This window comes from Lolium perenne, chromosome 2 (assembly GCF_019359855.2).
Source record: "Lolium perenne isolate Kyuss_39 chromosome 2, Kyuss_2.0, whole genome shotgun sequence".
Taxonomy (NCBI): domain Eukaryota; kingdom Viridiplantae; phylum Streptophyta; class Magnoliopsida; order Poales; family Poaceae; genus Lolium; species Lolium perenne.
This window is the reverse complement of record NC_067245.2, coordinates 315,419,901-315,491,989: the sequence shown is the minus strand read 5'-3', so window position 1 is coordinate 315,491,989 and position 72,089 is coordinate 315,419,901. Positions and strand designations below refer to the sequence as shown.

Below are 72,089 nucleotides of genomic sequence, written 5' to 3'. Positions count from 1 at the left end.
AATCGACCGTACCCATGCAAAACCCATCATGTAGTAGGAAATCCCTAAGGAACTCATACCAAGCATGTGGAGCTTGCTTGAGACCGTAGAGTGCCTTATGGAGTAAATACACATGGTTGGGTCGGCTTGGGTCTTCGAAACCCGGGGGTTGAGCTACATATGCGGTTTCTTTTAGGGGACCATTCAAAAATGCACTTTTCACATCCATTTGATATAGTTTGAAATTGTGGAAGGATGCAAATGCAAGCAAAAGACGAATAGCCTCAAGATGGGCTACCGGTGCAAAGGTATCCTCAAAGTCCATACTTTCAATTTGGGCAAACCCTTGCGCCACTAACCTTGCTTTATTTCTTATAACAATACCATTCTCATCTTGCTTGTTCTTGAATACCCATTTGGTCCCAATGACATTGATGCGATGATCCTTGGGTCTCTCAACTAGAGACCATACTTCATTACGAGTGAAACACTCCAATTCTTCTTGCATGGCAATTACCCAATCCGGATCAACCAAGGCTTCATGTACCTTGAGTGGTTCAAAACTAGACACAAAAGCATGGTGTTGACAATAAGTGATAAGTAATGCATGGTGTCTACGAGTTACCACTCCTTTCGAGATGCTACCAAGGACTTGATCTACTTTCATGTCACTTGCCCTTGTAGCGGCCTTGATTTTCCGAATGGTTCCTTCATGATCAATAAATTCATCTCTTGCTAGTACATGATCATGAGGGACAACTTGAGCTTGATCATGAGTTGAGGATGTTTCTTGATCATCATCATGGTCTTGCTCAGTGGGTTGAGGGCTTTCTTCTTGTTCTTCGGAATGTGGCTCATCTTGAGTAGAGGATAAATCTTGAGTTGCACTTGATGGCTCAGCATGAGTTGAGCTAGGCTCTACTTGAACTGAGCTTGATACTTCTATTCCATCGTCTTGATCATCATTATGAACTTCTGTGGGCCGGATGTGTCCAATGCCCATAAGCTTGATGGCACTAGATGGATCATCATCATTACCTGCAACACATGGATCAACTTGCTCCACTTGGGAGCCATTATCCTCCAAGAACACCACGTCACAAGATACTTCAATAGCCCCAGTGGACTTGTTGTAGTATCTATAGGCGTGAGAGTTCTCCGCATAACCAACAAATGTACCCTCTATAGTTCTAGTTTCAAATTTACCGAGCTTCCCCTTATTGTTCTTAACAAGGCATTTGCATCCAAAGACACGAATGTACATGACATTAGGCTTGTTACCTGTAAGAAGCTCGTATGGAGTTTTATTATGCAGGGGGCGGAGGAAGAGCCAGTTGGAGTAGTGGACGGCCATAGAGATGGCTTCTCCCCAAAAGTTGTGGGGTGAGTTGAATTCACTCAACATAGTTCTTGTCATCTCAATAATGGTCCGGTTCTTCCTTTCAACAACACCATTTTGTTGAGGGGTGTAAGGAGCTGAAAACTCATGCTTGATGCCCTCATCATCAACAAACTCTTGCATAGTGTAGTTCTTGAACTCGGTGCCATTGTTGGTCCTTATCGCCTTGATCTCAGATTCATACATGCGTTGAGCCTTCTTGGCGAAGATGATGAGTTCTCTATAGGTCTCATCCTTAGACTTAAGGAGAAAGACCCAAGAGTATCTTGAATAATCATCAACAATGACTAGTCCATACTTGCTCCCACCAAGAGTATCATAATGTGATGGTCCAAAGAGATCCAAGTGAAGGAGCTCCAAAGGCCTAGAGGAGGTGACTATACTCTTGATAGGATGTCTCTTCTTGAGTTGTTTTCCCGCTACACATGCACTGCATACACGATCTTTCTCAAAGGAAACGTCGGTTAGTCCAACAATGTGCTCACCCTTTAGGAGTTGTTTAAGATTTCTCATATTGACATGACCAAGGCGGCGATGCCAAAGCCAACCTTCGTCATGTTTGGCCGCCATTAGACATGTGGAGGGAGAGGGGCTCTCTTTCGAGAGGTCAACCACGTAAAGGTTGTTCTCCACATATCCAACAAGAACCAATTTGAGATTGTCACTCCTAAAGACTTTCACACAATAATTAGTAAAATATGAATTATAACCGGCATCCGCAAGGTGATATATAGAAAGCAAATTATAGCCAAGGGATTCAACAAGCATGACTGTCTCAAGGCACAAGTCCTTAGAGATTGCCACCTTGCCATACCCAAGTACCTTTCCTTTGAATTGTCACCAAAGGTGATGCTTGACTTCTTGTTAATATCTTCTATGAATTGGTCAAGCACACCTCTTCCTCCGGTCATATGATTGGTGCATCCACTATCAAACACCCATTTTGGACCACCGGAGGAGTACCCCTACAAAATCAAGTAGAGGTTTTAGGAACCCATCGATTAATGGGTTCCCTAGTCATGGCAACAAGATCTTTTGGTACCCAAATTGAGTACCCTCTATAAGCATAGCCATTACGAGGTCCAACATAGTTAGCATAAACATCACCATAATAATCAACAAATAAAGCATAGTGATTGTTTGGTCCCGTGCGGTCACCACTAGTGGCTTTGCCAACATTAGTGACCTTCTTGTTCTTCTCTTGAGCGGGTTTCTCCTTCTTGTAGTTGTTCTTCTTGTGGGGCTTGGAAACATACCCAAGTCCAAACTTTTGAGTGTTTGACCTTTGCTTACTCAAAAGGTCATCCAATCCCATCTTATTCTTGGCGGTGGTGAACTTGGCAAGTTCTTTCTTCAACCTAACATTTTCCTAAAGAATAGTTGCTTGCTCACAAGCCGATTCATTAGGATGATAGTTGAGACCGTATTTGGTTACCAAGGATTCAAGAAATGCATTGGTCTCAACATGCAAAGATAGTTCCTCTTGTAAACGAACATGTTCCTCTACAAGTTTAGCATGCTCAAGAGTAAATGAGGTGGAGGAACTGGCAATATTTTCATTAGGATCATTCATTGATCCAAGAGCCTTTTTGTAGGTTTCTTGAAGTAGGTCATGGTTCTCTCCAAGTTTCTTGAGCTCATCCTTAGCAAGCTTGTTAGCTCTTTCAAGATGGTCAAGATCCCTAGTGAGAGAAGCATGAGCAACTTCAAGCTCCTTCTTTGAAGCATCGAGCTCTTGGGCCAATAATTGAGCCCTTTCTATAGTTTCAAGATCCTTAGCTTTATCTAGTTCAAAGGTTTCAATTTGTTGCTTAAGGCCTTGAGATATGCACCTTTCGGTTTTCAGCTCTTGTCTTAGGAGGTTGAATCTCCGTTCTTTATCATTCAAATGATATTCTAATTCCTCAATGGACTCATCCTTTTCTTTGAGGGAGTCCATCAAGAAATCAAACTTGACAAGAGCTTCACCACGAAGAGTGCATCTTACTTTGTAAAGTTCCTTAAGCATAGCTAACTCTTCTTGATTTTCAGTTTCATCATCAAGAACACTAGATAGAGAAGGTGGAGATTCCATTATCTTTGTTTCTCTTGCCATTAGACAAGAGCCGACGATTGTAGAGGAGGGAGAGTCATCGGAGTCATCATCTTGGGTTATTCTTGCCATGAAGGAAGAACCAACATCATTCTCCGTGGAGTAGTCCTTGGAGTAGTCATATGTGAAGAGTGACCCGGGCTTGGAGAAAGCCAAACCGGCCACTCCGGCCTCCTTCTCCTCATCTTCCTCTTCTTCATCGGAGGTGTACTCAGCCCCAACAAAGGCTCTTCCCTTGTTCTTCTTGTATCGATCATTGATTGGGTTTGGCTTCAATCTTGGCTTGACTCCTTTGACAAACTTTGGCTTGTCTACCCTTTTCTCATAAGGGCACTCATTTGCAAAGTGACTATCTTCATCACAGTTGTAGCACGTTCTCTTCTTCTTCTTCTCATTGAGGAACGATGGAAACTTTGCCTTGTACTTCTTGGCAAAGAAAGCAAAGTCTGTAGCCATGTCACTAGTTGATGTCATCTCCTCATCTTCTTCAATTTCATAGACTTCTTCCTTTTCATGGTCAGCTCTAGCCTTCAGGGCAAGGTTGTGTGAGGATTCATCAACACGGTTCATCGCCATGAGCCTTTCTCCTGTCTTGGCCATGTTTTCATTGACTGCCACATAGGAGACTAGATCATCTGCGTTCAAATCAGCGCTCTTGGTAAGGATTTGCAAGTTGAGTGCAAGGTTGGTGTCCTTTTGCTTGACTGCAATCATGGCAATGACCTTGGACTTTATGAATTCTTCATTCATGTCAAAACCATCGTTGTATTTCTCACATCCAAGGCCCTTGACCTTCACTCTAAGAGCACCAAGCCTTCCATAGGCATCGGCCAAGGATTCTCCTTGTCTAATCATGAACATAGTTGCCTCAGTCTTTGCTGATTCATAGAGAGCTGATTGGATCAAATCGGTTCCCTCTTGGAGTACTACGATCCGATCCCACAACTCTTTAGCGGAGTTAATGTCATTGACTTGATCAAGGAGCTTGCGGTTGATGCCACTCCTAATCTTGTCACGTGCGGAGGCATTGAGTTGTCGGTTGTAGAATTCGGTGGAGGTCAACCGAATGGGATCTTGTGGCTTCCGGTACCCATCAACAATGATCTCCCACAACTCCACACTGCAGCTGCGAATATGAGATTCCATAGAAGATTTCCAAAAAGGAAAGTGAGTTCCATCAAAATGGGGAACATTCCCACTATGGTTTATATGAGGCATGGGTGAAGTGTTTTTGGGATAGTCATGGTTGACTTGATGGAAAACTTCCGGAGGAACCGAAGTCCCACTAGAGGTTCCACTAGTCAGGTTCTTAAGCATGGCAGTCATTTGTGCCATTTGGCTTTGGACTTCATCCTCCTTCAGCTTTTTCTCGGCATCATATGCCAAGAATCTGGATTTCATCTCCTTAACTGAAAGGGTAGAATCTTCATCCAAACCCTCGGATAGTTTATCCATCTCACTCTTAAGGCTGTGAAGCCCTTAAAAAGAGTCTAGGCTCTGATACCAATTGAAAGTTCAGAGATGGTAAACCTAGAGGGGGGGGTGAATAGGTTTCTACAAATTTTAATTCTTTCTTTGCAATATTAGGCTTTGCGGAATATAAAGATGAGCCTAATGCAAACTAGGTGAAGCAACCTATATGATGATATGAGTAACTCGAGCACGAAGGCTCTCACAGGCAATTATATCACAAGTAAGGAGTTCGGTTAGAGATAACCGATAGCACGCGGAGACGAGGGTTTATTCCCGTGTTCTCTTCCTTTGCAAGAAGGTACGTCACGTTTGGAGGAGTGGGGGTCCCACGAAGGATTCCCCAACGCCACGAAGGCTCACCCTATTCTCCGGAGCCTATCCCACGAAGGAATAGCTCACTCACTTGTGGTAGACTTTGAGGTAGCCTCCAAACCTTCACAATCTTGTCAGGAGCAAATCCACAGCCCGGATGCTTCCGGACCACTCTTGCCCACCTAGGGTTTCCAAGGAACCCTAGAGAGCAAGTATCTTGATGAATACAAGGGGAACTAGATTTGGCTTGGTAGAACGGTAGATCGGGTCCTCCTCTATCTTTTCCCCGGAGGGATTTGAGTTTGGGTGGAGGAGGAGAGAGATCTGAGGCTTTTGGTGTTTCTAACAATGGAGTATGTGAGAGAGAGCTCAAGAACAGTATGAAGTGTGTTGCCTAACTGTCCAGAGGTAGGAGAAGGGCCTTTTATAGTGTCACTTGAAATCTGGCCGTTGCCACTTGCCACCTCAGCTTTTTCTTCGAGGAACCCGGTCAACTGGGCCTGGGACCGGGCTGTCCGGCGTAGGGGCCGGTCAGACCGGGCCTGTGACCGGATCGCCCGGTCCAAACCGGGCCACCGACCGGGCAGGCACCGATCCAGGATATGTGAGCTGCCGAGGCGTCCGGTTCAAATCCCGGTCAACCGGGCTCCGGACCGGAGCAGGCCGGTCCAGACTGGATGGTAGACCGGGCCAGCACCGGGCGAAGGGTCCAGCGATACTGGAATGGCCCCGGTGTGCACCGGTCCTGGGACCGGTCTGGACCGGGCCACCCGGCGCCACGGCCGGTCTGACCGGAGCTGGGACCGGCCAGATGCTGAGCAGCCCTTCTTCTTTTCTGTCGAAGTGGGGGGGGTCTCCCTTTATCTTCTTGTTCCATTGATACACCATTATACCTATTTGGCTAATACCTGAGATTAACTTCATAGACATGTATTAGGCCAAATACTCTAGCACGGTGTCATTGTTACCAAAATAATGGATATGGGTAAAATACCCTTACACTCGGCATGAGGCACATGAGAATACTCTGAACACAAGAATTCTAAGGTTTTGTGTTGCCTGAGTTCAAGAATTGCCTTAAAGATAGCCATATGGTACGCCGTTGTGAGTGTTTTGGCTTCTCCATACGGCATAATGCGACTCATCTCCAGTTTCCTAGGTAGTTGTATTGAAACTCTGCACTTGGCTACTATCTCGCCATCATAGTAGATGTACTTGAGAACAGGAATCTTAGTTTCGCAACCAAGTTCTTTCAGCATCCCACGCAGGAGATCTGTAAGACTTCCCTCATAATCGCCAAGCCAGCCTTCAACCTTCCTTAACGTCCTCTTTGGAAAAGTGTACGCCATTCTGGCTGTATACATGAGTAAAATATTAGTAGTGATGATGCATCATAATAGTTATAATAAAGAATTATCGCACTAAAAGATATGATTTTGCTATTCTCAAGTGAATAAACACCATATTTCTAGAGAATTCTTTACTATTCCTACTTGGCTCCTATAGGTTTTTCCCTTTACTAGGTTTTTCCAACCTAAGGTCGCAACATTTACTCTGATACCAGCTACGGTGACCCAGCATACCACTGCATGTTGTAGTATACAAGTCGTTGATATGATCTTCATGAAGGGACTTCTTCACAAATATCATATCTCTCAGAGTGGTACAACAGAAACATTGCAGTTCATAACACTCTAGATTATATTACAAACATGGTCTTAACAAGTTGGTATTCTCACAGGTCCGATGAGAACACCCTAAGATACTACTGAAGTACTCTTACAACTCAACTTAAGATCAAACTGAGTTCAACAGCTTATTTTGGTAAGCTACTACGCTGCTCGGCTCTAAGATGTCTAGGGTAAGACTCTACTCTTTCGCCTCATTGTTGTCAGCTCCGTAGACTATTCCGTAGTCCACGCCTTCCACTCCTTGTGGTGACCCGGCATACCACTGCATGGTGTAGTATGCAAGTCTGATATAACACCAATGAAACACCGTTCCACTAGTATTATATCGCTCAGAGTGGTACAACAGAAACATATGCGGGTCCAAGGCATGTCTATAGAATTACACACAGACTCTGTTACATAAGATCATCACAGCCTCCTACTTTACAATGAGGTAAAACTGCAGATAACTCCAGAAGAACGACTCGTAGACTAGTCTTATCACGAACTCTAGTTGTAGAGTATTTAACTAGCTAAAGAGGCTAAGAATAGATTCTAGCTAAATAGGAGCTAGGTTTAGGAAACTAGTTCCCTTCTATGGCTAAACTAGGTTTTCTCCTTGATGTATGTGGTATCTGACTCCTCTGACAGGGTCTTGTCTCCTCGAGTAGTTGTTGACTCCTCGGCCTTCGAGTTGCACTGTGGATACTCCTTCGATGCCTCCATATCTAAGCAGGGGATTTAAGAGTGGTATGAGTACGAGCGTACTCAACAAGTTCATTATAGGAAAGAGGTGTTTAATGCACTAGCTACGGCATTAGACCAGAAAGTCTAATACCAATGCAGGTTTTCATAATCATTTCTTCGAAAGGTTGCTTTTATTCAGAAGAACTATGTCCGTCAGCCTTCACCGGTTTACTAGAACTTCATGGAGCTCCTTTCCGGCCGCGTTCGCAGTTCCATATCCCGGAACAGGGAGTGACAGGTCACGATTCATTACACTCTGCAGAGGTGTGTTGCTTTACCCATAAGAGATCTTAACCTTGGTGCCAACCGGGCGCGCAACCCGTCCACACTTCCTATGGTGTGAGGCCCGGTATAAGGTCTAGCCAATCATGTTCCTCCGCTACCTCGCACACCCACCCTTTGTTGCATACCCCGACCCTGGGTCCTCGTCGGTCCTCTTATACCACTTAAGGATGGACCCCGACCACGACAACAGTTTGGGACTCGTTAACCAAACTCCTTCGCCGGTAGCTGCAACCCATCATAGACCGCAATACCGTGGGGACTTAAGGCTTCCCCAGCCCACCGCTTGTACTTCGAGCGACAAGTGTCTACGGACTATGCCGTGGGGACTTAAGGCTTCCCCAGCCCACCGCTTGCCCTGACAGATACAAGTGTCTACGGTAAAGCGCATCCGTTGATGAACGAGAGGTGGAAACACTTTTGACTACTCCGTCCCACTCCGGATCTTATGGTTAACACGGATATTACGGCACAAGAATCACTGGCGACATTTGTTGTTTAATCCTAGATGGATATAAGCCCATGCAATGGAACCTCCACCATATCAGCACAATCCATGGTTCCATTGCCCACCACATAGTCATATTCATAGTTATGAAAGTAGTGGTTTTGATTTTTGTGCAATAGTGATAACCATAATACTTTGCAAGTAATTTGATAAAAATACTCAAATGACATGAGCAAGTGATGAACTTGCCTTTCTTGACTGCAAGATTATGCGAGGCAAGGCCTTCGATCTGTGATAACTCCAAATTCTGAAATAGCATCATCGTCCGGTAAGGACGATGTTTAAAAGATTGGCAAGGATGCAATAATGCATAAGAATGAGATGCAATCGCTCTAAGCGTGACCTAACCCCGATGATTTAGGATCAGTGAGTTGTAATGATTAGTTCAGGGTGTGTTGCACTTTTAGAGTGATTCAAACAAGGTTCTTATTCGGGTAGGATTACTTGGTATCATGGACAGGTGGATAATAAAGCATAGTAATCAGTTGAGCACACAAAGAATGATAATTGGCATAATGTTAACAAGTAAAGAATAGTGGTCAGTTTTAGTACTATATGGCATGGTTAATGATTAATTATCATATACTTCAAAAAGAATAACTTTTGAAGAACATGTTCTTTAATAAAGAACAAGTATGATAATTAGGGTTGTGGGGTTCTATGGTGTTCTATGGTTCTAATTAGTTTCTGGAGTAAGTAGTGGATGGCTCACAACCTAGTTGGATTCATCAACACCTAGGGCTTGTAAGGTTGAGTTAAGCCTAGGCATCCAAAGCAATTATTCATACAAGGTTGCTATCAGGATTGGTTCATCTTATTGGTGATAGCCAGCTAGGGTTTATAGGTCCTTATAAGCAGGGTTGATGATTATTCTTTCTTTACTTCAAAAGAATAACTTTTGAAGAACATACTTCTTAGGTAATAAGAAGTATATCAATTAGGTTGAGGTTGTTTAGGTTTTCTATTTCATTTCCTAAGTAAAGAATTATTGGATCCTAAATAGGATGGTTCATAATTATGAAGTACTTGTAGGGTTTAGCGGACTATGGTTATGTTGTGATAATTATTGGGTGTAGGTGCTACTGGAGTTCATCACAATGGTGTGATGCTAAGCATGGTTATTTAAAATTGATATCTCTAAGGATAGGAGCTAGGGTTTGCATTTGGTTGCCCTTATTTGATCATTTAGGTCTGATGAGGATGAACACATGGGATACCCATATATTAGTGATAGGTCTCCAATATTTTATGTGTTCAAGACAAGTATTTAGTTGCTACTATGGTTCTATGATTTGTAATAAGGTACCATGATCACATGATCTAACCTAGGGTTTAGGTTAGAAGCAAATTAGGGTTCACATGTAATAATGGAACTAGGGTTCCTAATTAATTTAGGGTTTTAGAGTTCAACATGAAATGATAGGGTTATAATATTATTCCATATGGAATTTAGGGTTTGCTAATTACCCTATAATTATTGGGTTAATAACTTCATTGATAAAGTTGAAGTTATTAATAATTTTGAAATAAAATAATATTAGATTTGATATTTTATTATTTTTAAATAATTAATGATTAAGGTATTTATTAATCATGGTTTTAAATCCTCCTAATAAGGATTTAATAAGTTAATAGAAAAGGAAAACTAATTTGAATGTTTTCCTTAATTAGTTACTGGTTTTTATTTACTTTTGGAAATTTTTACTAATTATTGAATTTTAATTGATTTTAGAATTAAAATTAAAGGCTTAAATAACAAGTATTAAATAATTGAATTTTTATTAAAAATAAAAATTCCATTTTATATTTTTACTGGATAGAGTTTTCTTTTCTAAGAATTTTGATATCTTATTTTTATTTTTCTGACTAAAATTGAATTTTCTATAATTATTTGAAGTTGCAGTAATTATTCAATTTAAATTTTAAAACAGAAAAACGATTGAGTGTACCCGGGTGAGTTTCACCCAGGGCCACTGACGCGTGGGCCATAGGCCAGGTCACCTGCCACGGTGGCTTTGACCGAAGTCAAAATCGCCAGGGTGGCCAGGGTGCGGTGACCGGCGGCAGACCCTGATGGTCGCCGGCGATTACGGTTCCGCGGGGCTATGCGGGGCTCGTTGGAGAGAGGGCGGCGTGACTAAGCGACTAGTGGTAGCGCCGCTCCGTTTTGGTCATCGGAGCGAGCTCTCCGGCGAGGTACCGCGGCGGCGCTCGCAGACGTATGGCGCCACGGCGATGCAGGGGACTAGGAAGGATGCCATGAGGTGCTAGGGAGCCAGTGACTCACCGTGAGCATGTAGGACTTGACGGTAAGGCGAACGGTGGTCCGAGTCGCCGGAATTAACAGCTCCGGTCATCGAAGAAGTTGAGCTCGACGGAGATGCTCCAGGGTGATTCGGTTCGATTCCTCGAGCTGGTGGAGCAAGTCGAGGACGGCGGTCATCATGGCGGTCACGGCGAGGCTTGGGGAGGCTTCGAACGCGGCAATGAGGATGGCCGGGGCGAGCTAGGGTTCCGTCTGGGGAGGATTTTGGAGCAGAGAGAAAGGGGAATGGCTCATTAGGGTTCCTAGCGGCGGCGCGGCGATCCTTATAGACATCCGGGGGCGGCGGCACACATCTTGGCGCGGCCGGTGGCCGTGGTGCTGCCACCGAGCAGCTTGCTCGATCGAGAGGTGGAAGACGATCCCCTCCCTCGTGAAATATCTGGCGAATGGTTAAGTTGGGTTGGGCCATTGATGGACTGCTTTGGTGGGCCGGATTGTGGGCTGGTGCTGGGTTGTGCTAGTGGGTTTGGCAGCTGGGCTACGTCGGCTGGTAAGCCAGGTAAGCTCCTTCTTATTTTATTTTCTGTTTTTTCTAATTTGAATTCTGTTTTGAATTCTCTTTTGCAGGTTTTTCTTATTTCAAGTAGATGGAAACTAATAAAAATGGTTAATAGTAATATGTTTTGGATTAGGTTTCTATGTGTGTGCATTAACACATAACACATAGTTAACAGTATTGGGTTAAGGATAGAATATTTCATATATTTTGATTTTATAATCCATCTATAAAAGGTTCTAAATTATTTTCCAAAAGGGCCTTACTAATTATCTAGTGATGGTTATTGTTTCATGTGGTATTTCTTTATAAGAAATTATCTGCAAAGTAAAGCCAACTATTTGGTTTCTTGTTTAGGATTATAGTTTGATGGGTATGATTTCATGTGCCCCAATATCTATAAATATTGGAGATTAAGGTTGGTTTGTTCCCATGGCTATTGGTATTACCTTCTTAAGTCTTGGATTTGAATTATTAGAGTAGATCTTACTTCATTCAGGAGAATTTTATTTGTTTGAGAAAATAGTTGGGTGTGCCTCAATATACATGGGTTGAAACTCAAATGTGGACTAGGTTTTATTTATGATCACCCAAGTGATACATAAAATAGAATTAAGATATGGTTTTGGGTTTAACTTGTGATCATCAAGTAATTCACAAGTTAGTTTGAGATATGGTTATAAGTTCTATATGTGATTTAACACCATATTACTTTAGCTATAGTTGCTCTTCCTCACCACACATAGGATGGTTCAATCCAAGATCATTTGGATTGATATAAGGCTGGACTAGACAAAGGTTTGTTATTATTCAGTTGTCTCCCTAATTATCATATGGAAAATGGTTTAGGTTTTCTAATAGTTCCCCTATGATTTTATGTGTTGGATATTATCTTCTTATACTATTAGGATTTAACTTATCCTCACATACCTCAAGAACATGATCATGGTTTAGGCATGATCAACTTGTCTTTATTATCTCTACCTCAAGTTTTTAGGGTAAAAATTTATGATCATTACCCAACTTGTAATGATCAAAGGTTTGGCTTCCTTAAGTATCTCTTATGAACTAGTTTCTCACTTCCAAGATCAATCATTGTCTAGATCAATCAAGGTATAGCACTTCTAATTTACCTTCTGGTATGGGTCTACTATGATTGTCTCTTTGGTTTATATCCCAGGAGAATGCCTGAGATATTATGTTAGGGTTCTACTTAATCAATGATGATATTATCATCTGGGTATATGGGTAGTTCTCGCTCTTAAACTCAAGTGTTGCCTCAAACTGGAGTGTAACACCATAATTGATCTCTCTTATATAAGAATGGATTATTCTAGGTTATGGTGTACTCCTAATACTCTAGTTCAATGGTTGTCCTTTATTCTTAAATAGATAAAGCTATGTTTTGTATGATTGGTCTCTCTCATTTTGGAAAGGACTTTAATACTAACTTAAGGTTAGGCTCCATAGGAATTGATGTGATCATCAATATCTATGTTTAACATAAATGGTTTCTCTTTCTAGGAATGTCTTGAATAATATCCTAGGGTTCCTCTTAAAGATGATGATTTGAGTACTTGGATGTATATCCAAGGTTTAGCTCAAGGGTTGTTATTGCTCCTCTAATAATTGCTATAGAACTCTCACCTCTCTAGGTTTGATGTACAATAATATGGAATAGAGAAAGATATATATTTCTAGAGTGGATCTCCTTGTTATGTTTCCAAGAATGAAATAATATGAATACCATGAGGTTCATGGTAGGATCATGGATTTGTTTAAGACATGGAGAAGATAAGTGAAGAATGGTTTCTTCATTTATTGTTACTTAATTTCCATTTAAATGGATGTTCATATGTTATGGCAAGGAATACCATATTGTGATCTTTAATAAGATCAAGTAGTTGATCCTTGATTCATATGTTCTTGTGTTGGTTTTAATTTCATTTGATCTAACCCCTTAGATCAACTTATCTCTACCAAAAACAAGATTTTAGCAAAGTCACATTGAGGTTTATAGCACTTGACTTGATGAGCTACTTCAATTCCACCAAGATCCAGTGAAACTTCAGTTACTGTGACTGTTTTTCTTTAAAGCGCGAAAATTCCCCAGATTTTCTATGCATGAATGCAATGCACACATCTGTTTTCCTCTATTTTTGTAACCCCATTACCTGGGATATTACAGTCTCTACCCCTTAAACTAAACTTCGTCCTCGAAGTTTGAACTCTCTCACGTTTCGGAGTGTGGATCTGACTTATATAGACTACAACTTTTCTCGAACTCCCTGGTGATCCTTTTGGATATAATTGGATACATCCCTTGTCCAGATTCTTCCTGGAATCCAATAGTATCTGTCTCTGAACATTAGTTTCTTACTCCAGTGCTATGATTTTTCTCTAGAATCTAATAATACTTGTCTCTGAACCATGGCTTCTAACTTTAATTAGTCTTTCAACTCTATAAGCTTGTTTCCTTTCTCATTGAAGATTCAATGATTGGGATTTATTTTGATGCTGCTAGTCTCAACTCAAGACTAATTTAACAACATACTCCTAATTGGTAAATAGGTCTTTGTTTTCCCTTACTACCAAGATTGCAGTAATGGTGCTTAATAAGGTACTAACTATGGAATTGGTCGTGATGGTTTATTTTTCTAATAATGGATTAGACTTATATAGTCCATCCAATCATGGTTTATAGTTGATACTTAGAACTATTTTGGATTCTTTAGGTTCCATGAAAGGAATCATTCTATTAGTCTGTGATTCTGGTATGGTCAATTTCCTTCGGTCTTTGGGTCTTCTTGAGCTTTATTTGGTCTCCTACAATCCTTCATCCAACTTCCTTAGCCTTAATTTACTTGGGCTATCATACTTCTGAGTAAATATTACTCACTTTCTCAAGTTATAGTCCACTTCTTACTTCCTCGAGGTATAAACCTCGGCTTAAGTCGACATCCTTCTGACAGTAGTGTTTGATAATCTTATGAAAATAAGATCGAACTTCCTCTCAGTTTAGACCTTCTTCTTCTATCTTGCTTAAAGTATTGAGTTATTGTACATCCAACTCAATCTTTACTCTACCCCTTAGAGTTTTCTTATGGTCTTTAACTCCTTTTCTTCCAACTATTGAACTTATGATTAGAATAGTTGGTCTAGGTCTAGTTTATGATTTATATTCCTCTAAGGTTTTGCGAAGAAACTTTGTGGTGTATCCACTCAATTAATTGTGGACATCCAATGTGAATCCTTCGACTAAATGATTATAGGTCAAGCTATTTGGCTGACAAGATTTTTATTGTTCACAAACTTTTGTTACAACTAATTAAATCGTGGACTATTTGTAATACTAACTGATACCAGCTGTGGTTATTATACCAACTGTGGCTATTTGATATCTAAAAATGGATTCTATTATAGGTTCTGATCAACTAGACGAGACATCTTCTACTTTATCTCGCAGTATTGATATTATACCAATTGTGGTCTTCTGATATCAACTATGGTCTTCTTATGTCTGCTATGATTTCATATATCACCTTCTTTCATTCAGGGTTTATTTTGCAAGAAAACCACTAGTTGACACTATGATTATAGTATTCTAAGTGATTTCCCATGCATTCCCTCTTCTATGTTGACTATGGATCTGCTTGAGCTTCACCATAATCACCAAATTTCTCACCCTCATGCTTCTCATGTACTAAAGTACTCCTCTGTTGAGGTAAAGCATGAGTTTTGATTGGTACTTCCTTCAGAGTATTGTGGTTACTTCCCACAACTTTGCTTCCTTTCTCTGATGAACCTTCATCTTGTTTTCGGAGTCTTCCAGAATTCGTCGCTTCCTCACACAAATACTATTACCCTCTAGATCTATAGCATCAAGTAAGGACTTGATAGTGCAACATGCATTTGCATATCAAAGTCAAACTTCATGTACGGATCTAGTCAAACAATAAAATCCAATAAAATCCAAGAAGATTCAGCTTTGTGCTTATAATACACATCATCCTAAGCCTGAATATACTAGTTGAGTAAGACATCTCTAAACATCAGGCTCTGATGTGTAGTATATAACACCACATAAGATAGGTTATATTGTGATACTTAGCACATATAGTTGGCATTCTACTATTTGTCTCAACATTTACCTTAATTGCACATTTGCTATGAGATAAACTTGAAACAAAGTGGGCTAGGATAATTAGGGTTAACCTAGTTTTGTTTGGAAGTACTACTTAACTTTCATTTTATTGAGGACCATCTCACATGATATGTCTAGGTTCTAACATTGCTACTCTAAACACATAACTATGGAAATATAGCTCCTATACTTCCAAGTGTTTCTATCATAAGACTATGGTCATGATGTGCTTGGCACACTTCCCATAGTTTTGGGAACACAATTCTTGCATTGTTGATTAGCACTTGGCTTCTTATTGTACTCCTCCTAAATACTTTAGATGTTCATCACATAATGATCCTCAGATGAATCATATATGATTACTACCTCTATCCTGTAGGTATGCATAAATTATTCCTATCACTCTTCCTTAACTCCCATGATTGACTCATCATGGTCTATACTACCTCATATGACTCATAGTTTTCACTTACTATCAATTATTTCACAAGTTTGGATAAATTTTACTTACTCATTATTTAACTTGATCTACATTTTCTGTTAGGATAACTTAATTACCTACATCTTTTGATATTACTCCAATTACAGGTCTAGATATCTCTTACTTGACCATAACATATGTTGGTACACATCTTCCAATAGGATAACTTCCTTATGGTTGTATCCTCTCTTTGGACTACCATGTATTGTATACCAACTGGGATCTACTCATCTATTGTTTAAGGGCTTCATGGTGTACTACATGTTTGGGATTATCTAACTAACTTTATTTTATCTTGGTAAGCTAGATAGAAATGTTGACTCAAGTGTGTCAGGATTATTCTCAAGTGAATATCCATCTCAAGTCATAAGAAGCATTTGGTTTACCTAGGGCAACTTCCTATAGACACTACCAATCCTATAGGTCTCCTTTAAAGGGTTTTAATCCTAGGGTCAAAGCATTGGCTCTGATACCAACTGTGGTGACCCGGCATACCACTGCATGGTGTAGTATGCAAGTCTGATATAACACCAATGAAACACCGTTCCACTAGTATTATATCGCTCAGAGTGGTACAACAGAAACATATGCGGGTCCAAGGCATGTCTATAGAATTACACATGGACTACATTACATAAGATCATCACAGCCTCCTACTTTACAATGAGGTAAAACTGCAGATAACTCCAGAAGAACGACTCGTAGACTAGTCTTATCACGAACTCTAGTTGTAGAGTATTTAACTAGCTAAAGAGGCTAAGAATAGATTCTAGCTAAATAGGAGCTAGGTTTAGGAAACTAGTTCCCTTCTATGGCTAAACTAGGTTTTCTCCTTGATGTATGTGGTATCTGACTCCTCTGACAGGGTCTTGTCTCCTCGAGTAGTTGTTGACTCCTCGGCCTTCGAGTTGCACTGTGGATACTCCTTCGATGCCTCCATATCTAAGCAGGGGATTTAAGAGTGGTATGAGTACGAGCGTACTCAACAAGTTCATTATAGGAAAGAGGTGTTTAATGCACTAGCTACGGCATTAGACCAGAAAGTCTAATACCAATGCAGGTTTTCATAATCATTTCTTCGAAAGGTTGCTTTTATTCAGAAGAACTATGTCCGTCAGCCTTCACCGGTTTACTAGAACTTCATGGAGCTCCTTTCCGGCCGCGTTCGCAGTTCCATATCCCGGAACAGGGAGTGACAGGTCACGATTCATTACACTCTGCAGAGGTGTGTTGCTTTACCCATAAGAGATCTTAACCTTGGTGCCAACCGGGCGCGCAACCCGTCCACACTTCCTATGGTGTGAGGCCCGGTATAAGGTCTAGCCAATCATGTTCCTCCGCTACCTCGCACACCCACCCTTTGTTGCATACCCCGACCCTGGGTCCTCGTCGGTCCTCTTATACCACTTAAGGATGGACCCCGACCACGACAACAGTTTGGGACTCGTTAACCAAACTCCTTCGCCGGTAGCTGCAACCCATCATAGACCGCAATACCGTGGGGACTTAAGGCTTCCCCAGCCCACCGCTTGTACTTCGAGCGACAAGTGTCTACGGACTATGCCGTGGGGACTTAAGGCTTCCCCAGCCCACCGCTTGCCCTGACAGATACAAGTGTCTACGGTAAAGCGCATCCGTTGATGAACGAGAGGTGGAAACACTTTTGACTACTCCGTCCCACTCCGGATCTTATGGTTAACACGGATATTACGGCACAAGAATCACTGGCGACATTTGTTGTTTAATCCTAGATGGATATAAGCCCATGCAATGGAACCTCCACCATATCAGCACAATCCATGGTTCCATTGCCCACCACATAGTCATATTCATAGTTATGAAAGTAGTGGTTTTGATTTTTGTGCAATAGTGATAACCATAATACTTTGCAAGTAATTTGATAAAAATACTCAAATGACATGAGCAAGTGATGAACTTGCCTTTCTTGACTGCAAGATTATGCAGGCAAGGCCTTCGATACGCAGTAACTCCAAATTCTGAAATAGCATCATCGTCCGGTAAGGATGATGTTTAAAAGATTGGCAAGGATGCAATAATGCATAAGAATGAGATGCAATCGCTCTAAGCGTGACCTAACCCCGATGATTTAGGATCAGTGAGTTGTAATGATTAGTTCAGGGTGTGTTGCACTTTTAGAGTGATTCAAACAAGGTTCTTATTCGGGTAGGATTACTTGGTATCATGGACAGGTGGATAATAAAGCATAGTAATCAGTTGAGCACACAAAGAATGATAATTGGCATAATGTTAACAAGTAAAGAATAGTGGTCAGTTTTAGTACTATATGGCATGGTTAATGATTAATTATCATATACTTCAAAAAGAATAACTTTTGAAGAACATGTTCTTTAATAAAGAACAAGTATGATAATTAGGGTTGTGGGGTTCTATGGTGTTCTATGGTTCTAATTAGTTTCTGGAGTAAGTAGTGGATGGCTCACAACCTAGTTGGATTCATCAACACCTAGGGCTTGTAAGGTTGAGTTAAGCCTAGGCATCCAAAGCAATTATTCATACAAGGTTGCTATCAGGATTGGTTCATCTTATTGGTGATAGCCAGCTAGGGTTTATAGGTCCTTATAAGCAGGGTTGATGATTATTCTTTCTTTACTTCAAAAGAATAACTTTTGAAGAACATACTTCTTAGGTAATAAGAAGTATATCAATTAGGTTGAGGTTGTTTAGGTTTTCTATTTCATTTCCTAAGTAAAGAATTATTGGATCCTAAATAGGATGGTTCATAATTATGAAGTACTTGTAGGGTTTAGCGGACTATGGTTATGTTGTGATAATTATTGGGTGTAGGTGCTACTGGAGTTCATCACAATGGTGTGATGCTAAGCATGGTTATTTAAAATTGATATCTCTAAGGATAGGAGCTAGGGTTTGCATTTGGTTGCCCTTATTTGATCATTTAGGTCTGATGAGGATGAACACATGGGATACCCATATATTAGTGATAGGTCTCCAATATTTTATGTGTTCAAGACAAGTATTTAGTTGCTACTATGGTTCTATGATTTGTAATAAGGTACCATGATCACATGATCTAACCTAGGGTTTAGGTTAGAAGCAAATTAGGGTTCACATGTAATAATGGAACTAGGGTTCCTAATTAATTTAGGGTTTTAGAGTTCAACATGAAATGATAGGGTTATAATATTATTCCATATGGAATTTAGGGTTTGCTAATTACCCTATAATTATTGGGTTAATAACTTCATTGATAAAGTTGAAGTTATTAATAATTTTGAAATAAAATAATATTAGATTTGATATTTTATTATTTTTAAATAATTAATGATTAAGGTATTTATTAATCATGGTTTTAAATCCTCCTAATAAGGATTTAATAAGTTAATAGAAAAGGAAAACTAATTTGAATGTTTTCCTTAATTAGTTACTGGTTTTTATTTACTTTTGGAAATTTTTACTAATTATTGAATTTTAATTGATTTTAGAATTAAAATTAAAGGCTTAAATAACAAGTATTAAATAATTGAATTTTTATTAAAAATAAAAATTCCATTTTATATTTTTACTGGATAGAGTTTTCTTTTCTAAGAATTTTGATATCTTATTTTTATTTTTCTGACTAAAATTGAATTTTCTATAATTATTTGAAGTTGCAGTAATTATTCAATTTAAATTTTAAAACAGAAAAACGATTGAGTGTACCCGGGTGAGTTTCACCCAGGGCCACTGACGCGTGGGCCATAGGCCAGGTCACCTGCCACGGTGGCTTTGACCGAAGTCAAAATCGCCAGGGTGGCCAGGGTGCGGTGACCGGCGGCAGACCCTGATGGTCGCCGGCGATTACTGTTCCCCGCGGGGCTATGCGGGGGCTCGTTGGAGAGAGGGCGGCGTGACTAAGCGACTAGTGGTAGCGCCGCTCCGTTTTGGTCATCGGAGCGAGCTCTCCGGCGAGGTACCGCGGCGGCGCTCGCAGACGTATGGCGCCACGGCGATGCAGGGGACTAGGAAGGATGCCATGAGGAGCTAGGGAGCCAGTGACTCACCGTGAGCATGTAGGACTTGACGGCAAGGCGAACGGTGGTCCGAGTCGCCGGAATTAACAGCTCCGGTCATCGAAGAAGTTGAGCTCGACGGAGATGCTCCAGGGTGATTCGGTTCGATTCCTCGAGCTGGTGGAGCAAGTCGAGGACGGCGGTCATCATGGCGGTCACGGCGAGGCTTGGGGAGGCTTCGAACGCGGCAATGAGGATGGCCGGGGCGAGCTAGGGTTCCGTCTGGGGAGGATTTTGGAGAAGAGAGAAAGGGGAATGGCTCATTAGGGTTCCTAGCGGCGGCGCGGCGATCCTTATAGACATCCGGGGGCGGCGGCACACATCTTGGCGCGGCCGGTGGCCGTGGTGCTGCCACCGAGCAGCTTGCTCGATCGAGAGGTGGAAGACGATCCCCTCCCTCGTGAAATATCTGGCGAATGGTTAAGTTGGGTTGGGCCATTGATGGACTGCTTTGGTGGGCCGGATTGTGGGCTGGTGCTGGGTTGTGCTAGTGGGTTTGGCAGCTGGGCTACGTCGGCTGGTAAGCCAGGTAAGCTCCTTCTTATTTTATTTTCTGTTTTTTCTAATTTGAATTCTGTTTTGAATTCTCTTTTGCAGGTTTTTCTTATTTCAAGTAGATGGAAACTAATAAAAATGGTTAATAGTAATATGTTTTGGATTAGGTTTCTATGTGTGTGCATTAACACATAACACATAGTTAACAGTATTGGGTTAAGGATAGAATATTTCATATATTTTGATTTTATAATCCATCTATAAAAGGTTCTAAATTATTTTCCAAAAGGGCCTTACTAATTATCTAGTGATGGTTATTGTTTCATGTGGTATTTCTTTATAAGAAATTATCTGCAAAGTAAAGCCAACTATTTGGTTTCATGTTTAGGATTATAGTTTGATGGGTATGATTTCATGTGCCCCAATATCTATAAATATTGGAGATTAAGGTTGGTTTGTTCCCATGGCTATTGGTATTACCTTCTTAAGTCTTGGATTTGAATTATTAGAGTAGATCTTACTTCATTCAGGAGAATTTTATTTGTTTGAGAAAATAGTTGGGTGTGCCTCAATATACATGGGTTGAAACTCAAATGTGGACTAGGTTTTATTTATGATCACCCAAGTGATACATAAAATAGAATTAAGATATGGTTTTGGGTTTAACTTGTGATCATCAAGTAATTCACAAGTTAGTTTGAGATATGGTTATAAGTTCTATATGTGATTTAACACCATATTACTTTAGCTATAGTTGCTCTTCCTCACCACACATAGGATGGTTCAATCCAAGATCATTTGGATTGATATAAGGCTGGACTAGACAAAGGTTTGTTATTATTCAGTTGTCTCCCTAATTATCATATGGAAAATGGTTTAGGTTTTCTAATAGTTCCCCTATGATTTTATGTGTTGGATATTATCTTCTTATACTATTAGGATTTAACTTATCCTCACATACCTCAAGAACATGATCATGGTTTAGGCATGATCAACTTGTCTTTATTATCTCTACCTCAAATTTTTAGGGTTTATGATCATTACCCAACTTGTAATGATCAAAGGTTTGGCTTCCTTAAGTATCTCTTATGAACTAGTTTCTCACTTCCAAGATCAATCATTGTCTAGATCAATCAAGGTATAGCACTTCTAATTTACCTTCTGGTATGGGTCTACTATGATTGTCTCTTTGGTTTATATCCCAGGAGAATGCCTGAGATATTATGTTAGGGTTCTACTTAATCAATGATGATATTATCATCTGGGTATATGGGTAGTTCTCGCTCTTAAACTCAAGTGTTGCCTCAAACTGGAGTGTAACACCATAATTGATCTCTCTTATATAAGAATGGATTATTCTAGGTTATGGTGTACTCCTAATACTCTAGTTCAATGGTTGTCCTTTATTCTTAAATAGATAAAGCTATGTTTTGTATGATTGGTCTCTCTCATTTTGGAAAGGACTTTAATACTAACTTAAGGTTAGGCTCCATAGGAATTGATGTGATCATCAATATCTATGTTTAACATAAATGGTTTCTCTTTCTAGGAATGTCTTGAATAATATCCTAGGGTTCCTCTTAAAGATGATGATTTGAGTACTTGGATGTATATCCAAGGTTTAGCTCAAGGGTTGTTATTGCTCCTCTAATAATTGCTATAGAACTCTCACCTCTCTAGGTTTGATGTACAATAATATGGAATAGAGAAAGATATATATTTCTAGAGTGGATCTCCTTGTTATGTTTCCAAGAATGAAATAATATGAATACCATGAGGTTCATGGTAGGATCATGGATTTGTTTAAGACATGGAGAAGATAAGTGAAGAATGGTTTCTTCATTTATTGTTACTTAATTTCCATTTAAATGGATGTTCATATGTTATGGCAAGGAATACCATATTGTGATCTTTAATAAGATCAAGTAGTTGATCCTTGATTCATATGTTCTTGTGTTGGTTTTAATTTCATTTGATCTAACCCCTTAGATCAACTTATCTCTACCAAAAACAAGATTTTAGCAAAGTCACATTGAGGTTTATAGCACTTGACTTGATGAGCTACTTCAATTCCACCAAGATCCAGTGAAACTTCAGTTACTGTGACTGTTTTTCTTTAAAGCGCGAAAATTCCCCAGATTTTCTATGCATGAATGCAATGCACACATCTGTTTTCCTCTATTTTTGTAACCCCATTACCTGGGATATTACACTCCTCCGGACAGATCAGGTTCCTCGTAGACCAACTCGTAGTCTCCTTCTGGTGCTCCGTCGTTGGCCTCCACTTCATTGTCACAGTCTAGCAAGGGTGTCGAAAGAAAGTGAGTACAGAGGTACTCAGCAAGTTCAAAAGAGAAAAGGTGTCTGATGTACTAGCTACGACCATTGATCAGAAAATCTCAGGTCAATGCATGTTTCAAAAACATTTCTTCAAAAGGTTTATTTTATTTTGAAAACTATGCCCGCCAGTCTTCACAGGTTGACCAGAACTTCACGGAGGTCCTTTCCTGCCGCGTTCATAGTTCCCTTCCCGGAACAGGGAGTGACAGCCACAATTTGTTACACTCTGCAGAGGTGCATTACTTTTTCCATAAGAGAACTTATCCTTGATACCAACCGAGACGCGTTTCTCGTCCACACTTCCTTGGTGTGGGGCCAGGTGTAAGATCCAAGCCAATCAATGCCTTCTCCGCGACCCTGCATACCCACCCTTTTGTCCATCCGCACATCCCTGGTAGACAGCTCCCGTTCATACGGCTTTACACTCGATGTGCTACGGACAATCCATCATAGACGGTAGAGCGCTCTCATCCACTTGGATGGGGATTTAAAAGGACTTCCCAACCTACTGCGGTGTTATCACAACACCCAGCCAGGCCCTATCAAGTCCGTTGATATGCAGAAGGGAAAAGATACAGCTGACTTCCCCATAGCCATTATAGATCTCATGGTTAACGCGAAATGTACGGCGCTAGAATCACTAGACGACATTGGTGATTAGTCCTATATGAGTAGAACCCTTGCAATGGAACCTCCACCATAACAACAGATACCATGGTTCTATTGCCCACCACATAGTCATATTCATAATTGGAAAAGTAACATTTTATTTTCAATGCAGGAATGGTAAGTATAGTACTTTTGTGGGTAAATTGATAGTAAATAATCAATATGACATGAGCAAGGGTGAACTTGTCTGGTGACTGCGAGATAATGCAGTTCGATGTGTTGGATGGAACCTGGACCTCGTGTTCTGTAAAGAAGCATCATTGTCCGGTAAGGACAATGTTATAAAATCCAAATTATGCATGCATGGGTGTATTATTTCATGTTGAATCCCTTACCCTGGAATATTTATTAAGATTTAGGTTTGAGTTAAATATTTATGCCTTTGGCAGTAATTTATAAGTCCTTTAAATCCTTTAACATGGTTTTCTTTTAAAAAGAAAAGGATTTAAGAGTAATAGAGTTTTCCATTGGAAAATATTTACTTCAAATAAAGAATTTGAAATAATAGAGTTTTCCTCTTTTTGGAGATAAAAGAAATTTTGGAACATTAGAATATTTCCTTTTTGGAAAATATTAATCCTTTAAAAGAAAAGACTTGAAAAATAGAATTTCTTTTGAAAATATTTGATAAATAAATATTTGAGTTCATTTGGAATTTTCCTTGATTTTTATATCAAATGAAAATTGCAAATTTAAAATTCCAAGTTCATAATTAAATTCAAAAATTCCAAAATTTGAACTTGTGTTGTTAATTTCATTTCTTATTTTATTCTGGTTAAGAATTATTTTTAATACACTAATCCAATTTTTCTTGAATTTTTAGAGGTATTTATAATTATTTGGAATTTTTTAAAGTCCAAGGGTTATTTTAAAATGTGAAAAGAACAAAATGCCCCTGGGCCCACCAGTCAGGTCAACCAAATGGGTTGAACCACACTGGCCCAGGCGGTCGGTCGGCCCAGCGGCCACTCTCTCTCTCACTCACACGCGAAACCTAACCCTAATCGCCTGGCGATCCCGTGGCGATGGCGTCGCCACCACGGTCACCGCCATTCTCCGACCGTGTCTCGCGGTTCTAGGGCTCGCCGCTGGGCGCGTTCGACGCAGCGTGCGACGGCGCTCCCTTCCATCCACGTCGATCTAGTTTTACCCTCCTCTACTGAACGTGCGCGTGCTCGCCCGTGCCAGACGTCGACGAGTTCATCGACGAACTCCGTCGATCTGCACCTCCTGGACACGCCCGTGTGTTCGCCGCCTCCAACGCTGGTGGTGCGTGGCTTGGCACCAGCCTGGCCGCGGTTTGGCTCCGCCGTGGCTGGCCTGTGCCACCGAGCCGCCATGGACGCCGCCATGGACACGCCAGGTAACTCTGCTTCCCTCTTCTACCTCTCTCTCTACTCCATCTCCTCCATCTGCTCGAGCTCTGCCTACTGAATCCTCCTATGCGTATGCTACTGCTGCTATTGCTCTTGCTGTGCTTGCTTGATGCCCTGCATATGCCTACTAGTGCTATGCTCTTGCCTATTTATGCCTACTGATGCTATGCCGATGCCTGTTTGATTCCTACTGGTCAATTGTGCTAGGCTTACCCTATCTGTTCATGCCCTAGTGCTGCTCATATGCTTACTGATGCTTGTGTTCATCCTATCCTATCTATTTATGCTTTTGTGCTACTCCAAATACTTATTGGTGGCCTTGCTGTTGACAGAGGCTAGCATTGCTGACACTTGTGGTGCCAGTGATGCTCTCCTGTGCCCTGTGCTTGATCTATTTGATCCATTTGGATCAACAGATGCTAGTGGTGCTCTTCTGTGCCTTGTGCTTGATCTATTTGATCCATTTGATCAACAGATGCTAGTAATGCTCTTCTGTGCCTTGTGCTTGATCTATTTGATCCATTTGATCAATAGATGCTAGTGGCTAGGTTACAGGGTTAACTCTTGGCTAATTGATGTGCTTGCCCTAGCTATTGCCATGGTTTATACTTGCTCTAGCAGCTATTCATGTGTGTGTGTGCTGCTGTTGCTGTCCATAGCACATTGAATCAAATTCAATGGCTAGGATGCAATTGGTCATGCTACTAGTTGCCTTTCAGTGATGCTATTGCTTGTTAATGGATGGATTACTTTGTATTCATGCCTTGGTGGATTATTTATATATGAACTGCTTATGCAGTGTTGATTATATGCATTGATTTGTATGAAATGATATCTCCAACATCAATTGAAAGATAAATCAAGTCTGAATCCATTTCTGGATAATGATGACTTATGAATTTGGCTTAATGGATGGATTGTGGTTGATGTGACCACAGTAGCCTTGCTACTGCTTGGGTTGCTCTCACTGTTGGATTAATTCTTGTTGGCTACTCATCTTTGCTTGCACAGTAGGGTATCATAATTAATATGAATACCACTGTGCTTGCCTTGAAGAAATATATGTATAATCTGATGGTTTCTTGGCTAGGAATTTGCTAGGTGGTCCTTGTAGCTTCTAGTACCTATGTATCACTCTACTGGTTGCTATCTGTGCATCTATGCTTGTCTATTTGCACAAGAATAGTATCTGGATGATATTTGGATCTAGCTGCTCTATTTCTGCCAGTAATCCTTGGTCAAAACCAAGTGATGATAACCCCCATGAGCATCTGCTCATGCTTATGCCTTGTGTCATGCTATGAGATGGATTGGATCCATTGGATCCACTCCAGGTATCAGTTATATCTTCTTCCAGCTCCTAGATGGCTATGCTTAGTTGCTATTGAGCTTTTGCTTGATGGTTTTGATCACTTGCCCTTCTCCTCCTAGCTCCTGGATGATCTTGCTTAAGTTCCCATGTCTCTGGCTGGTTTTGGTTGGTTGCTTTGGATGAATGGATGGTTTCTGTGGTTGGTTTCGATGTTCTTGAGCAAGAACAGGGATGAACTAGCTACTGTTCATTGCTGGTTGCTGGTGGATGTTTATCTGGTCGACTAGGTGAATTGTTTCAGCTGGTTCTACCCTTTCATACTATCTGATGGTTCTCCCTTGCAATGACACACATACTTGTGCACTTTTGGTGACTAAGCCATGGTTGGCTTGCTGTTGAGCATGCACAACATCTTGTGAGCTGTGTGTGTGCTTGTGGTTGAACTTGAGCTCATGATTGCTCATATTCTGGTATGCTGGTGTCTATCTTGCTTCTGGCATGGTTTTTCGACAATGACAAGTGTCATTTACACTTGTATTAACCCCCTGGCTAGTTTCTCTCCTTTTTGCAGGTCTCCAACTCAATGTGATCCTGAGACAAAGTATTCCAAGACAATTAGTTTAGGATTTTTGTATATGATCCAATTCTTGTAATTCTTATTTTGTTTTACTTATTATTCTGTCCATTCTTGTATAATGAATATTGTAAAGACAATGTAATTTGTGTGTATGATCAATAAAGCTCAAGGTTTTGCTTATGAGCTCTTATGTAAATTTATTATTCACTTTTGAATTATTTGTGTATCTATGATGTGATTTGAATTATGAATTCATAATTTATTTATATATTGTTTACTTATTATTTATTTTGTTTGAAATCAAATATGAAATGCCAAATCAAATATTCTTCCAAAATCTCTAAGTTTCAAAAGAGGTCATGTCGAAATTCATAACACTCACATTGCTCTAACCCTAACAGCAACGGGAGAGAAACCTCGATCCCTCTTAGGTTTTTATGCAATAAGGCGCGAAAATTTTCCTCGTTTTGCGATGAAATGCACATCCCATTTCTAAATCTACCCTTCGTTGATCATATGTTCTGGGATATTACAGCTGCCACCCCACCCCAACGCGCCAAGCAGAAGCTTGTGGCGCCGCCGCGCTGGGTGGGCGCCGGAGGCGACCGCCAGGAGGGCGCTGCAGAGGCGGAGGATGTCGGAGAACACCAGGACGCGCCGACCACGGAGCTTGGGGCCGAGCCTCTTTCACAAGATCTCGCGCCGCCGGGGGCGCTGCGCGCGAGGCGAAGGCCCCGCCGCTGCCGTCCACCGCGAGGGCTTCGCCCGGCGATTTCCTCCGGCGGCAGCGGCGGGCGTGGGCAAAGGGAGGGTGGCGGCGCGGCGGGCTGGGGTTCCCCCAAGCTGCCGCTGCCAGGCGACGCGAGGGACGAGAGGAAGATTAAGTGAAAATATGGTTGTGGTTAATGCCTTTTGGGTGTAACTAAACTTATATGTCTTATATTTCACAATTTTTGATATTTTCTTTATAATGATTTCTCAAAGTTTGAAAGGAATGTCTTTTGGAGCTGCACCTCATATGGGACAGACGAAGTACTTATATTTATAGCGGTTTTATTTCAAAGTTAATCTAAAACCATAATTTTAATTAAAATAAAACCACCATGAGGAATATTTCTTCGGTTTTGATAGTTCTTAGCTAAGAGTTAAGTTAGCACTCTGTCAAGTCCTGCACCGACTAATTGCATCGCGGTTCATGCGTATATGAATTGCAATTTTTATTGCAACCGAGTTTTCCAGTTGCAAGTTTGGGATTTTCAGCCGTTGCAAGTGAAATGCAACTATCAAAAAAGTTAGAGAACCGCTACATTTGCTTTATGATTCATGGTAGTCACAAGTTACAACATTGGTTATAACAAAGGTTTGACCGTTTTACACTAGTCACAATGGAAAGTATCGATACTAATTTATGATACAACATCTACGATGCATACTATCATGAATTAGTATCATAGTTTTATCATATTTAATGTTTTGTAGAATCTCGATGCAAATATATGTACATGATATGTTTGCCACTAAAATTTCTAATTTTATGTGCTATGATACAATCTACCTATGATACTAGTTTCACATCTCACCTCATTAATTGATGTGCCACATAAGATTTTTGCTTACATAGCATGCATGATACTACCTATGATACTTTTATTGTGGCCAGTCTTATGAGAAATAATCACTCGAACGGGAACTAACAGCATCCATATTTCAATTCTCTTTTCAAAATATTATCTCTAGCCATAAATATTTTGTTTTGTGTTTAGTAAATCTAGATATTTATTTTAGTTTATTTTTTTCCTACATCCATGACAAATAGTTTAAACCAAAAGAACTAAGTAACTTTTTTTTTGTATTGTAGTAAAAAAAATATACTGATATACTGTACATCTCTGCAGTAACTAGCTGGCTCCTGAGCGTCGAAGATAGCCCGAAAGTGAGTGAGAAACGAGACGAGCACAGACCGGAGAGAACCGCCGAGACTGCGGGGCGATTTCGCATAGCAGAGCCGAGCGAGCTGCTAGGGGCTTGGGCGCTCCAATTCGTCAGGAGTGCTACCGTATTATTTTATCCTATCGTGGCATGCAGGTTGTGTTCATCCGTTCCTTCGGATACCATGGACGGAACACGGAGAAAAAGGTAGCTAGCTAGTCTAGCTTGGAGTAGCTCGCCATCGAACACGCACGCGCCGCCGCTGTGCGCGCAGGATTCACTCCACGGAAACGCATGCTGGAGTTGCCATACTCTGTGTACTACTCGATCAAACACGGTCCTAGCAGTCACACAGTACCGTTCGTACAATACACTGTACACATACTCTGTGCGAGACGGTGACGACTTTGTTACCTGGTCACTCCGTCCACAAATGAAGGAGCTTTTAAATTTTGCAAACCCGACTTTTAGAAATTTGATCAGCTTTGTCATAAAAAGAAACAGCATACTAGGTCAGTGTACTGATACTAATTGGAGTAGATTTTCAGACGATTGTAGTAGTGACACTAATTCAGTGTCATGAATAATTAACATGAAGAAAGCACGTGGTTACGCAGAGGATTAGCAGCACCGTACGTGGAATTGTGAGGTAGTCCTACAGGAGCGGTGCGTCTGGTCCGAGGAAAACACGCAGCAGCAGCAGGTACCAATTAATTTGGTTCCTCTGGCCCTCTGGACACTGTTTAGGTCGTGGCGCAGGCGGAGAGGCGTGGAAAGGCCCGTCTGCATGATTACGAGGGCCACCGGCTTTTGATTCCGGCTCCCTCTCTCGCTCTGTGGAGGTGACGTCATGTGACACGTCCTGTCCCCCGTTGTGCCGTCACCCCACGCTACATTCCCGGGATTCTGTCTCCCGCTGCCCCCGACAACCCGGCCCCACCACCCATCCTCGTAAGGTCGTCTTCCTCGGCTCCGTCATCTCGCCGCCGTGGACGTACGGCCGGCCCGGCTGGGAAGCTACGGCAGCTAGCTAGCTAGCTGTGTCGTCGGTGGCCGACGACGCCGAGGCAGGCTGATGTATGTAGGAGAAAAACAAGGTTGGAATCCGTCCGTATGCAGACGGTCAGCCGGCTCCCTCTGAGCGTCGGTGCGTCGTCGGGTTCGCCATTACAGGCAAATGGACGCTGCGAACGATGCAGTGCAGGGAGGGGAGACCTCTCCTTGGTCCTCGCTGCAGAAGCAGAACGTTAAGTCGAATTGCTCCATCGGAATTGAAGACCTGCCTGCGGCTGTGGCTGTGGCTGTGGCTGTGCGTACATGCATGCTGCTAGCTGGCCGCTCTGCGCGCGGAAGCGAGGCGTCTCGTTTTGGCACATCACGCAGCATCCCCAATTCGCCATGCATGGTGGACTGATGCGCAACACGACGACGTGGAGCTAGCTCCAGCTTGGTCCAGCACGAGCCTCGGCGCAATGCTTGTAGATGGCACGAATCATATCTTCTAATCCTCCGATCAAATTTAGTGATGCTAGTTAGTTAGTAGAGCATTTACCTAATATCCTGCGTCGATTAAATCAGATTAGAGATATAGTATATCTATGTTGACATGTCTTTATAAAAATTTGGTGCGCATTTTTTAAAATATGTTAGTATGGATACCTATATAGATACTGATCAAGCCAATATTCGGTGAAGAGGTAGTAGATATGGGTATGTATATTATCCAAAGGAAATTGATTATTTGATGTATTTTTTAAGACCATCCCTTTCTCAAAGAGGATTCTCGATAAAATTAGGCAAACCGCAAATAATCGCAGAACCAAGTCAGTCAATTGGCCCAACCATAAATGTTACTCCCTCCGGTTTCTTTTAAATTAACTCGTATTTAGTATAAAATTACACTAAATTGGAGTCAATTAAAAGAGACCGGAAGGAGTACCTCCCATTGATATAAATCATGCTATTATCAATATTACACTATTACCATTGCTCATTGTTATTGTGATGGGCTGACTTTCGATTATTGTGATGTTGTGTCTGCACACATTGATGCAATGTATGATCAAGTGTGCGGTTTCCGCTATATTCTATGTTTACACCTTTCATTCTCACATCTTTTTACATTTAAAACCCAATATCTGACCCAATCTAGCTTACTGTTTGACTTGTTTCGAACAATTTTAACTTGAAACAACGTACGGGGTCCCCGGCAGTAAGAATATTAAGCAACGATGGCCCAAAAGGCGAGCCGTGAAAAGGAAGCGTGGCGAGCCCTACGACTTGCACTGGACAAGAGGAATATCGATCATTACGGCCATGGATTGCCTCTCTTCTCTTCTTTTTAGCTAGATACAGAAAAATGTGCTTATGCCGTGGCCGTAAAAGTGTGAATCACTTCGAGTTCCCGAGTCCATGTGAATGTCCTACGTACATCCAAGTTGAATGAGCCTTTTCGAAGCAGCATGCGTCGCGAGCATGCCTCGCCGAACCCTTTTTCTACTGGGCGGAAAGGGTGGACTTGCGAAATGATTCGTGAGCCAGCACGTCGTAGGAGAGGTAGATCTTCGGCGCCGGCGGCCACGGCGACGTTCTGCATGATTCCTCGTGCTCATCCTGCACAAGGGCGCTAAAAAAAAGTGGCTTTTCATCGTCAACAGCTCCCAAAAGCTAGCGCCGCTAGCAGTTCTCCACACCGGCGAATCTCATTATGGCCGTGCGTCGTAGCTTTCGTGGCCGAACCAACCAGCGACGCCGGCCGATACCACGATCGAGTACACGTATCCGACGATCGATCCACCAATTGGAGTATAATTATTATCCGTCGCATGCATGAGATACGGTCGCGTGCCGCATGACAACATGCATGAAGAATGCATTGCCGTAGCCTACGCTCCTCCCATCTCACCTTTTTTCTTCTTCAAAAAGTAAGTTCATCGATGACGCACGTTGGAACTAGCATTGACTTTTCTGTTGAGAAATATTCAAGTATGCACTCCTGTTTTTTCTTCAAAAAAGTAAGTTTATTAATGAATACATCGTCTCAAACTTTGACTAATGATTTAGTCAACTAAATATAAATACTAAGTTATATGTCACCTAAAAATATACCTTAAAAAGTTAATTGAAATGTGCATCAGATGATATAGTTTCAAATGACATGCAACTTATATTTAGTTGATCTAATTATTAGTCGAACTTTTCCTCAAGAAACAAACTGGCTTTATATTCAAGAACATAGGGGATATTATTATTATATGCCCGAACGATGAACCGCGTATCTATTTTCGAAACAAACTATGGTTGTGAGAAAGAAAATAGGAAGAAGATACCTCTATTTCATAAAATGGGGTGGCGCATTCGGGTGTACCGCCACCCGCAAACGGGCATGTCCCACCGACCTGTATGCGCGGAAATGGACCGAAATAGATAGTTTCAGTGTTTAAAATGCGAACCTCCATTGAAAATGCCTTTCCAAATTCGTGAGTTTTCTTATAGTAATCGGTAAAACCATGTCTTTAGGCTCGATGAGGGTCTTCTCCAACAGAGGCCTGCAGATGGACAGTGACGAGGCCCAACAGCCATCCGCAAACGAACCGCGCCTTGCGGACCGGTCCGTTTTGGTGCATTCTTAGTCCAATTTTTGGTTGGCTTTGTGGTCGAACGGACGACAAGTGTGTCCATGCGGTATCTATATTCTGTCCACATAGAGACCTCTAGGTAGGCACACAACCGACTAGCACCACTCTCCCAGCCTCCCACCAATGTCGCCCCCTCTGCTGCCGTGTCGTCACCATCGCATGCAATGACCGATTTGGCCACCAGTTTTGGCCGCATATCATAGCAGTGTTCGTTCGGACCTCCCGCCACTGTCGTCGGGTGGCCTTCGCGCCACCGCAGAGGCCTACGATTCGGTCGCCACCGTCTATCATTCGTGCCGCCCGCAAGTTGTTCGACCAGTTACCTCGCCAACCGACCAAGGTAATTTGCAGGCCGCATATCGTAGCAGTACCATTGATTTCCTTTTTTAGTTTTAATGATTGTGACAAAATGAGAAATGCTTTGGTAAACTACGCACTATGACTTTGTATTTGTTTTACTCCCTCTCTCTGAAATTAGGATGCATATTAGTTTTGGTCAAAGTAAAACTTTGTAAACTTTGATTAAATATATAGAACATTGTAGGAACATCTACAGTATCATCGCAATGCTATTAGAATAGTTATTAAATATTTTTTCATATTATATGCATTTGGAATTATAAAAGGGGAAATGATTATATACTTACACGCATGGTATTGTAAAGTTTGAGTAAATATATATTTGTTTATTTGATGTACGTGTACCTTTCTATGAAAAGAAAATCTGAAGAATGGCTTTGGAACTGGTCTGCCACGGGACCATTGCGGGGCCATTGTTTCTCGCGTGACACAAATGGACTTGAACGGACCGTTCCAGTGCCCGAAACTAAAGCCGATGGCTTAACTTTCTCTATTTTTTTCCCGTGCAAAAGTAAGTGGACGGTGGAAGTGTGGAACGGTCACATCAAACTCGCGCGCACCACAGTAGTACCACACTCGCGTCACATACGTAGCGCGCAGGATTTGCAACTGGAACTCGCTCCGCCGTAGTCCATGCAGAAGACCCGCGTGTCAATCGATCAAGTCGCAACCCAGCGATCACGCAACAGCAGCACCACACATGGTGGTTGGGTTGGCCGATACGCATGGCAGCATGACATGTACGCCGAACAGGGTGACGGTGTCACTGCACTGTGCGCAACGGAAGTGACGGACGGATCGTCTCCGGTCTTTCCTCGCTGCCGTGCCCAAGCGGCCATACGGTCAAATCAAACTGGTTAACGTAGGCGACGTACGTGTTCCTGGCGTGTGCCGCTCGCCTTTCACTGTGCTGCGCGCGCCCCAAAGCTGCACGCCGTACGTACGTCCGACGACGCGAGACCCGTCGCCGCGTGTGTGATTGATCAAGACCGATGCAGAGCAGAGATAAGGGCATCTCCAACGGCGCGATGCATTTCGGACGCTCAAATTATCCACGGACGTCCGTTTGCGTCGGTTAGCGGACGTGGAAATGGTCGTGTGTCCGTTTGCGTCTGGGGTTGGCTCCAGCGGGGCGACGCATTTTCGGCGCAGGCCAGAATTCAAAAAAGATGAAATCGCGCCGCTGGAGATGCACGAAAATACAGCCGCAAATTGAGGGCTGAAACAAGTTCATCACACTTTGCAGCGCAAAGTGGAGCAAAAGGGGCACAACAAGGCCTGAACAGCAATAAAAAAAGTCCAAAAGGAGGCCAAGGTGCTGGGCGCATGGCGCCGGTGATCAGGCGTCTCGCGCGCGGATTTCGGCGCGCCTTTTCATGAACCATGCCCTAGTGTCATCGTCGACGCCGCTCAAGTCAGCAAACATGATCCTTGTGTCTTCTGCACGCAATTTGGCCTCGGCGTCTGCCTTTTTGGCCTCGATGTCCAGCCTTTGGACATCGAGGACCTCCTTGGCGAGGTTCTGGTAGATGGCGGTTGCGGCCTCTTTTTCCAGACGCCTCTTCTCGTCCCTAGCATCCATGGCGGCACGGTTGTCGGCCATTACCTTCTCCATGCTCTGCGTGAAAGCAATGGCCTGCGCCTCCCGGACAAGATCGGCCTTGGTAGCCTTCTGGCCTCGTGGACGAGGTGGAAGGACTGGACGGCCTTGATCGTCGTCTTCGCCGTCGAGGGTGACCGCTGTCCCATTCTTCATAGCTTCTTGGTAGGACGAAAAGCTTATCATCCACTTGTTGTTGTCTTTGAGCACTGATGTCTACGTTCCCCCTCCTTTCCTGTAGACAGTGTTGGGCCTCCAAGAGCAGAGGTTTGTAGAACAGCAGCAAGTTTTCCCTTAAGTGGATCACCCAAGGTTTATCGAACTCAGGGAGGAAGAGGTCAAAGATATCCCTCTCATGCAACCCTGCAACCACAAAGCAAGAAGTCTCTTGTGTCCCCAACACACATAATAGGTGCACTAGTTCGGCGAAGAGATAGTGAAATACAGGTGGTATGAATAAGTATGAGCAGTAGCAACGGTGACTTGCTGGCGTGTAGTTGATGGTGGTAGTATTGCAGCAGTAGTAACACAGTAAAACAGTAAACAAGCAGTAGTAACGCAGCAGTATTTAGGAACAAGGCCTAGGGATTACACTTTCACTAGTGGACACTCTCAACATTGATCACATAACAGAACAGATAAATGCATACTCTACACTCTCGTTGGATGATGAACACATTGCGTAGGATTACACGAACCCTCAATGCCGGAGTTAACAAGCTCCACAATAATGCTCATGTTTAAGTAACCTTATAGTGTAAGATAGATCAATAGACTAAACCAAGTACTAACATAGCATGCACACTGTCACCTTCATGCATATGTAGGAGGAATAGATCACATCAATATTATCATAGCAATAGTTAACTTCGCAATCTACAAGAGATCATGATCATAGCATAAACCAAGTACTAACACGGTGCACACACTGTCACCTTTACACACGTGCAGGAGGAATAGAACTACTTTAATAACTTTGCTAGAGTAGCACATAGATAAATTGTGATACAAACTCATATGAATCTCAATCATGTAAAGCAGCTCATGAGATTATTGTATTGAGGTACATGGGAGAGAGATGAACCACATAGCTACAGCGGAGCCCTCAGCCTCGGAGGTGGATTACTCCCTCCTCATCATGGAAGCAGCGATGGCGGTGAAGATGGCGGTGAAGACGGCGGTGGAGATGGCTCCGGGGGCAATTCCCCGTCCGGCAGGGTGCCGGAACAGAGAGTTCTGTCCCCCGAATTGGAGTTTCGCGACGGTGGCGGCGCCCTGGAGTCTTTACGGAGTTTCGTCAATTGGTACTGCGTTTTTAGGTCGAAAGGGCTTTTATAGGCGAAGAGGCGGCGCAGGGGGCACTGGGGCGCCACACCCTAGGCCGGCGCGGCCTAGGCCTGGCCCGCGCCGCCATGTGGTGTGGTGGCCCCCTGGCCCCTCTCCGACTCTTCTTCGGTGTTCTGGAGCCTTCCAGGAAAAATAGGAGGTTTGGCGTTGATTTCGTCCAATTCCGAGAATATTGCCCGAACAGCCTTTCTGGACCAAAAACAGCAGAAAACAGGAACTGGCACTATGGCATCTTGTTAATAGGTTAGTTCCAGAAAATGCACGAATATGACATAAAGTGTGCATAAAACATGTAGATATCATCAATAATGTGGCATGGAACATAAGAAATTATCGATACGTTGGAGACGTATCAGCATCCCCAAGCTTAGTTCTGCTCGTCCCGAGCAGGTAAAACGATAACACAGATAATTTCTGGAGTGACATGCCATCATAAACTTGATCATACTATTTGTAAAGCATATGTAGTGAATGCAGCAATCCAAGACAATGGTGATGACATGAGTAAACAACTGAATCATAAAGCAAAGACTTTTCATGAATAGTACTTCAAGACAAGCATCAATAAGTCTTGCATAAAAGTTAACTCATAAAGCAATAATTCAAAGTAAAGGTATTGAAGCAACACAAAGGAAGATTAAGTTTCAGCGGTTGCTTTCAACTTATAACATGTATATCTCATTGATATTGTCAACATAGAGTAATATAATAAGTGCAATATGCAAGTATGTAGGAATCAATGCACAGTTCATACAAGTGTTTGCTTCTTGAGATGGAGAGAAATAGGTGAACTGACTCAACAATAAAAGTAGAAGAAAGGTCCTCCATAGAGGAAAAGCATCGATTGCTATATTTGTGCTAGAGCTTTGATTTTGAAAACATGAAACAATTTTGTCAACGGTAGTAATAAAGCATATGTATCATGTAAATTATATCTTACAAGTTGCAAGCCTCATGCATAGTATACTAATAGTGCCCGCACCTTGTCCTAATTAGCTTGGACTACCGGATCATCACAATGCACATGTTTTAACCAAGTGTCACAAAGGGGTACCTCTATGCCGCCTGTACAAAGGTCTAAGGAGAAAGCTCGCATTGGATTTCTCGCTATTGATTATTCTCAACTTAGACATCCATACCGGGACAACATAGACAACAGATAATGGACTCCTCTTTTATGCATAAGCATGTAACAACAATTAATAATTTTCTCATATGAGATTGAGGATATATGTCCAAAACTGAAACTTCCACCATGAATCATGGCTTTAGTTAGCGGCCCAATGTTCTTCTCTAACAATATGCATGCTCCAACCATAAGGTGGTAGATCGCTCTTACTTCAGACAAGACGAACATGCATAGCAACTCACATGAAATTCAACAAAAGGTAGTTGATGGCGTCCCCAGTGAACATGGTTATCGCACAACAAGCAACTTAATAAGAGATAAAGTGCATAATTACATATTCAATACCACAATAGTTTTTAAGCTATTTGTCCCATGAGCTATATATTGCAAAGGTGAATGATGGAATTTTAAAGGTAGCACTCAAGCAATTTACTTTGGAATGGCGGAAAATACCATGTAGTAGGTAGGTATGGTGGACACAAATGGCATAGTGTTGTTTGGCTCAAGGATTTGGATGCATGAGAAGTATTCCCTCTCGATACAAGGTTTAGGCTAGCAAGGTTGTTTGAAGCAAACACAAGCACGAACTAGTACAGCAAAACTCACATAAAAGACATATTACAAGCATTATAAAACTATACATCGTCTTCCTTGTTGTTCAAACATCTTACTAGAAAATATCTAGACTCTAGAGAAACCACTCATGCAAACCCAAATTTTAACAAGCTCTATGTATTTCCTCACTAATGGGTGCAAGGTATATGATGCAAGAGCTTAAACAAGAGCACAACAATTGCCAAGTATCACATTACCCAAGACATTATAGCAATTACTACATGTAGCATTTTCCAATTCCAACCATATAACAATTAACGAAGCAGTTTCAACCTTCGCCATGAACATTAAAAGCTAAGAACACATGTGTTCATACGAACCAGCGGAGCGTGTCTCTCTCCCACACGAGCATTTATTCAAACAAAAACAAAAACAAGAAACATACAGACGCTCCAAGTAAAGCACATAAGATGTGACCGAATAAAAATATAGTTTCAAGAGAAGGAACCTGATAATTTGTCGATGAAGAAGGGGATGCCTTGGGCATCCCCAAGCTTAGACGCTTGAGTCTTCTTGATATATGCAGGGGTGAACCACCGGGGCATCCCCAAGCTTAGAGCTTTCACTCTTCTTGATCATAGTATATCATCCTCCTCTCTTGACCCTTGAAAACTTCTTTCACACCAAACTTCTCATAAACTTCATTAGAGGAGTTAGTACATAATAAAAAACTCACATGTTCAGAGGTGACACAATCATTCTTAACACTTCTGGACATTGCTCAAAGCTACTGGAAGGTAATGGAACAAAGAAATCCACCCAACACAGCGAAAGAAGCAATGCGAAATAAAAGGCAGAATCTGTCAAAACAGAACAGTCCGTAAAGACGAATTTCTAATAAATACTTCCGTTGCTCAGATCAGAAAACTCAAAACTAATGAAAGTTGCGTACATATCTGAGGAACACGCACGTAAATTGGCATATTTTTCTGATTTTTCTACAGAGAAAACAGCTCAGATTCGTGACAGATAGAAATCTGTTTCTGCGCAGAAATCCAAATCTAGTATCAACCTTCGATTAGAGGCTTCACTTGGCACAACAAAACACAAAACTAAGATAAGGAGAGGTTGCTACAGTAGTAAACAACTTCCAAGACATAAATATAAAACAAAGTACTGTAGCAAAATAACACATGGGTTATCTCCCAAGAAGTTCTTTTCTTTATAGCCATTAAGATGGGCTCAGCAGTTTTAATGATGCACTCATAAGAAATTGTAATTGAAGCGAAAGAGAGCATCCAGAGGCAAATTCAAAACACATTTAAGTCTAACATGCTTCCTATGCATAGGAATCTTGTAAATAAACAAGTTCATGAAGAGCAAAGTAACAAGCATAGGAAGATAAAACAAGTATAGCTTCAAAAATTTCAGCACATAGAGAGGTGTTTTAGTAACATGAAAATTTCTACAACCATATTTTCCTCTCTCATAATAACTTTCAGTAGCAACATGAGCAAACTCAACAACATAACTATCACATAAAGCATTCTTATCATGAGTCTCATGCATAAAATTATTACTCTCCACATAAGCATAATCAATTTTATTAGTAATAGTGGGAGCAAATTCAACAAAGTAGCTATCATTATTATTCTCATCAAGTGTAGGAGGCATAGTATAATCACAATAAAATTTACTCTCCATAGTAGGTGGCACCAAAAGACCACTATCATTATAATCATCATAAATAGGAGGCAAAGTATCATCAATGAAAATTTTCTCCTCAATGCTTGGGGGACTAAAAAGATCATGCTCATCAAAACCAGCTTCCCCAAGCTTAGAATTTTCCATATCATTAGCAACAATAGTATTCAATGTGTTCATGCTAATATGTTCCATGGGTTTTTTAATTTTCGCATTAAACCATTCATGTCTTGACTCAGGAAATAGTACAAAGAGCTCACAGATGTTTTCCATTATGCCTTACTAGTGTAAACAAGAAACAAAAAGTTGCAATTGCAGGATCTAAAGGAAATAGCTTTGAGTACTTACGGCGCCGGGAAATAGCTTAGTAGCCGAGATCCGGAGTGTGAGTACCTTTTACCTTTCCTCCCCGGCAACGGCGCCAGAAAAGTGCTTGATGTCTACGTTCCCCCTCCTTTCCTGTAGACAGTGTTGGGCCTACAAGAGCAGAGGTTTATAGAACAGCAGCAAGTTTTCCCTTAAGTGGATCACCCAAGGTTTATCGAACTCAGGTAGGAAGAGGTCAAAGATATCCCTCTCATGCAACCCTGCAACCACAAAGCAAGAAGTCTCTTGTGTCCCCAACACACCTAATAGGTGCACTAGTTCGGCGAAGAGATAGTGAAATACAGGTGGTATGAATAAGTATGAGCAGTAGCAACGGTGCCAGAAAATAGCTTGCTGGCGTGTAGTTGATGGTGGTAGTATTGCAGCAGTAGTAACACAGTAAAACAGTAAACAAGCAGTAGTAACGCAGCAGTATTTAGGAACAAGGCCTAGGGATTACACTTTCACTAGTGGACACTCTCAACATTGATCACATAACAGAACAGATAAATGCATACTCTACACTCTCGTTGGATGATGAACACATTGCGTAGGATTACACGAACCCTCAATGCCGAAGTTAACAAGCTCCACAATAATGCTCATGTTTAAGTAACCTTATAGTGTAAGATAGATCAATAGACTAAACCAAGTACTAACATAGCATGCACACTGTCACCTTCATGCATATGTAGGAGGAATAGATCACATCAATATTATCATAGCAATAGTTAACTTCGCAATCTACAAGAGATCATGATCATAGCATAAACCAAGTACTAACACGGTGCACACACTGTCACCTTTACACACGTGCAGGAGGAATAGAACTACTTTAATAACTTTGCTAGAGTAGCACATAGATAAATTGTGATACAAACTCATATGAATCTCAATCATGTAAAGCAGCTCATGAGATTATTGTATTGAGGTACATGGGAGAGAGATGAACCACATAGCTACAGCGGAGCCCTCAGCCTCGGAGGTGGATTACTCCCTCCTCATCATGGAAGCAGCGATGGCGGTGAAGATGGCGGTGAAGACGGCGGTGGAGATGGCTCCGGGGGCAATTCCCCGTCCGGCAGGGTGCCGGAACAGAGAGTTCTGTCCCCCGAATTGGAGTTTCGTGACGGTGGCGGCGCCCCTGGAGTCTTTCTGGAGTTTCGTCAATTGGTACTGCGTTTTTAGGTCGAAAGGGCTTTTATAGGCGAAGAGGCGGCGCAGGGGGGCACCTGGGGGCGCCACACCCTAGGCCGGCGCGGCCTAGGCCTGGCCCGCGCCGCCATGTGGTGTGGTGGCCCCCTGGCCCCTCTCCGACTCTTCTTCGGTGTTCTGGAGCCTTCCAGGAAAAATAGGAGGTTTGGCGTTGATTTCGTCCAATTCCGAGAATATTGCCCGAACAGCCTTTCTGGAACCAAAAACAGCAGAAAACAGGAACTGGCACTGTGGCATCTTGTTAATAGGTTAGTTCCAGAAAATGCACGAATATGACATAAAGTGTGCATAAAACATGTAGATATCATCAATAATGTGGCATGGAACATAAGAAATTATCGATACGTTGGAGACGTATCAAGCACCTCCCAACAATGGACCATATGGAAGCCCTTCTTGTGCGTCGCCCTGAACTTCTGCAAGGCGCGGGGTACCTGCAATCATAGCCGCCAATGATGTACAATGACGCAAATTGATGCAATGACGCAAATTGACTAGAATGATGATGGTTCTATCGTCTTTACCACTGTCAGGACGTCGGTGCCGCTTACGGGGTTGTTAATAGCATGTTCGGCCGCCGAGCAGAACTTGCTTGTCTCTTGTTTGATGTAGCTCCATCTTTTCCGAAGGGACTCTTCCGTCCGAGGGCCTGTGATATGGTAGGGCGGGTGCATCCTGGTCTCGTTGTACTGCTGCAAGACCTTGGCCCAATAGACCTTGCCCTTTTGTTGGGCGCCATTGATACAATCTTGGGTCGTTGCCAGCCACGCTTCACACAAACACTTGTCCTCGGCTTTGACGAAGCCTTGTGTCCTGCGGCTCTCCCCCTTCTTCTTGGTGGCAATGTCCGTGGGGATAGGATGTGTTGGTGCGTCGTCGAAGTCATCCACGCACACGGGTGTTGGTGTAAGGATTCGTAGCATAGAAAGCAAAAAAATTCCTACCGCGAGAACGCAATCCAATCCAAGATGCAATCTAGAAGATGGGAGCAACGAGGGGATGAACGAGACTAACCCTTGAAGATTTCAAAAGCCTACAAGAGGAGGCTCTCGTTACTGCGGTAGACGATCACTTGCCGCTTTCAAAAGCGCGTAGAAGATCTTGACGGTGCCACAATCGGGCAGCACCTCTGTACTCGGTCACACGTTCGGTGTTGATGTAGACGATGTCCTTCTCCCCGTTTCAGCGGGCAGCGGAAGTAGTAGATCCTTCTCGGAATCCCGGCAGCACGACGGCGTGGTGGCGGTGGTGGTGGAGATCTCCGACAGAGCTTCGCCTAAGCTATGTGGGAGAGAGAGGGAGGAGGGAACCGCTAGGGTTTCTGGCAGAGGGGGCTCTTGGGGGGTGCGTCCATGGTGGTCTTGGTGTGGCCGGCCAGCCCCTCCCCTCCCCTCTTTATATAGGTGGAAGCCCCAAGGATTAGGTCAAAAGTCTCCGAATAAGACCCCAACATAAACCTTCCATATGACCAAACCTAGGGGGAGTGGGACTCCCCCCTTTCCTTTGGTGGGGTGGCCGGCCACCATGGGGAGGAGTACACTTGGGACTCCTCCTCCCTTAGGCTGGCCGAACAAGGTGGGTGGAGTCCCTCTGAGACTCCACCTTCCATGCTGATATCTTCCGGATTCTTCTAGAACCTTCTAGAACCTTCTAGAAAAATACCGGATCATTTTCAAACCTAGAAAATGACTTTCTATATATGAATCTTATTCTCCGGACCATTCCGGACCTCCTCGTGATGTCCTGGATCCCATCCGAGACTCCGAACAAAACTTCGAACTCCATTCCATATTCCATATCTACTTAAACGACATCAAACCTTAAGTGTGTTACCCTACGGTTCGCGAACTATGTAGACATGGTTGAGACATCTCTCCGACCAATAACCAATAGCGGGATCTGGAGATCCATAATGGCTCCCACATATTCAACGATGAATTTAGTGATCGACTGAACCATTTACATACGATACCGATTCCCTTTGTCACGCGATATTTTACTTGTCCGAGGTTTGATCATCGGTATCTCTATACCTCGTTCAACCTCGTCTCATGACAAGTACTCTTTACTCGTACCGTGGTATGTCATCTCTTATGAACCATTCATATGCTTGCAAGCTAATTAGACGACATTCCACCGAGAGGGTCCAGAGTATATCTATCCATCATCGGGATGGACAAATCCCACTGTTGATCCATATGCCTCAACTCATACTTTTTGAATACCTAATCCCACCTTTATAACCACCCATTTACGCAGTGGCGTTTGATGTAATCAAAGTACCCTTCTGGCATAAGTGATTTATATGATCTCATGGTCGAAAGGACTAGGTAACTATGTATCGAAAGCTTATAGCAAATAGAACTTAATGACGTGATCATATGCTATGCTAAATTGGGTGTGTCCATTACATCATTCATGTAATGACATAACCTTGTTTATTAATAACATCCAATGTTCATGATCATGAAACTATGATCATCTATTAATCAACAAGCTAGTTATACAAGAGGCTTACTAGGGACTCCTTGTTGTTTACATAACACACATGTATCAATGTTTCGGTTAATACAATTATAGCATGATATGTAAACATTATCATAAACACAAAGATATATAATAACCATTTATTATTGCCTCTTGGCATATCTCCAACAGTCTCCCACTTGCACTAGAGTCAATAATCTAGTTTACATTTGTAAACATATAACACCTTGGCCTTCCGGTGCTTTATCATGTATTGCTCACGGGAGAGGTTTTAGTCAACAGATCTGACACGCTCAGAAACGTATGTATTTTGCAATTCATTTGCGTCTCAACGCATCACTCATTTTCCAAATGAGTCGGCATTATTCTTATATGTTCAGTCCTCTGGTGGAACCTTAATTCCGCGGTCTGAAATATGTCACTAATATTGTCATACAAAATATAGCTTCAAAGTTCTGACACTATCGGTGTAGGATAACGTTGCATAGAAAACAAAAAATTTCCTACCGCGAACACGAAATCCAAGCCAAGATGCAATCTAGAAGACGGTAGCAACGAGGGGATTATCGAGTCTCACCCTTGAAGAGATTCCAAAGCCTACAAGATGAGGCTCTTGTTGCTGCGGTAGACGTTCACTTGCCGCTTGCAAAAGCGCGTAGAAGATCTTGATCACGGCGCCACGAACGGGCCGCACCTCCGTACTCGGTCACACGTTCGGTTGTTGATGAAGACGACGTCCACCTCCCGTTCCAGCGGGCAGCGGAAGTAGTAGCTCCTCTTGAATCCGACAGCACGACGGCGTGGTGTCGGTGGTGGTGGAGAAATCCGGCGGAGCTTCGCTAAGCGTGCGGGATGTGGTGGAGGAGAGAGAGCCGCTAGGGTTTGGGAGAGGGGGGCGGCGGCCACTAGGGGGTGCGGCCACCTTGTGGTCTTGGGTGGCCGGCCCCCTCCCCTTGGCCCCTCATTATATAGGTGGAAGCCCCAAGTGTTGGACTATAAGTCTCCGAATAAGACCCGAACCAAAAACCTTCCATGTGATAGGGAAACCTACCCAAGGTGGGAATCCCACTTGAGGTGGGATTCCCCCCTTCCATGTGGGGGGGTGGCCGGCCCCCATAGGGGGAGTCCACTTGGGACTCCTCCCCCTCTAGGGTTGGCCGGCCATGGAGGTGGAGTCCCTCCGGGACTCCACCTTCCTTGGTGGTTTCTTCCGGACTTTTCTAGAACCTTCTAGAACCTTCCATAGAACCTTCCGGATCATTTTAAATCTCATAAAATGACTTCCTATATATGAATCTTATTCTCCGGACCATTCCGGAACTCCTCGTGATGTCCGGGATCTCATCCGGGACTTCGAACAAATATTCGAACTCCATTCCATATTCAAGTTCTACCATTTCAACATCCAACTTTAAGTGTGTCACCCTACGGTTCGCGAACTATGCGGACATGGTTGAGTACTCACTCCGACTAATAACCAATAGCGGGATCTGGAGATCCATAATGGCTCCCACATATTCAACGATGACTTTTAGTGATTGATACGTCCAATTTGCATCACTATTTTGTATCATAATTTGCTGTTATTCATTGATATATTTCATATTTGGACACAATACTTATGTTATTTCATCTATTTTGCATGTTTCATCATTATTGGAGGATCAAGCACCGGAGCCAGGATTCTGCTGGAAAAAGCACCGTCAGAATGCAATATTTCGGGAGATGAACTGTAGAAGGAAATTATACCAAAAATCCTATTTTCCCAGATGACGAAGGAAGCCAGAAGGGGGAGCCAGGTGGACCCAAGGTGGGCCCACACCACAGGGCGGCGCGGCCCATGGCCTGGTCGCGCCACCTGGTGGTGAGGGGGCCCCACAGCCTCTTTCGCCTCCTTTTCTTCGCGAAATCCTTCGTCCCGAAGACCTAAGCCACAGAGGGTACCTCGCGAAGAGTTATAGCCGCCTCTGCGGGGCGGAGAACACCAGAGAGAAAAGAGCTCTCCGGCGGCTGAGATCCGCCGGGGAAATTGCCTCCCGGAGGGGGAAATCGACGCCATCGTCACCGTCATCGAGCTGGACATCATCTCCATCACCATCACCATCATCTCCACCATCATCACCGCCGTCTCCACCGCTGCACATCGTCACCGCCGTAGCAATTTGGGTTTGATCTTGATTGTTTGATAGGGGAAACTCTCCCGGTATTGATTTCTACTTGTTGTTGATGCTATTGAGTGAAACCATTGAACCAAGGTTTATGTTTAGATTGTTATTCATCATCATATCACCTCTGATCATGTTCCATATGATGTCTCGTGAGTAGTTCGTTTAGTTCTTGAGGACATGGGTGAAGTCTAAATGTTAGTAGTGAACCATGGTTGAGTAATATTCAATGTTATGATATTTAAGTTGTGGTGTTATTCTTCTAGTGGTGTCATGTGAACGTCGACTACATGACACTTCACCTTCATGGGCCTAGGGGAATGCATCTTGTATTCGTTTGCTAATTGCGGGGTTGCCGGAGTGACAGAAACCTAAACCCCCATTGGTATATCGATGCAGGAGGGATAGCAGGATCTCAGAGTTTAAGGCTGTGGTTAGATTTATCTTAATTACTTTCTTGTAGTTGCGGATGCTTGCAAGGTGTATAATCACAAGTATGTATTAGTCCTAGGAAGGGCGGTACATTAGCATAGGTTCACCCACACAACACTTATCAAAACAATGAAGATTAATTAGCCATATGTAGCGAAAGCACTAGACTAAAATCCCGTGTGTCCTCAGTAACGTTTGGTCATTATAAGTAAACAAACCGGCTTGTCCTTTGTGCTAAAAAGGATTGGGCCACTCGCTGCAATTGTTACTCTCGCACTTTACTTACTCGTACTTTATTTATCTGTTACATCAAAACCCTCTGAATACTTGTCTGTGAGCATTTACAGTGAATCCTTCATCGAAACTGCTTGTCAACACCTTCTGCTCCTCGTTGGGATCGACATTCTTACTTATCGAAGATACTACGATACACCCCTGATGCGTGTGGTTGACACGTCCATTGGGAACCCCAAGAGGAAGGTGTGATGCGCACAGCGGCAAGTTTCCCTCAGTAAGAAACCAAGGTTTAATCGAACCAGTAGGAGTCAAGAAGCACGTTGAAGGTTGATGGCGGCGGGATGTAGTGCGGCGCAACACCAGGGATTCCGGCGCCAACGTGGAACCTGCACAACACAACCAAAGTACTTTGCCCCAACGAAACAGTGAGGTTGTCAATCTCACCGGCTTGCTGTAACAAAGGATTAACCGTATTGTGTGGAAGATGATTGTTTGCAGAAAATAGTAGAACAAGTATTGCAGTAGATTGTATTTCAGTATAGAGAATTGGACCGGGGTCCACAGTTCACTAGAGGTGTCTTTCCCATAAGATAAACAGCATGTTGGGTGAACAAATTACAGTTGGGCAATTGACAAATAAAGAGGGCATGACCATGCACATACATATTATGATGAGTATAGTGAGATTTAATTGGGCATTACGACAAAGTACATAGACCGCCATCCAGCATGCATCTATGCCTAAAAAGTCCACCTTCAGGTTATCATCCGAACCCCTCCAAATATTAAGTTGCTAACAACAGACAATTGCATTAAGTATTGCGCGTAATGTAATCAGTAACTACAACCTAGAACATAGCACCAATGTTAAATCCCAAGTGCAAAAAGAACATCCACAACCTTAGAACTTTCATCCTTTGTCCCAGATATCAATGGAGGCATGAACCCACTATCGAGCATAAATACTCCCTCTTGGAGTTACAAGCATCTACTTGGCCAGAGCATCTACTAGTAACGGAGAGCATGCAAGATCATAAACAACACATAGACATAACTTTGATAATCAACATAACAAGTATTCTCTATTCATCGGATCCCAACAAACGCAACATATAGAATTACAGATAGATGATCTTGATCATGTTAGGCAGCTCACAAGATCCGACAATGAAGCACAATGGGGAGAAGACAACCATCTAGCTACTGCTATGGACCCATAGTCCAGGGGTAGACTACTCACTCATCACTCCGGAGGCGACCATGGCGGCGTAGAGTCCTCCGGGAGATGATTCCCCTCTCCGGCAGGGTGCCGGAGGCGATCTCCTGGATCCCCCGAGATGGGATCGGCGGCGGCGGCATCTCTGGAAGGTTTTCCGTATCGTGGCTCTCGGTTGTTCTGGATGCTTCCGGGCAAAATAGGAACCTGGGCGTTGATTTCGTCAGATTCCGAGAATATTTCGTTACTAGGATTTCTGAAACCAAAAACAGCAGAAAACAGGAACTGGCACTTCGGCATCTTGTTAATAGGTTAGTTCCAGAAAATGCACGAATATGACATAAAGTGTGCATAAAACATGTAGATAACATCAATAATGTGGTATGGAACATAAGAAATTATCGATACGTCGGAGACGTATCAGCATCCCCAAGCTTAGTTCTGCTCGTCCCGAGCAGGTAAAATGATAACAAAGATAATTTCTGGAGTGACATGCCATCATAACTTTGATCATACTATTTGTAAAGCATATGTAGTGAATGCAGCGATCAAAACAATGTATATGACATGAGTGAACAAGTGAATCATAAAGCAAAGACTTTTCATGAATAGCACTTCAAGACAAGCATCAATAAGTCTTGCATAAGAGTTAACTCATAAAGCAATAAATCAAAGTAAAGGCATTGAAGCAACACAAAGGAAGATTAAGTTTCAGCGGTTGCTTTCAACTTGTAACATGTATATCTCATGGATATTGTCAACATAGAGTAATATAATAAGTGCAATAAGCAAGTATGTAGGAATCAATGCACAGTTCACACAAGTGTTTGCTTCTTGAGGTGGAGAGAAATAGGTGAACTGACTCAACATTGAAAGTAAAAGAATTGTCCTCCATAGAGGAAAAGCATCGATTGCTATATTTGTGCTAGAGCTTTGATTTTGAAAACATGAAACAATTTTGTCAACGGTAGTAATAAAGCATATGTATCATGTAAATTATATCTTATAAGTTGCAAGCCTCATGCATAGTATACTAATAGTGCCCGCACCTTGTCCTAATTAGCTTGGACTACCGGATCATCACAATGCACATGTTTTAACCAAGTGTCACAAAGGGGTACCTCTATGCCGCCTGTACAAAGGTCTAAGGAGAAAGCTCGCATTGGATTTCTCGCTATTTATTATTCTCAACTTATACATCCATACCGGGACAACATAGACAACAGATAATGGACTCCTCTTTTATGCATAAGCATGTAACAACAATTAATAATTTTCTCATATGAGATTGAGGATATATGTCCAAAACTGAAACTTCCACCATGGATCATGGCTTTAGTTAGCGGCCCAATGTTCTTCTCTAACAATATGCATGCTTAACCATAAGGTGGTAGATCGCTCTTACTTGAGACAAGGCAGAACATGCATAGCAACTCACATGAAATTCAACAAAGAGTAGTTGATGGCGTCCCCGATGAACATGGTTATCGCACAACAAGCAACTTAATAAGAGATAAAGTGCATAAGTACATATTCAATACCACAATAGTTTTTAAGCTATTTGTCCCATGAGCTATATATTGCAAAGGTGAATGATGGAATTTTAAAGGTAGCACTCAAGCAATTTACTTTGGAATGGCGGAAAATACCATGTAGTAGGTAGGTATGGTGGACACAAATGGCATAGTGGTTGGCTCAAGTATTTTGGATGCATGAGAAGTATTCCCTCTCGATACAAGGTTTAGGATAGCAAGGTTATTTGAAACAAACACAAGGATGAACCGGTGCAGCAAAACTCACATAAAAGACATATTGAAAACATTATAAGACTCTACACCGTCTTCCTTGTTGTTCAAACTCAATACTAGAAATTATCTAGACCTTAGAGAAACCAAATATGCAAACCAAATTTTAGCATGCTCTATGTATTTCTTCATTAATGGGTGCAAAGCATATGATGCAAGAGCTTAAACATGAGCACAACAATTGCCAAGTATCACATTACCCAAGACATTTTTAGCAATTACTACATGTATCATTTTCCAATTCCAACCATATAACAATTTAACGAAGAAGAAACTTCGCCATGAATACTATGAGTAGAAACTAAGGACATACTTGTCCATATGCTACAGCGGAGCGTGTCTCTCTCCCACAAGGTGAATGCTAGGATCCATTTTATTCAAACAAAACAAAAACAAAAACAAACCGACGCTCCAAGCAAAGCACATAAGATATGATGGAATAAAAATATAGTTTCAGGGGAGGAACCTGATAATGTTGTCGATGAAGAAGGGGATGCCTTGGGCATCCCCAAACTTAGACGCTTGAGTCTTCTTGATATATGCAGGGGTGAACCACCGGGGCATCCCCAAGCTTAGAGCTTTCACTCTTCTTGATCATAGTATATCAGCCTCCTCTCTTGACCCTTGAAAACTTCCTTCACACCAAACTTCTCATAAACTTCATTAGAGGGGTTAGTACATAATCAAAAACTCACATGTTCAGAGGTGACACAATCATTCTTAACACTTCTGGACATTGCTCAAGGCTACTGGAAGGTAATGGAACAAAGAAATCCACCCAACACAGCGAAATAAAAGGCAGAATCTGTCAAAACAGAACAGTCCGTAAAGACGAATTTTTAATAAATAATTCCGTTGCTCAGATCAGAAAACTCAAAACTAATGAAAGTTGCGTACATATCTGAGGAACACACACGTAAATTGGCATATTTTTCTGATTTTTCTACAGAGAAAACAGCCCAGATTCGTGACAGATAGAAATCTGTTTCTGCGCAGAAATCCAAATCTAGTATCAACCTTCGATTAGAGGCTTCACTTGGCACAACAAAACACAAAACTAAGATAAGGAGAGGTTGCTACAGTAGTAAATAACTTCCAAGACACAAATATAAATCAAAGTACTGTAGCAAAATAACACATGGGTTATCTCCCAAGAAGTTCTTTTCTTTATAGCCATTTAAGATGGGCTCAGCAGTTTTAATGATGCACTCGCAAGAAATAGTATTTGAAGCAAAAGAGAGCATCAAGAGACAAATTCAAAACACATTTAAGTCTAACATGCTTCCTATGAAAAGGAATCTTGTAAATAAACAAGTTCATGAAGAGCAAAGTAACAAGCATAGGAAGATAAAACAAGCATAGCTTCAAAAATTTCAGCACATAGAGAGCTGTTTTAGTAACATGAAAATTTCTACAACCATATTTTCCTCTCTCATAATAACTTTCAGTAGCAACATGAGCAAACTCAACAATATAACTATCACATAAAGCATTCTTATCATGAGTCTCATGCATAAAATTATTACTCTCCACATAAGCATAATCAATTTTATTAGTAATTGCGGGAGCAAATTCAACAAAGTAGCTATCATCAAATATAGGAGGCATATTGTAATCATAATCAAATTTACTCTCCATAGTAGGTGGCAACAAAAGACTACTAACATTATAATCATCATAAATAGGAGGCAAAGTATCATCAAAGAAAATTTTCTCCTCAATGCTTGGGGGACTAAAAAGATCATGAAACCAGCTTCCCCAAGCTTAGAACTTTCTATATCATTATCAAAAATTCAAAGCGTTCATACTAATATTACTACCAGCATGCAAATAAGATTCCATAGGTTTTTTAATTTTCGCATCAAACAATCCATGTTTTAAATCAGGAAATAGCATAAGAAGCTCATTCTTGTCCATTATGCCAAACTAGTGTAAACAAGAAACAAAAAGATGCAATTGCATAATCTAAAGGAAATAGCTTTGAGTACTTACGGCACCGGAAAATAGCTTAGTAGCCGAGATCCGGAGTGTGAGTACCTTTTACCTTTCCTCCCCGGCAACGGCGCCAGAAAATTTGCTTGATGCGTGTGGTTGACACGTCCGTTGGGAACCCCAAGAGGAAGGTGTGATGCGCATAGCGGCAAGTTTTCCTCAGTAAGAAACCAAGGTTTAATCGAACCAGTAGGAGTCAAGAAGCACGTTGAAGGTTGATGGCGGCGGGATGTAGTGCGGCGCAACACCAGGGATTCCGGCGCCAACGTGGAAACTGCACAACACAACCAAAGTACTTTGCCCCAACGAAACAGTGAGGTTGTCAATCTCACCGGCTTGCTGTAACAAAGGATTAACCGTATTGTGTGGAAGATGATTGTTTGCAGAAAACAGTAGAACAAGTATTGCAGTAGATTGTATTTCAGTATAGAGAATTGGACCGGGGTCCACAGTTCACTAGAGGTGTCTCTCCCATAAGATAAACAGCATGTTGGGTGAACAAATTACAGTTGGGCAATTGACAAATAAAGAGGGCATGACCATGCACATACATATTATGATGAGTATAGTGAGATTTAATTGGGCATTACGACAAAGTACATAGACCGCCATCCAGCATGCATCTATGCCTAAAAAGTCCACCTTCAGGTTATCATCCGAACCCCCTCCAGTATTAAGTTGCTAACAACAGACAATTGCATTAAGTAATGCGCGTAATGTAATCAGTAACTACATCCTTGAACATAGCACCAATGTTTTATCCCTAGTGGCAACAGCACATCCACAACCTTAGAACTTTCTCATGTCCCCGAGATATCAATGGAGGCATGAACCCACTATCGAGCATAAATACTCCCTCTTGAAGTTACAAGCATCTACTTGGCCAGAGCATCTACTAGTAACGGAGAGCATGAAAGATCATAAACAACACATAGACATAACTTTGATAATCAACATAACAAGTATTCTCTATTCATCGGATCCCAACAAACGCAACATATAGAATTACAGATAGATGATCTTGATCATGTTAGGCATCTCACAAGATCCGACAATGAAGCACAATGGGGAGAAGACAACCATCTAGCTACTGCTATGGACCCATAGTCCAGGGGTAGACTACTCACTCATCACTCCGGAGGCGACCATGGCGGCGTAGAGTCCTCCGGGAGATGATTCCCCTCTCCGGCAGGGTGCCGGAGGCGATCTCCTGGATCCACCGAGATGGGATCGGCGGCGGCGGCGTCTCTGGAAGGTTTTCCGTATCGTGGCTCTCGGTTGTTCTGGATGCTTCCGGGCAAAATAGGAACCTGGGCGTTGATTTCGTCCGATTCCGAGAATATTTCGTTACTAGGATTTCTGAAACCAAAAACAGCAGAAAACTGGAACTGGCACTTCGGCATCTTGTTAATAGGTTAGTTCCAGAAAATGCACGAATATGACATAAAGTGTGCATAAAACATGTAGATAACATCAATAATGTGGCATGGAACATAAGAAATTATCGATACGTCGGAGACGTATCAACCCCCTATACTTGTGGGTCATCAAGACTATTTTCTGGCGCCGTTGCCGGGGAGTGAAGCGCTATTGGTAAGTGGAATTGGTAAGTGGAATTGGTAAGGGAAACTTTTACTGTTAGTGCTGATTTTATTTCTGCCTGCTGCTATAATTCATTATGGAGAGATCTTCTCTCGAATGTTTGTTTGGAAAATCTACTACTACTGCAAAGGTAGTGGATAAGGCGCCAGGTGAGGAAGAGATACCATACAAAATACCTATGAAAATTATTGAACGTGTAGTGGATAACCGTTATACAGGGGATGGAACTGTCCACCCTGGAGATCATTTACTGTTTTTACATGAATTATGCGGTTTATTCAAGTGTGCAGGTATTGCTATGGATGAAGTGAGGAAGAAACTATTCTCTATATCGCTGTCTGGTAAAGCGGCGCATTGGTATAAATTACTGGATAATGGGGATTCTCTTGAATGGAATGATATTGTGCCCCGGTTTTATTCTAAGTTCTATCCTCCAAGTGAAATTCATAAGGATCGGAACCGCATATATAATTTTTGGCCTCATGATGGAGAGAGTATTGCCCAAGCGTGGGGGAGATTGAAGTCTTTAATGCTCAAATTCCCCATTCATGAGCTTCCTGGTAATGTTATTATTGATAATTTCTATGCAAGACTTTCTTTTGAAGACAAGACCTTGCTGGATACTTCTTGTTCTGGATCATTCACGCGCAATAAGGAAGAGTTTAAAAGGGACCTTCTTAATCGGATCCAGGAAAATGCTGAAGGATGGGAAATCGACAAAGATAGAGAATCAGGTATAAATTATGATTACAAATGCATTGAAGCTTTTATGGATACTGATAAATTTCGTAATATGAGTGCTACTTATGGTCTTGATTCTCAAGTTGCTGCAAATCTTTATAAAGCTTTTGCCTCTCATTATGAATTGCCTAAGAAGAATTTTGATAAGTTTCATGAACCGTATAAAGATAAAATTGATTCATCTATTAATAAATGTGTTGTAGTTGAAACTGTTGATCATGTTATTCCTGAAGCTTATATTGAAAAAACTCCTTTCCCTGCTAAAATGAAGGAGTACTCTGTTATAAATAGTGCGGTTCATAAAAGTGAAAAGAAACCTATAGAACCTGAAGAACAAATAAAAGTCGAACCTGCTGTTGCAATAGTTAAAGATCTTGTGACTGAAAATGTAGAGGATGTTCATATTATTTTCTGTGAAGATGCTTCTAATATTGTTTCACATCCTAATAAACCCAAGCAAGCTAGTGTTCCTATGCTATCTGTTAGAATTGGTGATCATTGCTATTATGGTTTATGCGATATGGGTGCAAGTGTTAGTGCTATTCCTTATGAGCTTTACACGGAGATTATGCACGAAATTGGTTCTTGTGAACTTGAAGATATTGATGTGGTTATTCAGCTGGCTAATAGAGAAACTATTTCTCCAATTGGTATTGTTCAAGATGTGGAAGTTCTATGTGGTAAGATTAAATATCCTGCTGACTTTTTGGTACTTGGTTCTGCTGCTAGTGATTATTGTCCTATCATTTTTGGTAGACCTTTTCTAAATACTTGTGAAGCTATTATAGATTGCAAGAAAGAGAAAATTTTGACTAAATTTGCTGGTGAATCTTATGAGTTTAACTTCTCTAAATTTACCAAAACTCCTTATAAAGCTGATTTGCCTAATGATGATTTTAAATTTGAAAATTGTGCATCTATTGTTCTTGTTCCTAATAATCCTTTGCAGCAACATTTGGAGAATAGCGAGAGTGAAGTTTTTAGGAAAGAAAGAGATGAGCTTGAGGAAATTTTTCTTCGCCAACCTATTCTTAAGCATGATTTACCGGTGGAAGATCTGGGTACAACACCGCCACCAAAGGAAGATCCTGTCTTTGATTTAAAACCTTTGCCTGATAATCTTAAATATGCTCATATTGATGATAAGAAAATATATCCTGTTATTATTAGTTCTAAACTTACAGAGTTTGAAGAAGAAAGGCTATTGGAAATACTGAAGAAACACCGAGGTGCTATTGGCTACACTCTTGATGACTTGAAGGGGATTTCTCCCTCTATTTGCCAACACGCCATTAATATGGAAGATGATGCGAAGCCTGTTGTTGAACCTCAGCGTCGTCTAATTCCTAAGATGAAGGATGTGGTAAGAAATGAGGTATTACGACTTCTTGAAGCTGGTATTATATATCCTATTGCTGATAGTAGATGGGTTAGTCCTGTGCATTGTGTTCCTAAGAAAGGAGGAATGACTGTTGTGCCTAATGATAATGATGAGCTCATACCTCAAAGAGTAGTTGTAGGTTATAGAATGTGCATTGATTTTCGTAAAGTTAATAAAGTTACTAAGAAAGATCATTATCCTTTGCCTTTTATTGATCAAATGTTAGAAAGGTTATCCAAAAATACTCATTTTTGCTTTCTTGATGGTTATTCTGGGTTTTCACAAATTGCTGTTAAAACTAAGGATCAAGAGAAAACCACTTTCACTTGTCCCTATGGAACCTATGCTTATAGACGTATGCCTTTTGGTTTATGTAATGCTCCTGCTACTTTTCAAAGATGCATGTCTGCTATTTTTCATGGCTTTTGCGAGAGTATTGTAGAGGTATTCATGGATGATTTTTCTGTATATGGGAATTCTTTTGATAATTGTTTGCGGAACCTTGATAAAGTTTTGCAGAGGTGTGAAGAAACTAACCTTGTTCTTAATTGGGAGAAATGCCACTTTATGGTTAATGAAGGAATTGTATTGGGACATAAAATTTCCGAGAGAGGTATTGAAGTTGATAGAGCTAAAGTTGAAGCAATTGAGAAGATGCCCTATCCTAGGGATGTTAAAGGTATTCGTAGTGTTCTTGATCATGCTGGGTTTTATAGGAGGTTTATTAAAGACTTTTCTAAGATTTCAAAGCCTCTTACTAATCTTCTTCAAAAAGATGTACCTTTTGTTTTTGATGATGATTGTAAGGAAGCTTTTGAAACTCTAAAGAAAGCCTTAACAACTACTCCTATAGTTGAACCTCCTGATTCGAACTTACGATTTGAAATTATGTGTGATGCTAGTGATTTTGCTGTAGGCGCTGTTCTTGGACAGCGAGTAAATAAAAAATTGAATGTTATTCATTATGCTAGTAAAACTCTTGATGCTGCTCAAAGAAATTATGCTACTACTGAAAAAGAATTGTTAGCTGTAGTCTTTGCTTGTGATAAGTTTAGATCTTATATTGTTGATTCAAAAGTTACTATTCATACTGATCATGCTGCAATCAGATACCTTATGCAAAAGAAAGATGCTAAGCCAAGGCTTATTAGATGGGTGCTTCTGTTGCAAGAATTTGATTTACATATTGTAGATAGGAAAGGTGCTGATAATCCTGTTGCTGATAATTTGTCTAGATTGGAAAATATTTCTTATGATCATGTTCCTGTTAATGATAGTTTTCCAAATGAACAATTGGCTATAATAAAGGTGAGCTCGCGAGACAGTCCTTGGTATGCTGATTATGCTAACTTTATTGTTTCCAAGTACTTGCCTCCGACCTTTTCAGCTCAGCAAAGGAGGAAATTCTTTTATGACTTGAGGCATTATTTCTGGGATGACCCACACTTATATAAAGAAGGAGTGGATGGTATTCTGCGAAGATGTGTTCCCGAATATGAACAGCAGGAGATATTGAGTAAATGTCATGGGAGTGCTTATGGAGGACATCACGCCGGAGATAGAACCGCGCAAAAGGTTCTACAATCAGGTTTTTATTGGCCAACTCTCTTCAAAGATGCAAGGAAGTTTATTTTATCTTGTGATGAATGCCAAAGGGTTGGTAATATCTCCAGACGCAATGAAATGCCTATAAATTATACTCTTGTTATTGAACCGTTCGACTGTTGGGGATTTGACTTCATGGGACCCTTTCCCTCTTCAGAAGGTAACACTCATATACTTGTTGCTGTTGATTATGTTACTAAATGGGTGGAAGCCATACCTACAAAAAGTGCTGATGGTGAGACCTCTTTAAGAATGCTTTTAGATATTATTTTTCCTCGATTTGGAGTTCCTAGATATATTATGATTGATGGAGGTTCTCATTTTATTCATGGTGGTTTTAGAAAAACTCTTGCTAAATATGGCATTAATCATAGAATTGCTTCTGCTTATCATCCTCAAACTAGTGGGCAAGTAGAACTATCAAATAGAGAAATTAAATCTATCTTGCAAAAGACCGTTAATAAAACTAGAAAGAATTGGGCTAGTAAATTGAAGGAAGCATTATGGGCTTATAGAACTGCTTATAAAAACCCCATGGGAATGTCACCTTATAAAATGGTTTATGGGAAAGCTTGTCATTTACCCTTAGAACTAGAGCACAAAGCTTATTGGGCTGTTAGAGAATTAAATAAAGATCCTAAACTAGCTGGTAATAAGAGGTTGCTGCAATTGAGTTCTCTAGATGAATGGAGAAGTGAAGCTTATGAAAATGCTAAACTCTTTAAAGAGAAAGTTAAAAAATGGCATGATAGAAGGATTATCAAAAGAGAATTTAATATTGGGGATAAAGTCCTATTGTATCGGTCTCGTCTCAGATTCTTTGCAGGGAAATTACTCTCGAAATGGGAAGGACCATATGTTGTTGAGGAGGTGTATCGTTCAGGAGCAATTAAAATTAGTTCTCTCCAAGGCAATGCCACACAAGTGGTGAATGGACAAAGGCTCAAGCATTATATCTCAGGTGATTCTTACAATGTAGATGTTGATGTTATTCGAGTGGAAACACCGGAGTCTTTCATCAAAGGACAAATTGACAGTCCGCCAGAACTCGACTTTGAATAGGTAACAGTACTGGTAATGAAAAGTTCGCAATTTACTTTCCGAACAATGTTTTTGCTGTTTTTGGAAAATATGAAAAATTACGAGATCGAAACGGAGTGGAAGAGACGCACGAGGGGGCGCCCCCATAGGCCGGCGCGGGCCCTACCCTGGCCATGCCGCCCTATGAGGAGGCCGCCTCGTCGCCTCTTTCCGACTCTAGTTCGACCTGGTACTTTCCTTTTGACATAAAAATTCATGCTATATAATCCCCCGGACCCCTGGAGGTCTGTATATCGTTTTCTCGACGAGTTTTGTTTCGAGCTGTTTCTGCCAGGATTTGTTTTCAATCTAGGAGCACTATGGCCTCCAACAACAAGGGCAAGGGGCTTTCGGAGGAGGAAGTGAGAAGGGTGTCATCGAAACAAGAGCAGCAAGCCGTTGGGAGTAAGCAAATCTTGGTGGGATCTGTTGACACTCGACGTTCTTTCTCTCATAACTTGCAGGGATCCTTACCACCTGCTCTTAGCCTCGACTCTTTCCCCGTGTTGGAAGAGGCTCTGCGGACTACCAATGAGTTTTGTGATCAATACCGGGCTCTTAGAAGAGAAGTGGAGATACTCCAGGAGGAGAATTACCGTCTCCATAGAATGCTGGAATATTACTCGATCCCCATCACAAGGTCGCCACCGCCAACTTCAGATAACAATGAATCTCTTCGAGTCTTAGTGCAGAATTGCCAAGCTGAGAAACTGAAGCTGAAGGAGATCTGTAAGAAGCACGGGAGGAGTTCATCACCATCATCGCCGAAGGAGTAATTCATCATCGGTATTGGCATCCCCTTGGTTTGTTCCAAGCTTGAGGGAGTGCCGCGGTATCACATCCTCATTACCTTTTACTTTCTACTGTCAAGTGGTGTCATATCATGAGTAGGGAAGTTATCATATAAGATGGGTTGCAGTGTGGAAGTATCTCTCCTTTAGTTGGTTATCTATGTATCCCTTGGTGTGAGTTATCGTTATGAAATATTAATGAGAAGTCTTATCATTTACATATTGCACATCTTATTTTAGGTTGCAATTCTATTATATGATTTACCTTGTTCTTAGTATTGGTGTCACTTTGGGAGCATCGAATAAATCTATTTGGTTTTGGCAAACTTAGCATTGGTCAATAGCAACAATACTTTGAGGTTTAAGTAGAAAAGAGAAATACATGTAGTTGTTTCATTGTCTTCCTTTCTTGTTAGCTCATAGCTTATTATTCTGAAGTTAAAATTGTTTGTGCTTACAAGGAAGATGCATGATTGTTTCTATCACATGTATATTTGTTTGTTTCCTTCAACTCTTATGCTTGCTAATTAACCTTTCTAGCCAAAGACCTGTACTGAGAGGGAATACTTCTCGTGCATCCAAACCTGAACCCAAACCTATGCCATTTGTGTCCACCATATCTACCTACTGCATGGTATTTTCTGCCATTCCAAGTAAATACTTCATGTGCTACCTTTAAACAATTCAAAATTTATTACTTCTTATTTGTGTCAATGTTTTATAGCTCATGAGGAAGTATGTGGTGTTTTATCTTTCAGTCTTGTTAGGCAGCTTCCACTAATGGACTAGTGGCTTCATCCACTTATCCTATAATTTTGCAAAAAGAGCTGGCAACGGGGTTCCCAGCCCCAATTAATCAACTTTCATTAATAATTCTCTTCACATGCTTTGCTCTGATTCATCAGTAAGCAACTTAATTTTGCAATAGACACTCCTCCATGGTATGAGATTGTTGGAAGGCACCCGAGATTCGGTTAGCCATGGCTTTTGTAAGCAAAGGTTGGGGGGGTGTCATCCTTAAATAAACTAAAGTACATGTGTAAACAAAAGAGAAGAGGGATGATCTACCTTGCTGGTAGAGATGACGTCCTTCATGGGAGCCGCTCTTTGGAGGTCTGTTTGGCAAGTGGGTTAGAGTACCCGCTACCAGTCGTTGACAACAACAAACACCTCTCAAAACTTTACTTTTATTCTCTTTATATGATTTCAAAACTGAAAAAGCTCTAGCACATGATTTAATCCCTGCTTCCCTCTGTGAAGGGCCTGTCTTTTTACTCTATGTTGAGTCAGTAAACCTATTTCCCTCCATCTCAAGCAAGCATTTGAGTTGTTGTGATCAAACCATTATATTGTGATTTGCTTCATCATGTCTTTTATTCTTCCTTGTTTAGTACAAGTTTTATCTGAATGAATATAGCTTTGCAAGTTATCAATGATCATGAGGAGACTATTATGATTGAGTATGCAAGTTGTGCAATATAAACTTTAATATGAGAGCATTGCTCGATAGGTAAGTATAACCTGTTAATTGTTCTCTGACCAAGAACGAAGTTTGCCATCACCAACTATGATTTCTTATGCACCTTTATTTGTGATTACCTTATACTTGTTTCAAGTTGAGTTATATGAGGAAGTTGTTTACTAGAATGACTTGTGTGAATGAATATGATGCTTCTTGTCCGTATTTTATTTATCGACTCTTCACTCCATAAACATGTGGTCCCGTTACTGAGTTCGCTTTCGCTTGGGGACAAGCGAAGTCTAAGCTTGGGGGGAGTTGATACGTCCAATTTGCATCACTATTTTGTATCATAATTTGCTGTTATTCATTGATATATTTCATGTTTGGACACAATACTTATGTTATTTCATCTATTTTGCATGTTTCATCATTATTGGAGGATCAAGCACCGGAGCCAGGATTCTGCTGGAAAAAGCACCGTCAGAATGCAATATTTCGGAAGATCAACTGTAGAAGGAAATTATACCAAAAATCCTATTTTCCCAGATGACGAAGGAAGCCAGAAGGGGGAGCCAGGTGGACCCAAGGTGGGCCCACACCACAGGGCGGCGTGGCCCATGGCCTGGCCGCGCCACCTGGTGGTGAGGGGGCCCCACAGCCTCTTTCGCCTCCTTTTCTTCGCGAAATCCTTCGTCCCGAAGACCTAAGCCACAGAGGGTACCTCGCGAAGAGTTACAGCCGCCTCTGCGGGGCGGAGAACACCAGAGAGAAAAGAGCTCTCCGGCAGCTGAGATCCGCCGGGGAAATTCCCTCCCGGAGGGGGAAATCGACGCCATCGTCATCGTCATCGAGCTGGACATCATCTCCATCACCATCCATCACCATCATCTCCACCATCATCACCGCCGTCTCCACCGCTGCACATCGTCACCGCCGTAGCAATTTGGGTTTGATCTTGATTGTTTGATAGGGGAAACTCTCCCGGTATTGATTTCTACTTGTTGTTGATGCTATTGAGTGAAACCATTGAACCAAGGTTTATGTTCAGATTGTTATTCATCATCATATCACCTCTGATCATGTTCCATATGATGTCTCGTGAGTAGTTCGTTTAGTTCTTGAGGACATGGGTGAAGTCTAAATGTTAGTAGTGAACCATGGTTGAGTAATATTCAATGTTATGATATTTAAGTTGTGGTGTTATTCTTCTAGTGGTGTCATGTGAACGTCGACTACATGACACTTCACCTTCATGGGCCTAGGGGAATGCATCTTGTATTCGTTTGCTAATTACGGGGTTGCCGGAGTGACAGAAACCTAAACCCCCGTTGGTATATCGATGCAGGAGGGATAGCAGGATCTCAGAGTTTAAGGCTGTGGTTAGATTTATCGTAATTACTTTCTTGTAGTTGCGGATGCTTGCAAGGGGTATAATCACAAGTATGTATTAGTCCTAGGAAGGGCGGTACATTAGCATAGGTTCACCCACACAACACTTATCAAAACAATGAAGATTAATTAGCCATATGTAGCGAAAGCACTAGACTAAAATCCCGTGTGTCCTCAGGAACGTTTGGTCATTATAAGTAAACAAACCGGCTTGTCCTTTGTGCTAAAAAGGATTGGGCCACTCGCTGCAATTGTTACTCTCGCACTTTACTTACTCGTACTTTATTTATCTGTTACATCAAAACCCCCTGAATACTTGTCTGTGAGCATTTACAGTGAATCCTTCATCGAAACTGCTTGTCAACACCTTCTGCTCCTCGTTGGGATCGACATTCTTACTTATCGAAGATACTACGATACACCCCCTATACTTGTGGGTCATCAGTGATCGAATGAACCATTCACATACGATACCAATTCCCTTTGTCACGCGATATTTTACTTGTCTGAGGTGTGATCATCGGTATCACTCTATACCTTGTTCAACCTCGTCTCCTGACAAGTACTCTTTACTCGTACCGTGGTATGTGGTCTCTTATGAACTTATTCATATGCTTGCAAGACATTAGACGACATTCCACCGAGAGGGCCCAGAGTATATCTATCCGTCATCGGGATGGACAAATCCCACTGTTGATCCATATGCCTCAACTCATACTTTCCGGATACTTAATCCCACCTTTATAACCACCCATTTACGCAGTGGCGTTTGATGTAATCAAAGTACCTTTCCGGTATAAGTGATTTACATGATCTCATGGTCATAAGGACTAGGTAACTATGTATCGAAAGCTTATAGCAAATAACTTAATGACGTGATCTTATGTTACGCTTAATCGGGTGTGTCCATTACATCATTCATATAATGATATAACCTTGTTATTAATAACATCCAATGTTCATGATTATGAAACTAATCATCTATTAATCAACAAGCTAGTTAAGAGGCATACTAGGGACTCTTTGTTGTTTACATATCACACATGTATCAATGTTTCGGTTAATACAATTATAGCATGGTATATAAACATTCATCATAAACATAAAGATATATATAATAACCACTTTTATTATTGCCTCTTGGGCATATCTCCAACAGTCTCCCACTTGCACTAGAGTCAATAATCTAGATTACATTGTAAGGTACCTAACACCCATGGCACTCTGGTGTTGGTCATGCTTTGCCCTAGGGAGAGCTTTAGTCAACGGATCTGCTACATTCAGATCAGTGTGTACTTTGCAAATCTTTACTTCTCCATCTTCGATGTACTCGCAAATCGAATGATAACTGATGACCCACAAGTATAGGGGGTGTATCGTAGTATCTTCGATAAGTAAGAATGTCGATCCCAACGAGGAGCAGAAGGTGTTGACAAGCAGTTTCGATGAAGGATTCACTGTAAATGCTCACAGACAAGTATTCAGGGGGTTTTGATGTAACAGATGAATAAAGTACGAGTAAGTAAAGTGCGAGAGTAACAATTGCAGCGCGTGGCCCAATCCTTTTTAGCACAAAGGACAAGCCGGTTTGTTTACTTATAATGACCAAACGTTCCTGAGGACACACGGGATTTTAGTCTAGTGCTTTCGCTACATATGGCTAATTAATCTTCATTGTTTTGATAAGTGTCGTGTGGGTGAACCTATGCTAATGTACCGCCCTTCCTAGGACTAATACATACTTGTGATTATACCCCTTGCAAGCATCCGCAACTACAAGAAAGTAATTAAGATAAATCTAACCACAGCCTTAAACTCTGAGATCCTGCGATCCCTCCTGCATCGATATACCAACGGGGTTTAAGGTTTCTGTCACTCCGGCAACCCCGCAATTAGCAAACGAATACAAGATGCATTCCCCTAGGACCATGAAGGTGAAGTGTCATGTAGTCGATGTTCACATGACACCACTAGAAGAATAACACCACAACTTAAATATCATAACATTGAATATTACTCAACCATGGTTCACTACTAACATTTAGACTTCACCCATGTCCTCAAGAACTAAACGAACTACTCACGAGACATCATATGGAACATGATCAGAGGTGATATGATGATGAATAACAATCTGAACATAAACCTTGGTTCAATGGTTTCACTCAATAGCATCAACAACAAGTAGAAATCAATACCGGGAGAGTTTCCCCTATCAAACAATCAAGATCAAACCCAAATTGCTACGGCGGTGACGATGTGCAGCGGTGGAGACGGCGGTGATGATGGTGGAGATGATGGTGATGGTGATGGAGATGATGTCCAGCTCGATGACGGTGACGATGGCGTCGATTTCCCCCTCCGGGAGGGAATTTCCCCGGCGGATTTCAGCCGCCGGAGAGCTCTTTTCTCTCTGGTGTTCTCCGCCCCGCAGAGGCGGCTGTAACTCTTCGCGAGGTACCCTCTGTGGCTTAGGTCTTCGGGACGAAGGATTTCGCGAAGAAAAGGAGGCGAAAGAGGCTGTGGGGCCCCATCACCACCAGGTGGCGCGGCCAGGCCATGGGCCGCGCCGCCCTGTGGTGTGGGCCCACCTTGGGCCCACCTGGCTCCCCCTTCTGGCTTCCTTCGTCATCTGGGAAAATAGGATTTTTGGTATAATTTCCTTCTACAGTTGATCTTCCGAAATATTGCATTCTGACGGTGCTTTTTCCAGCAGAATCCTGGCTCCGGTGCTTGATCTTCCAATAATGATGAAACATGCAAAATAGATGAAATAACATAAGTATTGTGTCCAAACATGAAATATATCAATGAATAACAGCAAATTATGATACAAAATAGTGATGCAAATTGGACGTATCAACTCCCCCCAAGCTTAGACTTCGCTTGTCCCCAAGCGAAACTGAACTCGGTAAACAGGACCACATGTTTATGGAGTGAAGAGTCGATAAATAAAATACGGACAAGAAGCATCATATTCATTCACACAAGACATTCTAGTAAACAACTTCCTCATATAACTCAACTTGAAACAAGTATAAGGTAATCACAAATAAAGGTGCATAAGAAATCATAGTTGGTGATGGCAAACTTCGTTCTTGGTCAGAGAACAATTAACAGGTTATACTTATCTATCGAGCAATGCTCTCATATTAAAGTTTATATTGCACAACTTGCATACTCAATCATGATAGTCTCCTCATGATCATTGATAACTTGCAAAGCTATATTCATTCAGATAAAACTTGTACTAAACAAGGAAAAGTAAAAGACATGATGAAGTAAATCACAATATAATGGTTTGATCACAACTACTCAAATGCTTGCTTGAGATGGAGGGAAATAGGTTTACTGACTCAACATAAAGTAAAAGACAGGCCCTTCACAGAGGGAAGCAGGGATTAAATCATGTGCTAGAGCTTTTTCAGTTTTGAAATCATATAAAGAGAATAAAAGTAAAGTTTTGAGAGGTGTTTGTTGTTGTCAACGACTGGTAGCGGGTACTCTAACCCCCTTGCCAGACAAACCTTCAAAGAGCGGCTCCCATTTTATTTTCATTTTGTGTGGCACTCCTTCCAACCTTTCTTTCACAAACCATGGCTAACCGAATCCTCGGGTGCCTGCCAACAATCTCATACCATGAAGGAGTGCCTTTTTTTTTAGTTTTATTATGATGACACTCCCCCCAACCTTTGCTTACACAAGCCATGGCTAACCGAATCCTCGGGTGCCGTCCATCAATCACAAACCATGGAGGAGTGTCTAATTAGTTTAATTAATTTGGGACTGGGAATCCTATTGCCAGCTCTTTTTGCAAAATTATTGGATAAGCGGATGAAGCCACTAGTCCATTGGTGAAAGTTGCCCAACAAGATTGAAAGATAAAACACCACATACTTCCTCATGAGCTATAAAACATTGACACAAATAAGAAGTAATAAATTTTGAATTGTTTAAAGGTAGCACATGAAGTATTTACTTGGAATGGCAGAAAATACCATGTAGTAGGTAGATATGGTGGACACAAATGGCATAAGTTTGGGTTCAGGTTTGGATGCACGAGAAGTATTCCCTCTCAGTACAGGTCTTTGGCTAGCAAGGTTAATTAGCAAGCATAAGAGTTGAAGGAAACAAACAAATATACATGTGATAGAAACAATCATGCATCTTCCTTATAAGCACAAACAATTTTAACTTCAGAATAATAAGCTATGAGCTAACAAGAAAGAAAGACAATGAAACAACTACATGTATTTCTCTTTTCTACTTAAACCTCAAAGTGTTGTTGCTATTGACCAATGCTAAGTTTGCCAAAACCAAATAGATTTACTCAATGCTCCCAAAGTGATACCAATACTAAGAACAAGGTAAATCATATAATAGAGATTGCAAACTAAAATAAGATGTGCAATATGTAAATGATAAGACTTCTCATTAATATTTCATAACGACAACTCACACCAAGGGATACATAGACAACCAACTAAAGGAGAGATACTTCGACACTGCACCCCATCTTATATGATAACTTCCCTACTCATGATATGACACTACTTGATAGTAAAAAGTAAAAGATAGTGATGATGTGATACCGCGGCACTCCCCCAAGCTTGGAACAAACCAAGGGGATGCCAATACCGATGATGAATTACTCCTTTGGCGATGGTGGTGATGAACTCCTCCCACGCTTCTTACAGATCTCCTTCAGCTTCAGTTTCTCAGCTTGGCAATTCTGCACTAAGACTCGAAGATGTTCATTGTTATCTGAAGTTGTCGATATTGACCTTATGATGGGGATCGGATAGTATTCCAGCATCCTACGGAGACGGTAATTTTCTTCCTGGAGTATCTCCACTTCTCTTCTTAGAGCCCGGTATCGATCACAAAACTCATCAGTAGTCCGCAGAGCTTCTTCCAACACGGGGAAAGAGTTGAGGCTAAGAGCAGGTGGTAAGGATCCCTGCAAGTTATGAGAGAAAGAACGTCGAGTGTCAACAGATCCCACCAAGATTTGCTTACTCCCAACGGCTTGCTGCTCTTGTTTTGATGACACCCTTCTCACTTCCTCCTCCGAAAACCCCTTGTCCTTATTGTTGGAGGCCATGGTGCTCCTAAACTGAAAACAGATCCTGGCAGGAACAGCTCGAAACAAAACACGTCGAGAAATCGATATACGGACCTCCAGGGGTCCGGGGGATTATATAGCAAAAAAATTCACGACAAAAGGAAACTACCAGGTCGAACCAGAGTCGGAAAGGGGCGACGAGGCGGCCTCCTCATAGGGAGGCGCGGCCAGGGTAGGGCCCGCACCGGCCTATGGGGGCGCCCCCTCGTGCGTCTCTTCCACTCCGTTTCGATCTCGTAATTTTTCATATTTTCCAAAAACAGCAAAAACATTGTTCGGAAAGTAAATTGCGAACTTTTCATTACCAGTACTGTTACCTATTAAAAGTCGAGTTCTGGCGGACTGTCAATTTGTCCTTTGATGAAAGCCTCCGGTGTTTCCACTCGAATAACATCAACATCAACATTATAAGAATCACCTGAGATATAATGCTTGAGCCTTTGTCCATTCACCACTTGTGTGACATTGCCTTGGAGAGAGCTAATTTTTATTGCTCCTGAACGATACACCTCCTCAACAACATATGGTCCTTCCCATTTCGAGAGTAATTTCCCTGCAAAGAATCTGAGACGAGACCGATACAATAGGACTTTATCCCCAATATTAAATTCTCTTTTGATAATCCTTCTATCGTGCCATTTTTTAACTTTCTCTTTAAAGAGTTTAGCATTTTCATAAGCTTCACTTCTCCATTCATCTAGAGAACTCAATTGCAGCAACCTCTTATTACCAGCTAGTTTAGGATCTTTATTTAATTCTCTAACAGCCCAATAAGCTTTGTGCTCTAGTTCTAAGGGTAAATGACAAGCTTTCCCATAAACCATTTTATAAGGTGACATTCCCATGGGGTTTTTATAAGCAGTTCTATAAGCCCATAATGCTTCCTTCAATTTACTAGCCCAATTCTTTCTAGTTTTATTAACAGTCTTTTGCAGGATAGATTTAATTTCTCTATTTGATAGTTCTACTTGCCCACTAGTTTGAGGATGATAAGCAGAAGCAATTCTATGATTAATGCCATATTTAGCAAGAGTTTTTCTAAAACCACCATGAATAAAATGAGAACCTCCATCAGTCATAATATATCTAGGAACTCCAAATCGAGGAAAAATAATATCTAAAAGCATTCTTAAAGAGGTCTCACCATCAGCACTTTTTGTAGGTATGGCTTCCACCCATTTAGTAACATAATCAACAGCAACAAGTATATGAGTGTTACCTTCTGAAGAGGGAAAAGGTCCCATGAAGTCAAATCCCCAACAGTCGAACGGTTCAATAACAAGAGTATAATTCATAGGCATTTCATTGCGTCTGGAGATATTACCAACCCTTTGGCATTCATCACAAGATAAAATAAACTTCCTTGCATCTTTGAAGAGAGTTGGCCAATAAAAACCTGATTGTAGAACCTTTTGCGCGGTTCTATCTCCGGCGTGATGTCCTCCATAAGCACTCCCATGACATTTACTCAATATTTCCTGATGTTCATATTCGGGAACACATCTTCGCAGAATACCATCCACTCCTTCTTTATATAAGTGTGGGTCATCCCAGAAATAATGCCTCAAGTCATAAAAGAATTTCCTCGTTTGCTGAGCTGAAAAGGTCGGAGGCAAGTACTTGGAAACAATAAAGTTAGCATAATCAGCATACCAAGGACTATCTCGCGAGCTTACCTTTATTACAGCCAATTGTTCATTTGGAAAATTATCATTAACAGGAACAGGATCAGGATCATAAGCAATATTTTCCAATCTAGACAAATTATCAGCAACAGGATTATCAGCACCTTTCCTATCTACAATATGTAAATCAAATTCTTGCAACAAAAGCACCCATCTAATAAGCCTTGGCTTAGCATCTTTCTTTTGCATAAGGTATCTGATTGCAGCATGATCAGTATGAATAGTAACTTTTGAATCAACAATATAAGATCTAAACTTATCACAAGCAAAGACTACAGCTAACAATTCCTTTTCAGTAGTAGCTGATACGCGTTCAACACGCATCCGTTGGGAACCCCAAGAGGAAGGTGTGATGCGTACAGCGGCAAGTTTCCCTCAGTATGAAACCAAGGTTATCGAACCAGTAGGAGCCAAGAAGCACGTTGAAGGTTGATGGCGGCGGGATGTAGTGCGGCGCAACACCAGGGATTCCGGCGCCAACGTGGAACCTGCACAACACAACCAAAGTACTTTGCCCCAACGAAACAGTGAGGTTGTCAATCTCACCGGCTTGCTGTAACAAAGGATTAACCGTATTGTGTGGAAGATGATTGTTTGCAGAAAACAGTAGAACAATATTGCAGTAGATTGTATTTCAGTAAAGAGAATTGGACCGGGGTCCACAGTTCACTAGAGGTGTCTCTCCCATAAGATAAACAACATGTTGGGTGAACAAATTACAGTTGGGCAATTGACAAATAAAGAGGGCATGACCATGCACATACATATCATGATGAGTATAGTGAGATTTAATTGGGCATTACGACAAAGTACATAGACCGCCATCCAACTGCATCTATGCCTAAAAAGTCCACCTTCAAAGTTATCATCCGAACCCTCCCGGTATTAATTTGCAAAGAAACAGACAATTGCATTAAGTATGGTTAGTAATTTAATCAACAACTACATCATTAGACATAGCATCAATGTTTTATCACTAGTGGCAAAAGCAGTAAACAACCTTAGAACTTTCATCCTTTGTCCCGGTGTCAATGCAGGCATGAACCCACTATCGAGCATAAATACTCCCTCTTGGAGTTACAAGCATCTACTTGGCCAGAGCATCTACTAGTAACGGAGAGCATGCAAGATCATAAACAACACATAGATATAACTTTGATAATCAACATAACAAGTATTCTCTATTCATCGGATCCCAACAAACGCAACATATAGAATTACAGATAGATGATCTTGATCATGTTAGGCAGCTCACAAGATCCGACAATGATAGCACAATGGGGAGAAGACAACCATCTAGCTACTGCTATGGACCCATAGTCCAGGGGTAGACTACTCACACATCACACCGGAGGCGACCATGACGGCGTAGAGTCCTCCGGGAGATGATTCCCCTCTCCGGCAGGGTGCCGGAGGCGATCTCCTGGATCCCCCGAGATGGGATCGGCGGCGGCGGCATCTCTGGAAGGTTTTCCGTATCGTGGCTCTCGGTACTGGGGGTTTCGCGACGGAGGCTATTTGTAGGCGGAAGGGCAGGTCAAGAGGCGGCACGGGGGCCCCACACCACAGGGCCGCGCGGCCAAGGGGGGGGCCGCGCCGCCCTAGGGTGTGGCCCCCTCGTGGCTCCTCTTCGTCTCCTCTTCGGACTTCTGGAAGCTTCGTGGCAAAATAGGACCCTGGGCGTTGATTTCGTCCAATTCCGAGAATATTTCGTTACTAGGATTTCTGAAACCAAAAACAGCAGAAACAAAGAATCGGCACTTCGGCATCTTGTTAATAGGTTAGTTCCAGAAAATGCACGAATATGACATAAAGTGTGCATAAAACATGTAGATAACATCAATAATGTGGCATGGAACATAAGAAATTATCGATACGTCGGAGGCGTATCAGTAGCATAATTTCTTTGAGCAGCATCAAGAGTTTTACTAGCATAATGAATAACATTCAATTTTTTATTTACTCGCTGTCCAAGAACAGCGCCTACAGCAAAATCACTAGCATCACACATAATTTCAAATGGTAAGTTCCAATCAGGAGGTTCAACTATAGGAGCAGTTGTTAAGGCTTTCTTTAGAGTTTCAAAAGCTTCCTTACAATCATCATCAAAAACAAAAGGTACATCTTTTTGAAGAAGATTAGTAAGAGGTTTTGAAATCTTAGAGAAGTCTTTAATAAACCTCCTATAAAACCCAGCATGACCAAGAACACTACGAATACCTTTAACATCCCTAGGATAGGGCATCTTCTCAATTGCTTCAACTTTAGCTCTATCAACTTCAATACCTCTCTCGGAAATTTTATGTCCCAATACAATTCCTTCATTAACCATAAAGTGGCATTTCTCCCAATTAAGAACAAGGTTAGTTTCTTCACACCTCTGCAAAACTTTATCAAGGTTCCGCAAACAATTATCAAAAGAATTCCCATAGACAGAAAAATCATCCATGAATACCTCTACAATACTCTCGCAAAAACCATGAAAAATAGCAGACATGCATCTTTGAAAAGTAGCAGGAGCATTACATCAACCAAAAGGCATACGTCTATAAGCATAGGTTCCATAGGGACAAGTGAAAGTGGTTTTCTCTTGATCCTTAGTTTTAACAGCAATTTGTGAAAACCCAGAATAACCATCAAGAAAACAAAAATGAGTATTTTTAGATAACCTTTCTAACATTTGATCAATAAAAGGCAAAGGATAATGATCTTTCTTAGTAACTTTATTAACTTTACGAAAATCAATGCACATTCTATAACCTACAACTACTCTTTGAGGTATGAGCTCATCATTATCATTAGGCACAACAGTCATTCCTCCTTTCTTAGGAACACAATGCACAGGACTAACCCATCTACTATCAGCAATAGGATATATAATACCAGCTTCAAGAAGTCGTAATACCTCATTTCTTACCACATCCTTCATCTTAGGAATTAGACGACGCTGAGGTTCAACAACAGGCTTCACATCATCTTCCATATTAATGGCTTGTTGGCAAATAGAGGGAGAAATCCCCTTCAAGTCATCAAGAGTGTAGCCAATAGCATCTCGGTGTTTCTTCAATATTTCCAATAACCTTTCTTCTTCAAACTCTGTAAGTTTAGAACTAATAATAACAGGATATATTTTCTTATCATCAATATGAGCATATTTAAGATTATCAGGCAAAGGTTTTAAATCAAAAACATGATCTTCCTTTGGTGGCGGTGTTGTACCCAGATCGTCCACCGGTAAATCATGCTTAAGAATAGGTTGGCGAAGAAAAATTTCCTCAAGCTCATCTCTTTCTTTCCTAAAAATTTCACTCTCGCTATTCTCCAAATGTTGCTGCAAAGGATTAGTAGGAACAAGAACAATAGATGCACACTGTTCCATTTTAAAATCATCATTAGGCGGATCAATTTTATAAGGAGTTTTGGTAAATTTAGAGAAGTTAAACTCATAAGATTCACCAGCAAATTTAGTCAAAATTTTCTCTTTCTTGCAATCTATAATAGCTCCACAAGTATTTAGAAAAGGTCTACCAAAAATGATAGGACAATAATTACTAGCAGCAGAACCAAGTACCAAAAAGTCAGCAGGATATTTAATCTTACCACATAGAACTTCCACATCTCGAACAATACCAATTGGAGAGATAGTTTCTCTATTAGCCAGCTGAATAACCACATCAATATCTTCAAGTTCACAAGAACCAATTTCGTGCATAATCTCCGTGTAAAGCTCATAAGGAATAGCACTAACACTTGCACCCATATCGCATAAACCATAATAGCAATGATCACCAATTCTAACAGATAGCATAGGAACACTAGCTTGCTTGGGTTTATTAGGATGTGAAACAATATTAGAAGCATCTTCACAGAAAATAATATGAACATCCTCTACATTTTCAGTCACAAGATCTTTAACTATTGCAACAGCAGGTTCGACTTTTATTTGTTCTTCAGGTTCTATAGGTTTCTTTTCACTTTTATGAACCGCACTATTTATAACAGAGTACTCCTTCATTTTAGCAGGGAAAGGAGTTTTTTCAATATAAGCTTCAGGAATAACATGATCAACAGTTTCAACTACAACACATTTATTAATAGATGAATCAATTTTATCTTTATACGGTTCATGAAACTTATCAAAATTCTTCTTAGGCAATTCATAATGAGAGGCAAAAGCTTTATAAAGATTTGCAGCAACTTGAGAATCAAGACCATAAGTAGCACTCATATTACAAAATTTATCAGTATCCATAAAAGTTTCAATGCATTTGTAATCATAATTTATACCTGATTCTCTTTCTTTGTCGATTTCCCATCCTTCAGT

General features: G+C 41.5%; 1 protein-coding gene across 1 annotated transcript; it reads right to left on the bottom strand.

The window, feature by feature from the left end:
- Positions 1 to 31,152: 31,152 nt before the first annotated feature.
- Positions 31,153 to 41,493, bottom strand: LOC139835885 (uncharacterized). The gene is made up of 3 exons (XM_071825781.1): positions 41,095 to 41,493; positions 40,951 to 41,004; positions 31,153 to 31,269 (listed from the first exon to the last, which is right to left on the bottom strand). Exons 1-3 carry the CDS (start codon positions 41,491 to 41,493, stop codon positions 31,153 to 31,155), a joined length of 570 nt encoding a protein of 189 aa, XP_071681882.1.
- Between the last annotated feature and the right edge of the window lie 30,596 nt (positions 41,494 to 72,089).

Bases quoted from the DNA above. Each gene is read 5' to 3' on its own strand.
- LOC139835885 (XM_071825781.1), bottom strand. From the start codon at position 41,493: ATGCTACGAATCCTTACACCAACACCCGTGTGCGTGGATGACTTCGAC. The intron at 41,005-41,094 runs GTAAAGACGATA...CTATGATTGCAG, and splicing joins GCACCGACGTCCTGACAGTG to GTACCCCGCGCCTTGCAGAA. The intron at 31,270-40,950 runs GTCCATTGTTGG...GCCCTTGTGCAG, and splicing joins ACAAGAAGGGCTTCCATATG to GATGAGCACGAGGAATCATG.